The sequence below is a fragment of the Aquarana catesbeiana genome, linkage group LG07 (genome assembly GCF_042186555.1).
Source record: "Aquarana catesbeiana isolate 2022-GZ linkage group LG07, ASM4218655v1, whole genome shotgun sequence".
Lineage (NCBI taxonomy): Eukaryota > Metazoa > Chordata > Amphibia > Anura > Ranidae > Aquarana > Aquarana catesbeiana.
The window spans coordinates 268,308,624-268,380,712 of record NC_133330.1 but is presented as its reverse complement, the minus strand read 5'-3'; the positions used below and the strand labels follow the sequence as shown (position 1 = coordinate 268,380,712).

Sequence of the window (72,089 nt, the reverse complement as noted above, 5' to 3'; positions counted from 1 at the left end):
ACTTTCTGTTGGCTTAGTTTCATATTTGTTAGCATGTTATATTTAACAGGACTGAGTTATGTGTAGAATGGTGTTCCAAAGCTGTGGGTCTTGGGCATAGCTACATGATTCCTTCCACAAAAAAACTTAATTTTTATATTTTCTTGTTTCCTCAGTTGTATCCACAATAAATGATGATGGATTCTTAAGACTACCAACTTGCACTCTCTTTTATTCAGGATTTCTCAGTGGAGGCCACTGCCTGTTTTTGAGGGCACCCACTTGTGGCAAAGCTGCCTGCAAATGCCCGTGAATGTATGAAATGTGTTGAGGTGGAGTCTAGGATGTTCACATCACTTCAAGTTTTGTCAGTTCCTCCCTGTGGAGAGCACACTGGTTCCGGTGGTTCGGGACAGCGGCGGCAGGGTTAGATACTCACTGGATATATCAGGTGTCAGTTTAATGTGAGTCCTTGAAAGTTTAATTTAAAATAATTTATGTGAAGAGGTTTTGTAATAAACATATAGGTTGCACAATGTAGGTCATGTTGTACTTTATATTCTCTCCTAGTTTGAGGCTTTGAAACCTTCCTGCTGAGTGGGGTACTTTGGACACATCTTTGGAGGAATGGAGCAGCCTTTTAACATTTAAAGCTCATGAGGACCCATTTATGATATAAGGATCAGTGGCTCTGGTGAGTTTTATCTACGTGGAGCACTTTTTTTTAATCATCAAACTGAGCACACAGAGCATTAGTGGATTAAAGTGATACACAGATTGAAGCACTGGAGCATTGACTGTGTTTAAGTGTAATGTTGCGTACACACGATCGGACATTCCGACAACAAAATCCTGGATTTATTTCCGACAGATGTTGGCTCATCTTGTCTTGCATACACACGGTCGCACAAATGTTGTCAGAAATTCAGATCGTCAAGAACGCGGTGATGTGCAACACATACGACGAGCCGCGAAAAATGAAGTTCAATAGCCAGTGTGGCTCTAATGCTTGATTCCAAGCATGTGTGGAATTTTGTGCGTTTGAATTGTGTACACATGATCGGAATTTCCAACAACGGATTTTGTTGTCGGAAAATTTGAGAACCAGCTCTCAAATTTTTGTTGTCGGAAATTCCGATAACAAATGTCCAATGGAGCCTACACACGGTCAGAATTTCTGACAACAAGCTCACATCGAACAGTTGTTGTCAGAAATTCCGACCGTGTGTACGCGGTATAACACTTGGGTGTGGACTTGTGCACATCAGTATTATGCCCCGTACACACGGTCGGATTTTCCGATGGAAAATGTCCGATCGGAGCGTGTTGTCGGAAATTCCGACCGTGTGTGGGCTCCATCGGACATTTTCCATCGGATTTTCCGACACACAAAGTTGGAGAGCAGGAGATAAAATTTTCCGACAATAAAATCCGATCGCGTCAATTCCGACCGTGTGTGGAATGTTCTGACGCACAAAGTGCCACGCATGCTCAGAAGAAATTCCGACACGGAACAGCTCGGTCTGGTAAAATTAGCGTTCGCAATGGATACAGCACTTTCGTCACGCTGCAATGTTAAAAATGGTTTAATACAGCGCACTCTCTTCTTCTTTATAATGTGACAAGAATGAAGTAGTTTTGCTGCTCATATTCACACACACTTCTCACAAACTTATTTCGTTACTATTTATCGTGATTCACTCAATATATTTTGATTTCTCACATCTGACAACATTATTTTGGTGTAATTTTTTTTTTTTTGGCTTTAATGTAGATGATTTTTTTTGTGTTTGTATTTTTTTGAAGGGTGTTTTTTTTTTGGATTTTTATTTGTACTCCCAAAATATTTTTTTGTGTGTTTCTTGTGTCAAGTTACCACAACACCATTGATATGTTGTTCTATTTAATCTGTAGGAGATTGTTTGGTGTTGTTCATTGTTAATTTCACATTTTATGTTAGAAATGTACATGAATCGTCACCAACAAACTGTTCTTTTTGGATGAAAACACACACAGGAGAGTAGAATTTCCCCCAAAAAAACATTTATTAAGGGCTCACAACTAAACAAAGAGGGAGGCAACGCTGGAGAAACAGCAGAAATTGGCGAAGCCTTGGACCCCCAGGGCAGACATCAATAATTTTCAAGCAAAATTGGTCGCCTGAGGAGTCCTTGTCTAAGGGAGTGCAGTCTGGTCCAGAAGTCCCAGAGATCCGGAAAGCAGCAGATGACATCTGTGTCCCCAGGCTGTGGTCATACGAGAGACTGCAGCTTCTGTCAGACCAGACTGAACCCAGGGTCATCACTCTCAGGTCTTCTTTCCACGCTTCCTTCCACACTGTGGCTGTGGTAGTGGAGTTGTGGCAGCAGGAGGAGGAGGAGGAGGAGGATGGTCCAACTCAATCACGTCGGTCTTGGGTGTTAGTTCCCCACTCACCCCCTTAGCTAGGACTTTATAAATCAGTTGCTCACACAGGAGGTATTGACCCTCCTGCATGCCCTGCAGTTTGGTGGCAGCCATGCAGGCAAAGGCCTCTTCAGGAGTGGGTAAGGCTCGGAGGGACGCAGAAGCCTCCTGAATTAGCCTGAATGCAGAATCCTGCATGGGAGTCGTCTTCCTCGCTCTTTTATATGGAAGGCAGAGGGGAGGAACCTGCAATTCAGTCAGGCTGCGAATTGTCCCAGGCTTCTCTTGGCTGACACTTAGCCCCGCCTCCTCCTGGCTGCCACTAATCCCCGCCTCCTCCTGACTGCCACATTCCACAACCTCCTCCTGGCTGAGGTCTTCCTGTGTATGAAAAAGGGACATTGTTTTAGTATTTTCTTCATCAATCACACACAATTTTAACCTCCTGACTGTTGCAAATTGAATGTTAACAAATATAACAGACTATCATTCTGAGCCCAGCATTTTTGTTTCTTTTAACAATTTTGGGTGCCCACTACTGTCTATTAATATGTAAAACACTTTTTTTCAATCACCAATTAGTGATCAATAATAACATCTATAGTAAACATAATTTCTTTATTGACCAGAAAACTGTAGAAGAATGCTATACCTGACTCCAGCTGGGCTCCTCCACTTCTTCCTGGCTGGAAGGCCTAGGTTGGACATCGGAAGCCTCAGCTGGGGTGGAAAGAAGCTTGGAAGGAAGAGTAGAGAGGGATTCCCTGACTTCAGTGTGGTCTGACAGAAATCGCAGTTTCTCATAGTACCACAGCCTGTGGACATAAACGTCATCTGCTGCAGCTCCGGACCTCTGGGAATCCGTGACCTTCTTGCGCTCCCTAAGATAAGTGCTCCTCAGGCCACCAATTTTGGTTTTTAAATAAGGGATGGTTGCTATGGGGACCACCGGCTTCACCAACTCCAGCAGTTTCTCCAGCGCTGCCTGCCTCTTTTGTTTATTATTGTAATGGGGGTGTCTCACCTGCCACAGACAGGGCAGCTCCCTGTATTTGTCTATGAACAGGGGGAGGAAATTGTGGTCGTTGAACCCATCCATTTTCTCTGCAAGACACAACACAAGACAAACCCTAAGGTCAGGCCAAACTCCCCTAATCTTGTTAAAATATAGGCTTCCATTTCGAAGCAGTATAGGCGCAAGTTTAGATCTTACCTTCGTTATCACGATCAGCGCCTCCGATGCTCCTTCCTCTGCTCACAGATCGTACGTAAGACGCACTCGTGTTACGCCTTATACACGCTGTGCATGCGTGTAACTCTGCCCGCCCCTGACGTTCTTTCTAGTCTATTCCCCGCCCCTATTTGATCTGCGCAGTGGGGGAAGAGCACATGGCGCATACACAGCAGGATCGTGCTAATTGTAGCAACGAGGAGGAGGAGGAGGAAAGCCCGGATCCGGAAATGTCCCAATCCAGAAGGAGATTTAAGGCCTCAAATATGTCCTTTGGGGAGATGTTGGAGATGGTGGACATCCTGAAGAAGGCCGACTATGATGGAAAGTATGGACCTTACCCAAACCCCAATGTCAGAAAGGCCAAGATCATTGCGAAAGTGGTCAAGAGTCTGCACCGGAAATTCGGGGTACGACGATCGAAAGATCAGCTCAGGAAGCGGTGGTCGGACCTGAAATTACGAGAACAAGAGCAGTACAAAAAGATCCGGAGAGTGCTGCAAAAAAGTAAGTAATTGTGCTGTGTTCCTATTCTTTTGATGTTTATTATGTTCATGCTGCTCCATGTGCTTTTAGGAACTGTTGTACAGTTTAAAATGGCAACTTTCATGTTCATGGGCACATTATTCGTTCGTATCAAACATTTTTCTTTCGGCCTATAAAACACCATTGTTTAGGCCATATGCATTTGGCCACCATTTTTACGCCCTATACTTGTCTGAAACTAATTTGGTTGGGTAGATGGCTTTGTTACTAGAATGAAATGCAAACTAGATTCTGTGTAAGGAGAGGACACTCAGCAGCTGTTTTCACATCTGGACACTGGAGCACTATAGTGTGGGACACAAGAACACCATTTTTATTAGGGGGCCACACAAGTGCTCCAGTGTATACTATAGGGGGGCTACATCTGTGAAGCTTGTACCAAACAGGTAAAGTATTGAAGCTTGACAAAGGACACTGAAAATGCTACATTTTGGAACTATGCTAAAATTGACAATTTTACAACCCCACTTCCAAGCAATGTTTACTATTTCTAGTTCTGCCATCAAATATCTGTGTGCTAAGTATACCATTTTGTTTACATAGGGGATAAAAGACTCGGAGGACACCCCTCATCCGAGGAGACCAGAGCCCACCCCCCCTCTGGAAGAAGGGGAAATCCCCCCAACACAAGCTGAGCAGCAGGAAGAAGACGTGGTGGAACTAGTCACCACAACAGGTGAGTGTCTGCGACCACAGGCTCAGGTAAGAGATGGATGGCGGCATATTTTTGACACCTATTTTTTTGGGGGGTTCCTCTCTTTTTAGGTGATCGTGATGTTGTGGATCCAGATCCTTTCACATCCGAAAGTGCCCAGATCCTGATCGGGGAGATCATGGGGTGTAATTTACAATTGGAAAACCTCAAGAAAAACATCAATGATGTTATTCAAAAAAATATAAACATCATTGATGTTTTGGGGCGAGTTTAAAGCCCCTCCAAATCCCTTTGTTTGTGTCAGCGTGTCAACATGTGCTATCTGCCATCACGGGAGATCAATGGACGCGTTTTGGGGGTGCAACCCCTTCCTCAATAATAAAGTAGCTGAGAGGAAGGGGTTTCTCACCCCAGACACGTCCCTTGATCCCCCGTGATGGCAGGTTGCACATGTTGAAATTCGCAAATTGGTGTGCATCTTCCAAATTTGGCTTTTCCTGGGGTGACTTCACCCCATCTGAACGCAATATCAAACATAGTTCCTAAATACTTATGTCTGATATTGACTTCAAATTATAGCAAATGTGAACTTTGTAAGTTCAAGATTTGTGTCTTTCTTGTTGGTTTTACACATGCCTGTTTTATCTTAAATGGACATTTCTATTTTTGATAATGCTACCCCAAAAATTGTTAGACAACAAACATGTTGGTTTGTTTGAAAAACCTTTGGTAAATGCACATGTGATTGTGCAGGTATTAAAAAGTGTGTTAATCAAGAATGTGTGGATTATTGTGTCAACGCTAAAACACTTTGGTGGTGATGTAATTGGTGTTTTCGGGGAAAATGGGGGTTATTTCCTAAGGTCAAATCCTCTTGGTACTACAAGTGCAGTTTCAGTGCAGTTGCAAGTGCACTTGTAGTGAAAAGTGTCTTTGCATTTAGTCAATAACACCCAACAGTGCTTTGTATAAGGTTACACAATCACGCCATTTTCTGGACTCAATACATTTCTGTCAGGGTCAGCTAAAACAAACACAAGCAGTAAATGTCCACAAAGAATTTCTTTTTTTTGCTTTTTTATTTGAAAAAGGCTTCACATATTTGCTGGCATATTGATGGCCCCCCTACCCGCAAAGAACTCCAGGTATCGTAACCGGACATCACGGGCACTCAGGGAGGGGAAGCCAGGACGGCCGCTTTCAAGCGCCGTCAGTGTTGTTTCAGGTATCACTCCGGCCTCAGGCCCAACAGAGCCAGCATAGTTGGCAGAATGTTTCCTTAAAAAGTTATGGAGAATACAGCACGCCATGATGATATGATTAAGTTTATACTCCGCCATATGGATAGGTGTCAGAAATAGGCGGAACCGGCTGGCCAGGATTCCAAATGTGTTCTCCACCACTCTTCAGGCTCTGGCCAGCCGGTAATTAAAAACCTTCTGTTCCGGGGTGAGGGTCCTCATAGGGAATGGCCGCATAAGATGGTCCCCCAGCGCAAACGCTTCATCAGCAACGAACACAAATGGGAGTCCTTCCACATTGTCCTCTGGAGCTGGCAAGTCCAAGCTGCCATTCTGGAGATGCCTGTAGAACTCCGTCTGGGCGATGACTCCACCATCGGACATCCGGCCATTCTTCCCCACGTCAACATACAAGAAGTCGTAATTAGCCGACACCACCGCCAACATCACTATACTATTGAACCCCTTATAGTTGAAATAGTATGACCCCGAGTTGGGTGGTGGGATGATGTGGACATGTTTCCCATCAATTGCCCCTCCGCAGTTAGGAATGTCCCACCGCTGGGCAAAGTGGGAGGCCACTGTCTGCCATTCCTGTGGCGTGGAAGGAAACTGTTGATGAAAAAAAAATAAATTAGTATTTTTGCACATAAACATGGCAATCTGATTAGACACAAACATTCTTGGCCAACCTCCAGATAGCATTTAGTAAGAGGAATTTAACAACGCCAAAGTATAAGGTACACCTATCATATCCCCCCCCCCCCCTCTCATGGGCCATTTCTAACATTATGGGGGGTGTGGAAATCTTGGACAGGTAACCCTCTTCACTTCATTGAGAGATGAATGCCTAAATAATGTGTATTACTTTGAACAGCCCCTCCTTAGTTACACTATTGGCAGCCCACTGGACAGGTAAGAAGTGTCATAATACAAAGATATAAATACACACTGTACACATTTGAGGACATTTGGACATTCTGCTATTACCTGTCAAGATAATAATAGGATACAAAAACTTGAAACAATACCATTTGAAAGTATACAGGCAGGCCCTTGCACTACATGCTTTGGGGAATTCATCCATAAATCTGAGCACAAAAGAGATGGGTATAGTGTGTATGGGTTTGGCAAAGTCAGCAGATAGATGATTGAGGATAGATAGAGAATTGGGATCAGCTGACTTAATAGTTGGGGGAGGGAGGGTTACTAAAAATGATTTGGAGACACCACAAAAAATAAGCCTCTGCCACTCTGCCTGAATTTAAAGCTAAAATAACATTTAAAAACATTTTAGGGGGTGTTTGGGGTAAAGCACTACTATGGAGCTGATAAAATACATTGTTTTAAGTGACTACATGCGGTGAATATAGGGCCAGGAGAGAACATGCTGGGGAGGTTAGTGAAGGACAATCTGTATGAAGGACCTAAAAAATTAATTACATAAAAATCCAGCATGCATGAGGACAAAGGGGACATTCACAGCATATTCCAATCATGGTAATTAGGGAATGAGGAAAGAAATACAATATATTAGCACACATTAAATACAATGAAATGTGATATTAAAGGATAAAAATCTTACCTTCATATACTCCTTCTGCAGGACCTGTATGATGGCAGAACAGGTCTCTGGGATGATGATACCCAGAGCCTGGGGGGAGATGCCTGTCGAGAACGTCAAGTCCTGCAGACTTCTCCCTGTCGCCAAATACCGCAGGGTACCGACGAGCCTCTGCTCCGGAGTGATGGCTTGCCTCATGCAGGTATCCTGCCTGCTAATATAAGGGGTCAGCGAAGCCAACAAACGGTGAAACACAGGGTCCGTCATCCTGAGAAAGTTCCTGAAATCATCAGGATTATTCACACGGATCTCACGGAGCAAAGGCATATGAGAGAACTGGTCACGCTGAAGCAACCAATTCTTGGTCCATGAACCCCTCCCCACCCTGTTCATGGACTGGACTTGTGTCAAGGTCAGGACTCAACACCAAGCCCCCGCACAGCACAAACTCTACGAGGAGTACGCATACGCAACATGGCTAGAAAATGGTCGGCTGCTCAGAACGAAGTAACAGAACGCACTGAAGAACAGCAAGGCCTGTGAAGAGCAACCTGAAAAACAGTAACGAACGAACAAGAACACAATGACTAAGTCACGCGGAACTTGCTTGCACGCACTGAAGAGCAGATACAAACCCACAAGCACAAACTGAATGGCAGAAAACAATCTGAAAACCATGAGTCTGAAAAAGCATGAATCGTCTCTCACCAAACTTTTACTAACACGAGATTAGCAAAAGGAGCCCAAAGGGTGCCGCACTTGGTTCTGAACTGGCCTTTTCTAGTCTCGTTGTACGTGCTTGACGTCACCGCGTTCTTGGCGATCGGAAATTCCGACAACTTTGTGCGACCGTGTGTACGCAAAACAAGTTTGAGCCAACATCCTTCGGAAAAAATCCTAGGATTTTGTTGTCGGAATGTCCGATCAATGTCCGACCGTGTGTACGGGGCATTAGTCTTTTTGCATGGTTTATTATATATATGTAACACACTATTGGATGATGTTAATGATTTTTACTTTTATTTTGTTGAATTGAGTTTGAATTTTCTAGTGCCAATCTGACTTATTTACTATAATGCAAAAATCAAAAAATGCAACCAAGGATCTTACATTGGAAAAACAGGACAGACATTACAAAAAAAGAATGAATTTACACAGACACACCATTGAAAAACATAAGTTGATTTCTGCACACCTGTGGGACATCAATTTTCACAACCTGACCGTGCTATGGAAGACATGATTGTTTTAGTTTTTAGGGGGAACTTCAATAACACTCAGGAAAGGAAAACTTTTGAATAAGAATAATTCTATTTGATACAAAGGATATGAACTAAATGTGGACCTCAGTTTTATAAAAATCCAGCATTTTTATTACTTCTCTCACCTTTGTAACCCTTTCTCTCCTCCCAGTTTGTAGTCCTCTCCTTTCCTTATTTTAACAATTATTCAAATTTAATTACCATTGCTGCGTGTGTTTCTTTGTGTGTTTTTCCCATCAGAGAATGTCTTTCTTAAAACAGTGTTAAACCCAAAACACTTATTATATTGCAACTTGCTATCCAATGTGATGGCTGCATTAATTTTCTTTTTTAGGTTTTCTTTCCTATCTGGTGATCTATGTACAGTGGGGACAGAAAGTATTCAGACCCCCTTAAATTTTTCACTCTTTGTTATATTGCAGCCATTTGCTGAAATCATTTAAGTTAATTTTTTTCCACATTAATGTACACACAGCACCCCATATTGACAGAAAAACACAGAATTGTTGACATTTTTTCAGATTTATTAAAAAAGAGAAAAACTGAAATATCACATGGTCCTAAGTATTCAGACCCTTTGCTGTGACACTCATATATTTAACTCAGGTGCTGTCCATTTCTTCTGATCATCCTTGAGATGGTTCTACACCTTCATTTGAGTCCAGCTGTGTTTGATTATACTGATTGGACTTGATTAGGAAAGCCAAACACCTGCCTATATAAGACCTTACAGCTCACAGTGCATGTCAGAGCAAATGAGAATCATGAGGTCAGAGACAGAATTGTGGCAAGGCACAGATCTGGCCAAGGTTACAAAATTCTGCTGCACTTAAGGTTCCTAAGAGCACAGTGGCCTCCATAATCCTTAAATGGAAGACGTTTGGGATGACCAGAACCCTTCCTAGAGCTGGCCGTCAGGCCAAACTGAGCTATAGGGGGAGAAGAGCCTTGGTGAGAGAGGTAAAGAAGAACCCAAAGATCACTGTGGCAGAGCTCCAGAGATGCAGTCGGGAGATGGGAGAAAGTTGTAGAAAGTCAACCATCACTGCATCCCTCCACCAGTTGGGGCTTTATGGCAGAGTGGCTCGACGAAAGCCTCTCCTCTGTGCAAGACGCAAGACGTAAGCCCACATGGAGTTTGCTAAAAAAACACCTGAAGGACTCCAAGATGGTGAGAAATAAGATTCTTTGGTCTAATGAGACCAAGATATAACTTTTTGGCCTTAATTCTAAGTGGTATGTGTGGAGAAAACCAGGCACTGCTCATCACCTGTCCAATACAGTCCCAACAGTGAAGCATGGTGGTGGCAGCATCATGCTGTGGAGGTGTTTTTCAGCTGCAGGGACAGGACGACTGGTTGCAATCGAGGGAAAGATGAATGCGGCCAAGTACAGGGATATCCTGGACGAAAACCTTCTCCAGAGTGCTCAGGACCTCAGACTGGGCCGAAGGTTTACCTTCCAACAAGACAATGACCCTAAGCACACAGCTAAAATAACAAAGGAGTGGCTTCACAACAACTCCGTGACTGTACTTGAATGGCTCAGCCAGAGACCTGACTTAAACCCAATTGAGCATCTCTGGAGAGACCTAAAAATGGCTGTCCACCAACGTTTACCATCCAACCTGACAGAACTGGAGAGGATCTACAAGGAGGAATGGCAGAGGATCCCCAAATCCAGGTGTGAAAAACTTGTTGCATCTTTCCCAAAAAGACTCTGTATTAGATCAAAAGGCTGCTTCTACTAAATACTGAGCAAAGGGTCTAAATACTTAGGACCATGTGATATTTCAGTTTTTCTTTTTTAATAAATCTGCAATGTCAACAATTCTGTTTTTCTGTCAATATGGGGTGCTGTGTATACATTAATGAGGAAAAAAATGAACTTAAATGATTTTAGCAAATGGCTGCAATATAACAAAGAGTGAAACCTCAAAGACTTTAAACCTCAAATGTGTGCATATAGAAAATTTTAAAAAATGAAAACAAATATACAGAAATGAATATGCAAACAAATAAAGGGAAGGACGGTGCAGCATCAAACAAACCAGAATATCCAGCTTATAGAAATGTGTAAAGAAAGAAAAATGCGTAACCAAAAATATAAATCTTGAAAAGTGGTTTGACATTATTACCAGCAATATACCAATTGAAACTGTGATTAAACACTTAGTGATAATTGCCAAAACATAAAACAATCCTATGTATTAGTCCATAGACTGCTGTAGGGGTTATATCCAAAGGATGAACAAATACTTAGAATACCAACACTGTAGCAATTGAAAATATGTAAATAACTGTGGTTAAACACTGGCAATTGCTGAAAGAGAAAGGAATAATCCTATGTAATAGAGTCCATAGACTGCTGTAAGTGTTGTATTGAAGCATAAAATGTCATGGGGCATCAAAAAGCATTTAAACAATGTTGTTATGTTCCTCAATAATCAAAGCAAACAGCGCCACTTACCAGATCAGGTGGATCTCAATTTTTTTTTTTTTTTTTTTTAAGATTTTCTTGAGTTTTACAACATAACAAAGGTATTAATAATAAGGTTACAGAATCAAGAATTCAGGGTTTTTTCAACATAGCAAAAATACAGAGTAAATGTACAGTGTATACATTGAACTTCCACTTATTGTACTCAGTCGATGATAGTGGATGTATGTGTTTCAAGGGGGGAATCAGCTACTGTGTAGGGAGCTAAGTATTCGCGGGCAAGTGTCCCTTTAAATTGAAGCGTTCATGGTGCATCTGTGGTTTTGTAAACCAGTGGGGCATTGCGTGTGTTGGAGAAACAAACCTAAATGGAACAACCTAATACCCGTTCACCCCTGTCGGGAACTATCTGTGGGCGGGTGGGGGCCGTGGATCTCAAATTATAGAGCTCATATGAGCACATACAGGAGGGGTAGATTCAGCAACAGATGAAACGATCAGCGATGTCAGAGACCTTCCTCCTACTCCCACTTAGCACTGCTGCAATGTTATTTTCCTGGATCTTCCAAGGGAAATACACCATGCAAGGTTGTATGTTATGGGATAGAAGAGAGAGGCTTCATGGTGCAGTACTTGAAATGTATTTTATTTAAACAAAAATTTTCCAACAGCACTGACATCCAACACGAGCGGTATGCAAACAATTCAAAACAGCCGCGGCTCAAGCCAGCCAGCTGATGCATGATGACATCAAGATCTATAGATCCACCTGACGTTTTCCCTGTAGAAGGCATCGACTGGGAAAGGAACAGAACAAAATTGTTTAAACGTTTTTTGATGCCCCATGCAGTTTTATGCTTCAATACAACACCTACAGCAGTCTATGGACTCTTTTACATAGGATTATTCCTTTCTCTTTCAGCAATTGCCAGTGTTTAATCACAGTTATTTACATATTTTCAATTGCTACAGTGTTGGTATTCTAAGTATTTGTTCATCCTTTGGATATAACCCCTATGGCTCAGAGGGTTTAGAATACGCCCCACACTATATAAGGCCGTCTGCACGGTGGCCCTGTGTAGTGTGTACCGGCGTGCTGAGAGATAGAGAGAGAGACAGTGTTATTTCATTTGAGTTAGCTAGATTAGGCAGGACAGTCAGTCAGTTAGCTGCACTTACAGTGTATTGTGCATATATATGCATCCCAGGTGTTGTATGTATATATATATATATATATATATATATATATATACACACTGTATTCATTTTAGCTAGATCTGTTCCTGTTATCTTCCTACTGACAGGCAGGCTTGTCTTGTTACAGTATTTACAGTTACCTGAAGAAAATTGCTGGTGTTCTTTTGATCCTATTAGTACCACAGTCAGGCAGCTAGACTATTTACAGTTAGTGTAGTGCGTCCTCCTCACAGTGTTCAGCTAAAACTACAAGTTAGTGTAGTGCGACCTCTGCACAGTGTTTAGCTAAAGCTACAAGTTAGCGTAGTGCGTCCTCCTCACAGTGTTCAGCTAAAACTACAAGTTAGTGTAGTGCGACCTCTGCACAGTGTTTAGCTAAAGCTACAAGTTAGTGTAGTGCGTCCTCCTCACAGTGTTCAGCTAAAACTACAAGTTAGTGTAGTGCGACCTCTGCACAGTGTTCAGCTAAAGCTACAAGTTAGTGTAGTGCATCCTCCTCACAGTGTTCAGCTAAAACTACAAGTTAGTGTAGTGCGACCTCTGCACAGTGTTCAGCTAAAGCTACAAGTTAGTGTAGTGTGTCCTCCTCACAGTGTTCAGCTAAAACTACAAGTTAGTGTAGTGTGACCTCTGCACAGTGTTCAGCTAAAGCTACAAGTTAGTGTAGTGTGTCCTCCTCACAGTGTTCAGCTAAAACTACAAGTTAGTGTAGTGCGACCTCTGCACAGTGTTCAGCTAAAGCTACAAGTTAGTGTAGAGTGTCCTCCTCACAGTGTTCAGCTAAAACTACAAGTAAGTATAGTGCGACCTCTGCACAGTGTTCAGCTAAAGCTACAAGTTAGTGTAGTGCGTCCTCCTCACAGTGTTCAGCTAAAACTACAAGTTAGTGTAGTGCGACCTCTGCACTGTGTTCAGCTAAAGCTACAAGTTAGTGTAGTGCGTCCTCCTCACAGCGTTCAGCTAAAGCTACAAGTTAGTGTAGTGCGACCTCTGCACAGTGTTCAGCTAAAGCTACAAGTTAGTGTAGTGCGTCCTCCTCACAGTGTTCAGCTAAAACTACTAGTTAGTGTAGTGCGACCTCTGCACAGTGTTCAGCTAAAGCTACAAGTTAGTGTAGTGCGAGCTCTGCACAGTGTTCACCTAAAGCTACCTGTAGAAGGTTGGTGGTGTTTTCCTGATCCTATCACTACCACAGGCAGCTAAATAAGCTACAAGTTAGTTTTTTGCGAGCTCTGCACAGTGTTCACCTAAAGCTACCTGTAGAAGGTTGGTGGTGTTTTCCTGATCCTATCACTACCGCAGGCAGCTAAATAAGCTACAAGTTAGTTTTTTTGCGAGCTCTGCACAATGTTCACCTAAAGCTACCTGTAGAAGGTTGGTGGTGTTTTCCTGATCCTATCACTACCACAGGCAGCTAAATAAGCTACAAGTTAGTTTTTTGCGAGCTCTGCACAGTGTTCACCTAAAGCTATCTGTAGAAGGTTGGTGTTTTCCTGATCCTATCACTACCGCAGGCAGCTAAATAAGCTACAAGTTAGTGTAGTGCAACCTCTGCACAGTGTTCACCTAAAGCTACCTCGGCCTCTTCTCTCGGGTCAATGGCATCAGTGACTCCTTCCCTAGCCCCACCATGTCCTCCTGAGGAGTCCCTCGAACTGTTTGACCACAGTGTTGGGTACATGCTTCAGGAGGATGCCCAGCGTTTGGAAGGCTCTGATGATGATACTGAGCTAGATGAAGGCAGTAACGTGAGCACGGACAGAGGGGGTGCCCAAGAAGGACAGCAATCTGGCAGTCATGCTCCCCCTGCTGCAGCATACTGCCAGGTTTGCTCCAGTGATGAGGAGGGAGAGGATGATGAGGTCACTGACTCAACGTGGGTGCCTGATAGGAGAGAGGAGGAGGAGGAGGAGGAGGAGGCCCATCACCAACGAAGCAGGATGCCCTCCAGGGGCCAGCCTAAGGGCAGCACACTGACTGCATCACACCCCAAAGCTCCGCATGTGCAGGGCGCTGCAGTCTCTGCGCGTTATTCAAAAAGTTCTTTGGTGTGGGCCTTTTTGAGACGAGTGCATAAGATCGCACTGCTGCTATTTGCAACATATGTCTCAAGCGTATCTCGCGTGGCCAAAACATCTCCCGCTTGGGCACCACATGCTTGACCAGACATATGTTGACCTGCCATGCAGTTCGTTGGCAAGCGTATCTAAAAGACCCACACCACAGAACAAAGAGGACCTCTCCTTGCTCCTCATCAGCTGAGATCTCCAACCCCACTATACCTTCAGTCCTCTCTGAGACCTGCACTGAGAGGAATGAAGGTGTAGAATTAGGTGTGTCACAGCCAAGTACTTGTGGGCAATCTGCTTTCGGTACACCGACGTAAGATTGTACCAGGCAAATTTCCCTGCCCCAGCTGCTGCACCGCCGAAAGAAGTTTGCTCCCAGCCATCCACATGCCCAGCGGTTGAATGCTAGCTTGGCAAAATTGCTAGCACTTCAACTGCTGCCTTTTCAGTTGGTAGACTCTGCCCCCTTCCATGAGTTTGTGGAAAGTGCGGTTCCTCAGTGGCAGGTACCCAAACGCCACTTTTTCTCACGGAAGGCGATTACGGCTCTCTACTGGCATGTGGAAGGCAATGTCCATGCCTCACTGGACAGGGCGGTCAGCGGTAAGGTGCATATTACCGCTGACTCATGGTCCAACAGGCATGGACAGGGACGCTACCTAAGTTTCACCGCGCATTGGGTGACTCTGCTGCCAGCTGGGAAGGATGCAGGAAAAGGTGCAGTAGTGTTGGAGGTTGTTCTGCCACCACGCCTCCAAAATGCCACTACTAATGATTGTGACACACCTCTCTCCTCCACCCCCTCCTCTTCTTCTTCCTCCATGGCCTCTACCTATGCTTTGTCCTCGGAACCAGCGGTGCTCCGTAGGCGTTCAAGGGGCTACGCAAGTACGCAGGCCAAAAGATGCCATGCGGTGCTTGAGCTGGTGTGCTTGGGGGACAGGAGCCACACTGGGGCAGAGGTTCTGTCAGCTCTGCAGGGGCAGGTTCAGAGGTGGTTGACGCCACACAAACTTAAGGAAGGAATGGTGGTTTGCGACAATGGCACCAACCTCCTCTCTGCCCTCCGACAGGGACAAATGACCCATGTGCCCTGTTTGGCTAACATCCTTAACTTGGTGGTGCAGCGGTTCTTGAGCAGGTACCCGGGCTTACAGGATGTCCTGAGGCAGGCCGGGAAAGTCTGTGTGCAATTCCGCTGGTCATATAATGCCAGTGCTCGGCTGGCGGACCTCCAAAAGGAGTTTAACCTGCCCAAGAACCACCTAACCTGTGACATGCCCACCAGGTGGAACTCAATGCTGGCCATGCTGCAGCAACTGCACACGCAGCAGAGGGCCATCAATGAGTACCTGTGCGACTATGGCACCAGGACAGGGTCAGGGGAGCTTGTTTTTTTTCCCCACGCCAGTGGGCCATGATCAGGGATGCATGCACTGTCCTGTCACCATTTGAGGAGGCCACGAGGATGGTGAGCAGTGACAGTGCATGCATCAGTGACACTGTCCCCCTTGTCCGCCTGTTGGAGCACACGCTGCGAGGAATAATGGACAGGGCACTTGAGGGAGAACAGAGGCAGGAAGAGGAGGACTTCCTTAGCTCTCAAGGGCCCCTTTATCCAGACAGTGTTCCTGTGTGCCCGCCGATCACACAGGAAGAGGACGAGGAGGAGGAGGAGGAGGATTGTGTCAGTATGGAGGTGGAGCCTGGCACTCAGCATCAGCAGCAGTCTTTAAGGGATCAGTCCCAAGAAACACATGGACTTGTATGTGGCTGGGAGGAGGTGGCTGCGGACCATGTCGTCCTTAGTGACCCAGAGGACTCCGGACCGAATGCCTCAGCAAACCTACGCTGCATGGCCTCCCTGATCCTGCAAAGCCTGCGTAAGGATCCTCATATTCGTAGTATCAAGGAGAAGGAGCAATACTGGCTGGCAACCCTCCTTGATCCACGGTACAAGGGTAAGGTTGCGGACCTTATTTTGCCATTGCAGAGAGAGCAGAGGATGAAACATCTTCGGGAGGTCTGTGCAACGCGTTCCCAGAGACTGGGAGGTTACAAACTCCTGTTTTTGGACAACGTGTTGCTGAGGCTTCGGTCAGTTAAGGAAGGAGCGGTGGAGAAGATGGCCGTCTGACCGATGCGTTCAGACAATTTTTTAGTCCGCAGCCCCAAGGTATGATCGGTTCCAGCAACCATCACCAGCGTCTGTTTTACATGGTGCAGGAATACCTAGGGGCAAGATCTGACTTGGACACCTTTCCCACCGAAAATCCTCTGGGTTACTGGGTCTTGAGGATGAATCACTGGCCAGAGCTTGCACAGTATGCAATTGAGCTACTGGCCTGTCCTGCATCCAGCGTTCTTTCGGAATGCACATTCAGTGCTGCTGGAGGCTTTGTAACCGATCACAGGGTGCGTCTGTCCACCGACTCGGTCGATCGACTGACCTTCATAAAAATGAATCAGTCTTGGATCACCACCAGCTACCAAGCACCTGATGCTGATGTAACCGAATAATTTTTTTTGAAATCTCAGATCCCTTCAAAGACTGCCTATGCTGATGCTGAGTGACTATCCTGAGTAATTATCCTCTTCCTCCTCAATGATCACGCTGATAGCTTGTAAGAACATTTTTGGTTCTGGGCGCCGCCACCAGTGCCTAAGGCCCAATTTTTCAGCCCCTGTTTAACAGGGGCGTGTAATTACAATTTTTGATGCAATACTTTGCAGCAGGGCTCGTTCCTGCGTTCCAACTAGAGTATCTGTGCGGGGTTGCAGTGTTGTGGCACAAGCACCAGTGCCTAAGGCCCAATTTTTCAGCCCCTCTTTAACAGGGGCGTGTAATTACAATTTTTGATGCAATACTTTGCAGCAGGGCTCGTTCCTGCGTTCCAACTAGAGTATCTGTGAGGGGTTGCAGTGTTGTGGCACCAGCACCAGTGCCTAAGGCCTAATTTTTCAGCCCCTGTTCAACAGGGGCATGTAATTACAATTCTTGATCTAATATTTCACAGCAGGGCCCGTTTCTGCACCCACCAAGAGCGAGTGAGGACTTACAGTGTTGTGGCACCAGCACCACCACCACCACCAAAGGCCCAATTTTTCTGCCCCTGTTCAACAGGGGCATGTAATTACAATTCTTGATCTAATATTTCACAGCAGGGCCCTGTGAGGGCTTACAGTGTTGTGGCCACAACAACACCTAAGGCCCAAATTTCTGCTGAGTATATAGGGCAGGCCCCTACTTTCAAACATCCAACTTACAAACTAATCCTACTTGCAAACGGAAGGAGACAACAGGAAGTGAGATGAAATCTACCCCTAGGAAGAGAAATTCTCTCCTGTAAGAGTTAATATGGGAAAAACTTTTCTCCTTTCCACTGATGCTTTATAACCAATCCTTGTTTCACAAAAAAACCCAAATTTTCAAAAAACATTTGTCATTGGGAGAAAAAGTGATATGAAATCTTCTGAGGAGGAGCACAGACAGCAAAACAAATGTCACAGGGGTGATAACCCTTCCCTATGTTTTCCAAAAAGGTTAAAATAGATTTTTTGGCTGGAGCTAAACACGTTAAAAATGTACCAGTTCAAAATTACAAACAGATTCTACTTAAGAACAAAAATACAGTCCCTGTCTTGTTTGCATCACCTGTATACTGCTGTTCAGAGTACAGAGCCTGTATACTGCTGTTTCCTTTTTTAATTTGGGTGCGGGGTTCTCTTTAATATCCATACAAGACCCAAAGGGCCTGGTAATGGACTGGGGGGTACCCATGCCATTTGTCTCACTGATTTTCATCCATATTGCCAGGACCCGACATTACATTATAGCCGCAAGCAGTTTTAAATGACTTTTATTCCTTTAAAAATGACATTTTGTGCAGGGACTGTTCTAAGCATGGGAAACACACGCCACTTTACAGGCATACTATAGACACCCCCCAGGTACGATATTTAAAGGAATATTTCACTTTTTTTTTTTTTTACTTTAAGCATCATTTAAATCACTGCTCCCGAAAAAACGGCCATTTTTAAAAGTTTTATTTGCATTGATACATGTCCCCTGGGGCAGGACCCGGGTCCCCAAACCCTTTTTAGGACAATACCATGAAAATTAGCCTTTAAAATGAGCACTTTTGATTTCAAACTTTCGAGTCCCATAGACGTCAATGGGGTTCTAACGTTTGTGCGACTTTTCAGTCCGTTCACAGGTTCTGGTGCGAACCGAACCGGGGGGTGTTCGGCTCATCCCTATTGGCAATTATCACTAAGTGTTTAATCACAGTTTCAATTGGTATATTGCTGGTAATAATGTCAAACCACTTTTCAAAATTTATATTCATTTTTGGTTGTGCATTTTTCTTTCTTTACACAACAGTAGTTCTTGTAACAATTTCAAAAATATCCCATAACAATATTTCATGATCCAATAAAATATAATTTATATACACATAATACATCATATCTATATAGCCTATAACCTTGCTACTCTCTATCACTGTTGATAAAAAGATATGTATTGAACATGATGGCAAAAATTACCTATAAAATCATATGGACATGTATTGTGTAAACTAATGACATAAAAATTTATTGTCAACACAGGATTAATATGAACTACGGTAGTTGGCAGCTTGACGTTTTTCCTGACTTTGGGTCACTCTTCAGGAGCAAGCCCGTAATATCTATCTATAAAAAATAAATAAAAAATATTCATGTATATATATTCATATGTAGATGATCTGACAAGGTCAAAAAAATGAAGCGGAATAGAAATAAAGGACCCCGCTACTACATACTACTTACAAAACCATATGTGTACTGATGGTATAGAGCTGGAAACCGCAGGCATTCCAAGAACATCATCCCCGGGAGCTGTGGGAGCATGCACAGTGACAACAGCCAACAAAGACAGCATCCATGGTGGATGGGCATCCATAGCATGATCCTAATGTGTAATGGTGATGAAACCATGTGGGACCTCTGTGAAAGAATGTGCAGGTTGGGAATTAACATAAGTGGGGTGACCCATAATCATGAGTGTGATGTGTAAAAAAAACAGATGCACACCTAGTTATGTGATATTTTTGAAATCGTTACAAGGATTACTGTTATTATGATAAATTACCACAAAATTTGCGACGCACGGGGACGGAGTTTGGCGCCAAATTCAAAAAGTAAAACACACAGTATAGATACAGTATACTGTAATCTTACAGATTACAGTACTGTATCAAATAATTACACATCCCCTTTGTCCCTAGTGGTTTGTCCAGTGCCCTGCATGCAGTTTTATTTTAAAAAAATTGTTCTTTCTGCCTGGAAACTGGAGATTGTCCATAGCAACCAAAACCGTCCCTTTACATCCAAAGTGGTTTTAAACCAGCTAGAAAACAGCGATAATAAAGCAGAATTGAGTGATAGTGATTTGTGGGGAGATCCGTCATCAAACACTGAAAAGTAATGACAGCGACAATTCTGCAACTGAGCAAATTTCAGTGTTTTTGATTTGATTACATTATTGAATCATTTTATTATTATTATATTATTATTTGGTATAATTATTTATAGTTATTTATTATATTATAATTTTATGATTTCGTTTTTTAAACTTTATCATACCCGGGATGTCTACAAGGTTTGGACAGATTTAAGTGAATTATTCCTAAGAATTACAGGCCTACAATATAAAATGACAAATTTCCATTAAAAATTATTGTACCACTTTCAGCACCTAAAATCTGAAATAATCATACCGCCAGGGAGGTTAATAATGTGGAACACCCTCCTTTAGGCCCCTTTCACACGGGACGGATCCGTGTTGATCCGCCCCGTGTTTATCCGCCGCTCAGCGGGGATCGCTCCGCTTTCCCCAGCTGAGCAGGCAAATGACAGGGCGGGACCCGCACACTGTGCAGGGACCGCCCTGTCAGATCTCCGCTCTCCCCTATGGGGGATCGGAGGAACACGGACCGTCTGTCCGTGTTCCTCCGATCCGCTCTGCAGACGGATAGAAAAATAGGATTTTCTTCCGTCCGCAGAATCGGACGAGAGCGGAGGCGGACAACATCGGGTGTCAGCGGATGTACATCCGCTGACACCCGCTACCCCATAGGGATGCATGTATGTCCGTATTTCATCCAAAAACGGATGGATGAAATACGGACATACTGTCCGCATGTGTGAAAGGGGCCTTAGTAGTTTTTCCTTTAATTGGGCTCACCTGGCAATCTAATTATCACAGGTGTCCGAGATTGTTTTCAGTGATCAAAAGAGCCCTGAGACACAATGCCATCCATGAGTTAAACTGAAAAACAACATATTTAATCTTTGTGACACTGAAATAGAATTTGCATAATAATTTGGAACAGGGTGTAATGCCGCGTACACACGATCGGACATTCCAACAACGAAATCCTGGGATTTATTTTCGACGGATGTTGGCTCAAACTTGTCTTGCATACATACGGTCACACAAATGTTGTCGGAAATTTTGAACGTCAAGAACGCAGTGACGTACAACACGTATGACGAGCCGAGAAAAATGAAGTTTAATAGCCAGTGCGGCCTTCTGTGTACACGCGATCGGAATTTCCGACAACAGATTTTGTTGTCGGAAAATTTGAGAACCAGCTCTCAAATTTTTGTTGTCGGAAATTCCGACAAAAAATGTCCGATGGAGCCTACACACGGTCAGAATTTACGACAACAAGCTCCCATCGATCATTTGTTGTCGGAATGTCCGATCGTGTGTACGCGGCATAAGTCTAAATTGAATCTGACACTGGAAAGGAAGCTTACAGCAATCTTTTTTTATTTATTCATGTAAAATATTTATCCTACATATAGTGTGAGCTGGGGTTTGGCTTCAATTTGTTAGTGTATTTAAATCTGCTAGTAAATGTAATACTATTCACCCCACAGACTGACAATTCTGTTGTTTGCTTTTCCCCCCATGCTCATTGATCCATAATGGGAGCATGCTAATACAGGAGGTGTGTTACTGGTCAGATCACCAGGTGAAAACAGAGGGGAAAAAGCCTAAAAAGAGAAAACGAATGCAGCCACCACATCTAATGACTGCTAAGCTGCAATATATTACATTTGTGCTTTTTGGTTTAATACCACTTTAACATTATGAAACTAAACCTTTGTGTATTAGTACTTCTTCTGATCTTGATGAAGGAAAAATACACCAAAAGCTTGTCCTGGAAATGTGGATGTTAGTGCAAATAAAAAGTATCATGGTCATTACTCAAGTGATTTTGCTGCAAGTGCACTAATAGTCTACAATCCCCTCAGACCTTTTAGCGAAATATAGCAAAGTGTTTGTTTAGAATCTCATTTATTGATACTTTTAGCTGGAGTTTCCTTTTCAAAAGATACACATTGGGGGTTATTTACTAAAGGAAAATCCGCTTTGCACTGCAAGTGCACTTGAAAGTGCACTTGGAAGTGCAGTCACTGTAGATCCGAGGGGGACATGCAAGGAAAATAAAAAACAGCATTTTAGCTTGCACATGATTGGATGATAAAATCAGCAGAGCTTCCCCTCACTTCAGATCTACCCCTTAGATTTAGAGTGACTGCACTTCCAAGTGCACTTGCAGTGCAAAGTGGATTTGCCTTTCGTAAATAACCCCCTTTGACTCCTCATGTAATTCTTACTTTTTGTTAAGCAGTTCATGAAAGTACTCCAGAATTGGTGTTTTTATGCTGCTTAATGATCCAATATTACATTCAACTAAAAAATGTGATATTATTACTGTTACAGAATCAGTCTTTTCTCTGCATATGAAACACTTTTTTAAAACTGACTTCTGTTTTTTTATGGTAAGATATTAAATTGCTGTACAGAAGTGTTTACATTTTCTTCATAAGGTCAAAATCCTATTAACAGGGTAAGTATGGGTGGTTACTTATCCATGCTTAAAGCGGAGTTCCATCCAAAAGTGGAACTTCCGTTTTAAGCACTCTTCACCCCCTTACATGGCAAATTTTTTTTGGGGGGGGGGGGTAGGTGCCTAGTTTTGAGTGGGACTTCCTGTCCCACTTCCTGCTTCCAACTTCAGGCTGCCTAGGCGACTCCTCCTCACCCCCTAGATGGTCCCTTCCTCTCTGCAATTTTCTGGGACACGTCCCAGAAGATTGCCTGTCCACTCAGAGAGCACAGCGCAGCTCGCACATTCACAGTGCATGCCTGGCCATGAAGCCACAAGCTGTTACGGCCGGGTGCCCACAGTTTCTATGGCGGTGCCGCGGAGAGGAGGGGGAGAGGAGCGAGGCTCTGTGCGACCGTATCGCTGGACCGTGGGACAGGTGAGTGTCTGTTTATTAAAAGTCAGCAGCTATACTTTTTGTAGCTGCTGACTTTTAATAAACTGAAAAAAAAAACCTGAAACTCTGCTTTAAGTAGAGCTAATTCAACAATTTAAACCATGTGCAATGCTTTCCCTTTTCTGTCAAACGTTGATGGCACTCTTTTATCAACACACCAATATTTAAATCTGAAAAGAAAAAGATGTTTGACATATTTGGGCCTTAGCTCTACATAATATTACCTCCTACTGTTATGCCCTGTACACACGGTTGGATTTTCCGACGGAAAAAGTGCGATCGGATTGTGTTGTCGGAAATTCCAATCGTGTGTGGGCTCCAGCGGACTTTTTCCGTCGGAATTTCCAACACACAAAGTTTGGGAGCAGGCTATAAAATTTTCTGACAACAAAATCCGTTCAGTTAAATTCCGATTGTGTATACACAAATCCAACGCACAAAGTGCCACGCATGCTCAGAATAAATTAAGAGAAGAAAGCTATTGTCTACTGCCCCGTTTATAGTCCCGATGTACGTGTTTTACGTCACCGCGTTCAGACCGATCTGATTTTCCGACAACTTTGATTCTTGAGCATTCATATATTTTCTGGGCACATGATTAAGTGTTCGGGGAAACCTGCACAGCAAATCTTGTTTTCCTCCTGTTGAAACTCAAGCTCTCTGGCAAGGTTTAATGGGTATGTTCTAATGAATTTGACAAATGGAACCCGGAAATAATATCAACAGCTTCCTTAATCTTCCATCACACATCCTTCTCCATAATTCTTAATAACTTAATATGTACTGTGCACACTACAAAATAAACCCCACAGGCACTTGTCCTCATGTACTTCAAGGAAAATGACATATTGTTCTTGTGCCAGCTTCATCCACTGTGTACTTCGGCACGCACACTGCTTAGTTACAATAATACAGCCAAATGTTCTGCTCTGTCTAGTGTATGTTATGTTTACCCCATTGCCCTTTGTATGTACTTACAGGCATTATAGTGGTAAACTTTCAGTCATATGTAAAACTCTAATTGCCCCATCAACATGAATTAACACTGCCTCTCACCATCAGTCACACATACAAATTCCTACCCTCTCCCCATTGCTCTACATTAGTTATTATCCCTGTCTCCAGTGGGCATTGTTGGTAATGTAGAGATTAATGCAGAACTTAATCTTTTAGGAAAAAAAAGTGATCTGTTTGAATGATACCCCGGTGACCTAAAGCTATGGGCATAGTGATTATCATTGATTACAAAGCTCTCCTTCCCAAGCCTACTTGTTAGACAAGTGACCACAGCCAGGGCAAGACTTAGGGTGGTGGGGGCTCCTGGGCTTGAGTCACTTTCGGGCCCTACCTTCTACACATTACTTTAAACCTTTCGTTTTCTTTTAAGCGTGCCACTCTGATACCGTTTGTTCGCCATTACATCACTGTCTAAGACTGGATTCACACCTATGCAGTTTTAGTGCTTTTTGCATTTTGCAGATTTGCACTACAGAACGTGTTCCATAGGAAACCATGTTAAATGGACTGTAGTGCAAATCTGCAAAATGCAAAAAGCACTAAAACTGCATCGGTGTGAATCCAGCCTATTGCAGAAAGGTTTTCTCAAGGGCAGTAAACGAGGCACTACGTAACTGCCAATAACCAATCAGCAAACCTCAAGATAAGAGTTTAAGGACTTTTAGCCTGGTTTCACATATGTGCGGTGCGAATTGAAGCTCAGGTTTCACTGGGGAGATAACAATCTCCTGTTCAACGGATTCATTGCGTTTTTGCTCAGGATTAGAGAGCAGGGAGAGGGGGAGGGAGGGGGGGGGGGGAGAGGGGGAGGTGTAGTGAGGAGAAAGAGAAAATCCCTGTTCAGAACGCAATGCATCTGCGAATCAGATGCGTTCCCATAGGAGATAATAGGCTTGTAGTTCGCACCGCAATGCCCAAAAAACGCACACGTTTTTTGTGCAATGCGCAGTGCGAATGCAACGCACATATGTGAACCAGATGCATTCATATGAATGTATTTTAAAATGTCCTGCGAATTAGATGCGGTGTAAGCCGCATCTAATTCGCATAGGTGTGAACCCGGGCTTAAGGAAAAAAACTATTTAATGCTAGTTCACACCAGACGCAGTTCCGTTCAGTTCCGTGTGCTTTTTTTCTGCACTCAAAATGTATGCACAGTGTTTTCCATGTATTCCAATGGCTCTAGTTCACACCATGCAGTCAGTTTCTGGTCAGTTTCGGGTGCAGAAACTGACTGGAAACTGACTGCATGGTGTGAACTAGAGCCATTGGAATACATGGAAAACACTGTGTATGCATTTTGTGCAGAAAAAAAGCGCACGGAACTGAACGGAACTGCGTCTGGTGTGAACTAGCACTTAAGGAAAAAACTTACATTTTAGGCTAGGTTCACACTGCTGTAGTGCGAATTTAGCGCGATTTTGATCCGATTGCGTTGCAAATTTGCATTGCGAATTCTTTGTGTGTTCTTGCGATTCTACTGCAAATTTTGCAATCTATGGAGCTGAATTCGCATTGCACACGGATCAAACTTGGACAGGACCCTTTTTTTACGCAGGTTAAATTCGCAACGCATTGATGTGAACAGCACTCATAGAAAACAATGTTATTAAAATGACTTGCGAATTTGAGCGATCGCAGCGGCTCAAATTCGCAATAAAATTCGCAGCAGTGTGAACCTAGCCTAAATGCTCATCAATGCAGCCTTGCACAGCATCCATTTGCAGCCTTGCCCAGTGACATTGCAGCCTTATTAGTGTCATTTGCAGCCTTGTCAGTGTCATTTGCAGCCTTTCAGCCTCCATCTGCAGCCTTATCAGTGTCCATCTGCAGCCTTGTCCGTGTCATTTGCAGCCTTGCCCAGGCTGCAGAATAAACTGCAGTGACTTTTCAGTGTCACTGCAGTTTAAATATGGCGCTGCCGAGATACACAGAGCCGGTCCTGTGCATCTCGGCTCCTGTCGGCTTTTCTCGGCTCCTCTCGCAGTCCTGGCCAGTCCTGCCCTATGATGGACATAACACAGGTCCAATGGCGGGACTGGGCATGACTGTGAGCAGAGTCGAAAGCTGCCGCAGGAGCTAGCCGAGTGTACTGGGCTAGCTCCGCTCACAGTCACGCCCAGTCCCTGTGTTATGTCCATCATAGGGCGGGACTAGGCGTGACTGAGAGCAGAACTAGCCGAGTATAGCCGAAGTACACAGCTCAATGCCAAGAAAAGGGAACTGGTGTCTCCTGCACTGTGAGCCATATTACAGGATGTGATTTTGTCACCTTAAGTCCCAATATGCAGATTTTGACAGATCCCAGTACATGACAGGGCAGATTGCTCACCCATCTGGTAAACTGGTCTGCATAAGGGAGCTTTGTAATTAATGAGTACCTGTATTTCTGGTTTAAATTAAACAGTATACCATCAATGATGGCAATGTCACAAGTTCAGAACCCACAGCATATGCTTTTTAATGCTGATTTGACTAACTTCTAGCATTATTTACTGATTGACTTTAAAACCTAACTCCAGTTTTCATAAATTTTTAATTGTTTGGAGCAAGCTGGCAAGCTGGTACAAACTATTTCCTTTACTAACACATGCAGAAATTGTGTGTTCTGTATAAATTGTATGAAGCAACACCTACATAATGTATACAGAGCTGTGTTCCTGTATGGTAAGGGGACTTGAAGTTCTACTTCTGGAACAAAATCAAATCCGGCTGAACACTGCATTTACAGATAATTTTGTATTGTATGAGCGAATACAAGTCTTTCTCGTAATGGCTGAGATGCAGAAGTGGGTGCATGGGCATCCGCGGGGGGCATTCAGTAGCAGCGCCAGAAATTCACATGTGTGTCCCTGGTACCGGGCACCTTCATTCCGGGACAATACAATGTCCCAGAATGAAATAGAGGACACAAGACACCCTACTAACTGATTGACGGAAGTTTGGCATTGGTTGCTAGGGCCGCTCCGCCTGGCGTCTAGCAACTAGTGATGTCAGAATCAGAGTCTAAGTGCTGCACTCTGCACTGCGACCTAAAACTGTCTCACTCTCTCCACCCACCTCCTCCTTCTCCGGCCATGGAGCCCAGTGACTTGTAGGCAACAGGGCAGGGAGGGACTGATCTTCTTCAGTCTCCACCCACCTCCTTCTCCAGCACCTGCAGTCCCCGCCCACCGTCTGGTGGCATCAATTAGACTTGCTCAGAGATCCATCTGATTTCATGGCTGCCCATGCCCGCAGCGGCAGTGCCCGACTTCTCTTGCCTGCGGCCCGCCCAACTGTTGTTATGGGACCCTGGACCACCACCACTCACCACCACTCCAGGATATCATTATTAGAAAGTGAGGAAATGGAATAAGGTGGTTAACTGGAATAGAACAGGACACAAGTCGGGGCCGGGCACTGTGACTGGGGGACAGGACAGTATTAATTGAAGCTGACAAGTGAAGTGGGGGCGGGGGACTTTCTGACCATCTCCTGTACTATGTCCACAGTCTCTGACAGTCTCCTGTACCATGTCTGCAGTCTCTGACCATCTCCTGTACCATGTCCACAGTCTCTAACCATCTCTGGTACCATGTCTGCAGTCTCTGACCATCTCCTGTACCATGCCCGCAGTCTTTGACCATCTCCTGTACTACATCTTCAATCTCTGACCATCACCTGTATCATATCTGCAATCTCTGACCATCTCCTGTAGTATGTCTGCAGTCTCTGCCCATCTCCTGTACTATGTCTGCAGTCTCTGACCATCTCTTGTACCACGTCCATAGTCTCTGACTGTCTCTTGTACCATGTCCGCAGTCTCTGACCGTCTCCTGTACTATGTCTGCAGTCTATGACCATCTCCTGTACTATGTCTGCAGTCTCTGACTGTGATATTGTGATAATGATATTGTCGAAAAGGGGCAGAGCATGGGTGACCTTAAAATGATGCCCCCCCTGAAAAAAGTTCTGCGGACACCCATGGGTGTGTGGATGATGCTACAATCTCCATCTCAGCCAATGAAGTCTAATGTAGTATGACACATACAAGATGAATAGTTCAGAATGATTTTGGGTGACAAGACTATCTTAAATACTCAATAGAAGTACAAATGGATTAAACATCAGAGGCAGGCCCAACACCACTGATAATTTAGTTGTCACCTGACGCCAGTAGTCGAGGACATGGGAGCAACCCCAAAGGGCTGAGTTAATACGATTCAATCTCTGGGGAGTGTAATATATTCTACGGAGGACATTCAGCTTGACAAACTGGTTTCTGGCAGAGATCACCAGTTTAGTGTATTGTGCTATCCCACCTTTCCAGTCATCCTCAGACTAGGGATATAGCCTTTCCACTTGTGAAATGAAGCAGTAGTCATGGAGCTATGTGTCATGAGTTGGGCATAAACAGAAGAGAGAGGTTTTTGAAGACCTTGTGTGCTAAAGTGGGTTTCAACGGGGTGTTGTTGGAGGAAAGGTGGGATTGGTTATTAAGATATCTTATCTTGCTTCTAATTATGGAAATATGTACTTTAAGCATTAGATACATTTAGAGTACCCATCATTTATTGATATTTGTGGGGTAGGACCATGGGTTATTGCCCAGTTAAATAGTAGTGTATTGAAAACACCATATATCTGTAATAGCTTTCTTAACCACTTCCATACCGGACCATAGTCATATGACGTCCTCTGCTTCTCGCCACCAGGGACCCGTAGCGTGGCGATCGGAGATGAGGCATATCGCTCAGACACAGCCCATCCCAGATCAGTGTAAAAAGCCAATAAAATTTGTCCCTTTACCACATGACCGGCTGTGTCCAATCACAGCCAGTCACATGCACTGTCCTTGTGCGTGGTGCTCGTGCGCGCCCCTAGGGGCACGCAGAGTGGCGATCAGGGATGAGGTTTGTCACCCGACACAGCACATTTACCAAGTGACTGGCTGTGTCCAATCACAGCCGGTCACAGAATGTAAACAAAATGCGGTAACAAGTTGTTACCGAGTTCTCCTCCTCACAAAATGATGGTTTGTGAAAAGGAGATGCAGTAACAGCTCGTTACTGCTTACAGTGCACACCATTCACACTGATTGCCCCTAATAAAGAGGACCTGTCACCAGCCCATCAAAGTACCTGTCACCAGCCCATCTGAGTACCCAAGTATTTGTCACCAGCCCATCTGAGTACCCGTCACCAGCCCATCAGAGTACCCAAGTACCTGTCACCAGCCCATCAGAGTACCCGAGTACCTGTCGCCAGCCCATCAGAGTACCTGAATACCGTCACCAGCCCATCAGGGTAACCAAGTACCTGTCTCCAGCCCATCAGAGTACCCGAGTACCTATCTGCAGCCCATAGCTCATTGAATATACCTTGGGGTGTTTGCTTAACAAAACAGGGTCATTTTGTGGGCAATTCCACTGTCCTGGTGCTCCAGGACCTTCAAAAGTGTGATAGGAAGGAATTAAATTATATGTGTAATTTATGCTCTGAGCACGCCTGAAGGTACTACTTCAATGATAAACCTCTCTATGTGGCCAGGTTGCGTAAAAGTCTCACACATGTGGTATCGCCATACTCGGGACGAGTAGCAGAATGTATTTTGGGGTGTCATTTTTGCTATGTACATGCTATGTGTTAAAAATATCTTTATAAATTGACCACTTTGTGTAAAAAAAAAAAGCGTTTTAATTTTCTTTCCACCTCTTCTGAAGACTTGTGGAGAAAAATGAACTTTACAAAAGACTCATAATGCCTCATAGAATATACGTTGGGATGTTTGCTTTCCAAAATGGGGTCATTTTGTGGGTAATTCCATTGTGCTGGTGCACCGGGGCCTTCAAAAGTGTGATAGGTCATTAGGAAATTTTATGTGTAATTTATGCTCCTAGAACGCCTGACGGTGCTCCCTGTATGTTGGGCCTCTCTATGTGGCCAGGCTGTGAAAAAGTCTCACATGTGGTATCCCCATACTCGGGAGGAGTAGCAGAATGTATTTTGGGGTGTAATTGGAAGTATACATATGCTGTGTGTGAGAAATAACTTGTTATTATGACAATTTTGTGTAAAAAAAAATATATATATATAAAAAAATAAGTTGTTCATTTTCCCAAGAATTGTGGGAAAAAATTACAACTTCAAAAAACTCATTATGCCTCTTACTAAATACCTTGGACTGTCTACTTTTCAAAAAGGGGTCATTTGGGTGGTATTTGTACTTTCCTGACATTTCAGGGCCTCAAGAATTTAGGTAGGCCATCAGTGTTTCTATCAGGTGTGATCAATTTTCAATGATTTGCACCATAGCTTATAGACTCTATACCTTTCACACAGACAAAATAATATACACTTATTTGGGTTATTTTTACCAAAGATATGTATAAATTTTGGCCCAAATTTATGAACATAAATTACTTATTTGCATTTTTTTTTTTTTTTTTTATTTCCGCTCTATTTTCACTTATGTTGCAAAAAATAAAAAACCCAGTGGTGATTAAATACCACCAAAGAAAAGCTCTATTTTTGTGATTTTGTTTGGATACAGTGTTGCATGACTGAGTAATTGGCATTCAAGGTGCAAGAGCACTGAAAGCTGAAAATTGGTCTGGGCAGGAAGGGTGTACAAGTGCCCTGTATCGAAGTGGTCAAAGAAAAGGTAGAGCTTGTGACTCTTGCTGGAAATTGGAATTATTTAAAGGTAGAAATCAGAAGGCACAACACAGACACAAACCCCACCTTTATGCAGGGCAGTGCATGAATTTTTGCCTTACGGAGTCTTGTGAATTGGGTATACTTTAGCCAAGCTCTGCCCATTCAGTTACATGAACTAAAAAAAATAGATGACCAAAATCTGTTGTGCGAAGAAGAATGGATTTAATAGGATTTTTATAACAGTTTAGCTGTAAAATCCTTTTCTTGGAGTACATCACGGGACACATAGCCACAGTAATTACTGTATGGGTTATATAGGCACCTTTAGGTGATGGACACTGGCACACCCCAGACAGGAAGTTTAGCTCCCTATATAACCCCTCCCCTTACTGGGAGTACCTCAGTTTTGTAGCAAAGCAATACTTGTTTAATCAGAAAGAGGGGAGGGACCTCTGTGTCCCGTGATGTACTCCAAGTAAAGGATTTTTCAGGTAAGCTGTTATAAAAATCCTATTTTCTTTATCGTACATCATGGGACACAGAGCCACAGTAATTACTGTATGGGATGTCCCAGAGCAATGCTCTCTGAGGGGAGGGAGACAAAAACAAAAGTAGGGTGCAATAAGACCTGAGGACCTATACTGCTGCCTGCAGCACACTGCGCCCAAAGGCGATATCCTCATGTCGTCTCACATCCACCTAATAGAATCTGGTGAATGTATGGACTGAAGACCAAGTTGCGGCCTTGCAGATTTTAGCCATGGAGGCTTGGTGATGCACTGCCCACAAAGCACTAACAGCCCTGGTGGAGTGCGCTTTGATTTGAAAAGGTGGAACTTTCCACTTCAAACCATAAGCTTGAATAATTACTTGCGGAATCCACTTAGCAATAGTAGATTTCGACGCTGCCTGTCCTTTCCTAGGATCTTTAGGCAACACAAAAAAAACATCCTTTTTCCGAATCTGAGCAGTTGCCTCCAAATAGATTTTGACTGCTTTCACTACATCCAGAGAATGTAGTGACTTTTCTTCTGTAGAACAGGGTTCTGGAAAAAATTAAGGTAGAACAATATCCTGGTTTAGATGAAAACCTGAAACCACGTTCGGCAAAAAAAATTGGATGAGGACGCAATACTACTCTATCTGTGTGAATGATTAAATATGGCTCTTTACAAGAAAGAGCAGCCGATTCTGATACCCTTCTTGCAGAAGATATGGCCACCAGAAAAATTTGCTTCCTTGTCAAAAGGACCAAAGGAATATGTTGTATTGGCTCAAATGGCTGCTTCTGCAATGCCGACAGAACTAAATTCAATTCCCAAGGGTTCAGGGGTGACCTAACCGGTGAATTAAGCCACGTTACCCCCTGTATAAAGCTACGGACCAAAGAATGTGAAGCAAGTGGTCATTGAAACAATACTGATAAGGCCGAGACCTGGCCTTTGATAGTACTCAAGGCCAGCTTCACCCGACATTACATTAAAGCCGCAAGCAGTTTTAAATGACTTTTATTCCTTTAAAAATGACATTTTGTGCAGGGACTGTTCTAAGCATGGGAAACACGCGCCACTTTACAGGCATACTATAGACACCTCCCAGGTACGATATTTAAAGGAATATTTCACTTTTTTTTTTTTTACTTTAAGCATCATTTAAATCACTGCTCACGGAAAAACGGCCATTTTTAAAAGTTTTTTTTGCATTGATACATGTCCCCTGGGGCAGGACCCGGGTCCCCAAACCCTTTTTAGGACAATACCATGAAAATTAGCCTTTAACCAGTTGCCGACCGCCGCATGACGATGTACGTCGACAGAGCGGCACGGGCAGGCAAAAGGGCTTACCTGTACGTCCTTGCCTGCCCGCGGGTGGGGGGTCCGATCGGACCCCCCCCGGTGCCAGCGGCGGTCGGATCGAGGTCAGGGTCGATCAAAGGTGAGGGGGAGGCCACTCATTCTTGGCTCCCCCCTCGCGATCGCTCCTGGCCAATGACAAGCTTCCTCGGCTTCTGTGAATGTAAACAGAAGCGGAGGAAGTGATGTCATCTCTCCTCGAGCCGGTCTTTTCGTCCCGTCGCAGAGGAGAGAAGACATCCAAGTAAGTGCACCAACACTACACTAACAGTAGAACACGCAGGCACACTTGTCACCCCCCTGTCACCCCCCAGTCACCCCCTGATCACCCCCCTGTACCCCCTGTCACTCTGACACCAATAGCAGGTTTTTTTTTTTTCTGATTTATTGCATTGGTGTCAGTTTGTGTCAGTTACAAGTGTTAGGGCAGTTAGGTTAGCCCCCTTTAGGTCTAGGGTATCCCCCTTTAGGTCCAGGGTACCCCCCTAATAAAGTTTTAACCCCGTGATCACCCCCCGTCGCCAGTGTCACTAAGCGATCGTTTTTCTGATCGCTGTATTAGTGACACAGGTGACGCTAGTTAGGGAGGTAAGTATATAGGTTTGCTGTCAGTGTTTTATAGCGACAGGGACCCCCATATACTACCTACTAAAGGTTTTAACCCCTTGATTGCCCCCTAGTTAACCCTTTCACCAGTGATCACCATATAATTGTTACGGGTGACGCTGGTTAGTTGGTTTGTTTTTTGTAGTTTATTACAGTTTTAGGGCACCCGCCGTTTATTACCTTATAAAGGTTTAACCCCCTAATTGCCAGGCGGTGATAGATGTTAAGTTATTAGGATCAGATAAGGTCTGCGTCGCCCCAGGCAGCGTCAGGTTAGCGGCAGTACCGCTAACACCCACGCATGCAGCATACACCTCCCTTAGTGCTATAGTATCTGAACGGATCGATATCTGATCCGATCAGATCTATACTCCCCAGCAGTTTGGGGTCCCCAAAAAAAACGCAGTGTTAGCGGGATCAGCCCAGATACCTGCTAGCACCTGCGTTTTGCTCCTCGGCCCAGCCCAGCCCAGCCCACCCAAGTGCAGTATCGATCGATAACTGTCACAAAACACTAAGCACACATAACTGCAGCGTTCGCAGAGTCAGGCCTGATCCCTGCGATCGCTAACAGTTTTTTGGTAGCGCTTTGAATCAGTCGCTGACAGTCAGGAGCTTTTTTGCCTGTGAGTCTCACTAGTGTACCCCTAAATTTAGAGCCCAAAATGGCAAATCGAAGGTACACTAGTGAAGAGGCCTACACGTTTCTGAGCATGACAGATAGTGAAGAGGAAGTCGCTCATCTGTCAAGTTCAAGCTCAGAATACGAACCTGTAGAGGACAGCGGCTCCATGACAGATAGCTCTTACGACGGAGTTATGGTCCCTGCTAGGGTCAGGCGTACCAGACCCCGAAATTCTTCTTCTGTCCTTGAAGTGCAAGAACCGCAGGGCTCTCATATGGAGCAGAGAAGTACTAGTGCCGCTACTCCTTCTGGTGAACTGGCAAGCACCAGCAGCCTAGTACACCCTGGTCGTACATCCAGCACTGCAGTAACACTTGGTGACGTGGCGAGTCCCATAAGTGCAGTTCAAGCTGGTGAGGTGGCAAGCACAACTAGTGTCCCGCTGCCACCAAGAAGACAAAGACAGGCCCGTCGTGCCCATTGTGCCCTTCCTGCTGCATTCGCCAATCCGAATTGGGTTCCCACCACTTCTGCAGCACCCGTACTTCCCCCTTTCACTGGCCAACCCGGAATTCAGGTGGAAACAGTTGACTTTATGCCACTGGATTTTTATTCACTGTTTTTCACCGAAGATCTCTATAGATCTATTGTGGACCAAAGCAATTTGTACGCTGGTCAACACATCGCCGCTAATCCCCAGTCCTCCCTTGCCAGAGATTGGAGACCAATTACGGTCTCCGAATTTAAGATCTTTCTGGGCCTTTCCCTCAACATGGGCATAACCAAAAAGAGTGAGTTGCGGTCATATTGGTCCACTGACCCAATTCACCATATGCCCGTGTTCTCTGCCTCCATGACCAGGGCACGATACGAGCAGATTTTGCGGTTCATGCACTTCAACGACAATGAACTCTGTCGTCCTCGTGGAGACCCTGCATACGATCGGCTCTACAAAATTCGGCCCCTCGTAAACCACTTCAACCAACGTTTTGCAGACTTGTTTACTCCCCATCAAGTTGTCTGCGTTGATGAGTCCCTGATTAAGTTTTCTGGCCGCTTGTCCTTCAAACAGTACCTTCCCAGCAAGCGTGCCAGATACGGGGTCAAGATGTATAAGCTCTGTGACAGGGCCACAGGCTATACATGTAGTTTTATGGTTTACGAGGGCAAAGATAGTCACGTAGAGCCGACAAACTGCCCTGACTACATAGGAAGCGCTGGCAAGATAGTGTGGGACTTGGTGTCACCCTTATTCGGAAAGGGGTACCACTTGTACGTGGACAATTATTATACGAGCGTGCCACTTTTTAGTCACTTGTTTGATCAGCAGATTGGAGCATGTGGCACCGTGCGACCTAATCGCCGGGGCTTTCCCCAGCGGCTTGTAGAGTCCCATCTTAGGCTGGGGGAGAGAGCCTGCTTGAAGTATAATAATTTGCTCGCTATGAAGTGGAGGGATAAGAAGAATGTTTTCGTTCTCACCTCCCTTCATGCAGACACGACGACCCAAATTACTACGGCGACTGGTGTTGTGGAGAAACCCCTCTGTGTCCACGAATACAACCTTAATATGGGAGGGGTGGACCTCAACGACCAGTTGTTGGCGCTGTACCTAATTGCCCGTAAGGCCAGACGCTGGTACAAAAAAGTGTCTGTTTATTTATTTCAATTGGCTTTGCTGAACGCTCATGTGCTATACAGAGCTTCAGGACGGACTGGATCCTTCCTTAAATTCCAGGAAGAGATCGTCAGAGCCCTTCTGTTTCCAGACGGTGCTCCACCTCACCTTCCCAATCCAAATGCAGTAGGCCGGCTGCATGAGAGGCATTTTCCTTATGTCCTCCAGAGTACCCCGACCCAACGAGCCCCCCAAAGAAAATGTCGTGTCTGCAGAAAGCGCGGATTTAGGCGTGACACCCGGTATTATTGTCCCTCCTGTCCTGGCAATCCTGGTCTTTGCATTGGTGAATGTTTTGAACGCTACCATACACTAGTTGAGTATTAGCGTAGGGTACAGCACTGCACAGACTAGGACACACTTCCACAGGGTCTCCCAAGATGCCATCGCATTTTGAGAGACCCAAACCTGGAACCGTTACAGTTTTAAAAGTTACAGTTATAAAAAAAAAAAAGTAAAAAAAAAAAAAAAAGTAAAAAAAAAAATACACAAAAAAATATAAAATAAAAAAAACAAAAATAGTTGTCGTTTTATTGTTCTCTCTCTCTCTATTTTCTCTCTATTGTTCTGCTCTTTTTTACTGTATTCTATTCTGCAATGTTTTATTGTTATGTTTTATCATGTTTGCTTTTCAGGACTGTAATTTTTTTATAGTTTACTGTGTTTTAAACATTTTTTTGTTTTCAGGTACGCCATTCAGCTGCAGCGCGGATTTATTTATCTTGACAGCAACAGCGTTTGCTCCCACGATACATAAAGCCGTGACTCCAGCGCTGTCGGAGGTGATTTCACCACCACAGTTACATGCTTCAGCATATATGCCGAAGCGTGGGGGCAGAAGTGGGTGGAGGAGCGATTTACTCCTGCCTTTTGCGGTAGGATGCCCCCATGCTTCGGCATATATATATTTTAGGTAGGCACAGGTTGCGTTAAATGTTTTATTTTTTACTATGTTTTTTTTTTGTATTTGCTTTGCAGGTATGGTAAGTATTACTGTTATACTGTAATGTTACTTTGTTTTTTGTTAACCATCATTTGCTTAGCAGGTACGCCATTCAGTTGCAGCGCGGATTTATTTATCTTGACAGCAACAGCATTTGCTCCCACGATACATAAAGCCGTGACTCCAGCGCTGTCAGAGGTGATTTCACCACCACAGTTACATACTTCAGCATATATGCCGAAGCGTGGGGGCAGAAGTGGGTGGAGGAGCGATTTGCTCCTGCCTTTTGCGGGAGGATGCCCCCATGCTTCGGCATATATATATTTTAGGTAGGCACAGGTTGCGTTAAATGTTTTATTTTTTACTATGTTTTTTTTTTGTATTTGCTTTGCAGGTATGGTAAGTATTACTGTTATACTGTAATGTTACTTTGTTTTTTGTTAACCATCATTTGCTTAGCAGGTACGCCATTCAGTTGCAGCGCGGATTTATTCATCTTGACAGCAACAGCGTTTGCTCCCACGATACATAAAGCCGTGACTCCAGCGCTGTCGGAGGTGATTTCACCACCACAGTTACATACTTCAGCATATATGCCGAAGCGTGGGGGCAGCAGTGGGTGGAGGAGCAATTTGCTCCTGCCTTTTGCGGGAGGATGCCCCCATGCTTCGGCATATATAAATGGTGCATGTATGCCCATCATTAGAAGTGGGTGGATGAAGGGAGGTATTCTAATGGTGGGCATACCCACCGATCAATATCTTTTTTTCGTTCAGCCCACAGGCTGCATGAAAAAAAAGTTTACAATATATGCCCAACAAGGACCAGCAACGTACTGGTATGTTGCTGGACTTTGAGTGGTTATACCAGAATGATGCCTGCAGGTTTAGGTATCATCTTGGTATCATTCTTTTCAGCCAGCGGTCGGCTTTCATGTAAAAGCAATCCTAGCGGCTAATTAGCCTCCAGACTGCTTTTACAAGCAGTGGGAGGAAATGCCCCCCCCCCACCGTCTTCCATGTTTTTCTCTGGCTCTCCTGTCCCAACAGGGAACCTGAGAATGCAGCCGGTGATTCGGCCAGCTGACCATAGAGCTGATCAGAGACCAGAATGGCTCCAAACATCTCTATGGCCTAAGAATCCGGAAGCTACGAGCATTTCATGACTTAGATTTCGCCGGATGTAAACAGCGCCATTGGGAAATTGGGAAAGCATTTTATCACACCGATCTTGGTGTGGTCAGATGCTTTGAGGGCAGAGGAGAGATCTAGGGTCTAATAGACCCCAATTTTTTCAAAAAAGAGTACCTGTCACTACCTATTGCTATCATAGGGGATATTTACATTCCCTGAGATAACAATAAAAATGATTTAAAAAAAATAAAAATGAAAGGAACAGTTTAAAAATAAGATAAAAAATCAAAAAATTAATAAAAAAAAAAAAAAAAAGCACCCCTGTCCCCCCCTGCTCTCGCGCAAAGGCGAACGCAAGCGTCGGTCTGGCGTCAAATGTAAACAGCAATTGCACCATGCATGTGAGGTATCACCGCGAAGGTCAGATCGAGGGCAGTAATTTTAGCAGTAGACCTCCTCTGTAAATCTAAAGTGGTAACCTGTAAAGGCTTTTAAAGGCTTTTAAAAATGTATTTAGTTTGTCGCCACTGCACGTTTGTGCGCAATTTTAAAGCATGTCATGTTTGGTATCCATGTACTCGGCCTAAGATCATCTTTTTTATTTCATCAATCATTTGGGCAATATAGTGTGTTTTAGTGCATTAAAATTTTAAAAAGTGTGTTTTTTCCCCAAAAAATGTGTTTGAAAAATCGCTGCGCAAATACTGTGTGAAAAAAAAAAATGAAACACCCACCATTTTAATCTGTAGGGCATTTGCTTTAAAAAAATATATAATGTTTGGGGGTTCAAAGTAATTTTCTTGCAAAAAAAAATTATTTTTTCATGTAAACAAAAAGTGTCAGAAAGGGCTTTGTCTTCAAGTGGTTAGAAGAGTGGGTGATGTGTGACATAAGCTTCTAAATGTTGTGCATAAAATGCCAGGACAGTTCAAAACCCCCCCAAATGACCCCATTTTGGAAAGTAGACACCCCAAGCTATTTGCTGAGCGGCATGTCGAGTCCATGGAATATTTTATATTGTGACACAAGTTGCGGGAAAAAGACAAATTTTTTTTTTTTTTGCACAAAGTTGTCACTAAATGATATATTGCTCAAACATGCCATGGGAATATGTGAAATTACACCCCAAAATACATTCTGTTGCCTCTCCTGAGTACGGGGATACCACATGTGTGAGACTTTTTGGGAGCCTAGCCGCGTACGGGACCCCGAAAACCAAGCACCGCCTTCAGGCTTTCTAAGGGCGTAAATTTTTGATTTCACTCTTCACTGCCTATCACAGTTTCGGAGGCCATGGAATGCCCAGATGGCACAAACCCCCCCCAAATGACCCCATTTTGGAAAATAGACACCCAAAGCTATTTGCTGAGAGGTATAGTGAGTATTTTGCAGACCTCACTTTTTGTCACAAACTTTTGAAAATTGAAAAAAGAAAAAAAAAATACGTTTTTCTTGTCTTTCTTCATTTTCAAAAACAAATGAGAGCTGCAAAATACTCACCATGCTTCTCAGCAAATAGCTTGGGGTGTCTACTTTCCAAAATGGGGTCATTTTGGGGCGGTTTTGTGCTATCTTGGCATTTTATGGCCTTCAAAACTGTGATGGGTAGTAAGGAGTGAAATAAAAAATTAACGCTCTTAGAAATCCTGAAGGCGGTGCTGGGATTTCGGGGCCCCGTACGCGGCTAGGCTCCCAAAAAGTCCCACACATGTGGTATCCCCATACTCAGGAGAATCAGCAGAATGTATTTTGGGGTGCAATTCCACATAAGCCCATGGCCTGTGTGAGCAATATATCATTTAGTGACAACTTTGTGCAAAAAAAAAAAAAAATTGTCACTTTCCCGCAACTTGTGTCAAAAAATAAAATATTCCATGGACTCAACATGCCTCTCAGCAAATAGCTTGAGGTGTCTACTTTCCAAAATGGGGTCATTTGGGGGGGTTTGTGCCATCTTGGCATTTTATGGCCTTCAAAACTGTGATAGGTAGTGAGGAGTAAAATCAAAAATTTATGCCCTTTGAAATCCTGAAGGCGGTGCTTGGTTTTCGGGGCCCCGTACGCGGCTAGGCTCCCAAAAAGTCCCACACATGTGGTATCCCCGTACTCAGGAGAAGCAGCAGAATGTATTTTGGGGTGTAATTCCACATATGCCCATGGCATGTTTGAGCAATATATCATTTAGTGACAACTTTGTGCAAAAAAAAAAAAAAAAATTGTCACATTCCCGCAACTTGTGTCCAAATATAAAATATTCCATGGACTCAACATGCCTCTCAGCAAATAGCTTGGGGTGTCTACTTTCCAAAATGGGGTCATTTGGGGGGGGTTGTGCCATCTTGGCATTTTATGGCCTTCAAAACTGTGATAGGTAGTGAGGAGTAAAATCAAAAATGTATGCCCTTTGAAATCCTGAAGGCGGTGCTTGGTTTTCGGGGCCCCGTACGCGGCTAGGCTCCCAAAAAGTCCCACACATTTGGTATCCCCGTACTCAGGAGAAGCAGCTGAATGTATTTTGGGGTGCAATTCCACATATGCCCATGGCCTGTGTGAGCAATATATCATTTAGTGACAACTTTTTGTAATTTTTTTTTTTGTCATTATTCAATCACTTGGGACAAAAAAAATAAATATTCAATGGGTTCAACATGCCTCTCAGCAATTTCCTTGGGGTGTCTACTTTCCAAAATGGGGTAATTTGGGGGGGTTTTGTACTGCCCTGCCATTTTAGCACCTCATGAAATGACATAGGCAGTCATAAACTAAAAGCTATGTAAATTCCAGAAAATGTACCCTAGTTTGTAGGCGCTATAACTTTTGCGCAAACCAATAAATATACGCTTATTGACATTTTTTTTACCAAAGACATGTGGCCGAATACATTTTGGCCTAAATGTATGACTAAAATTGATTTTAATGGATTTTTTTTATAATAAAAAGTAGAAAATATCATTTTTTTTCAAAATGTTTGGTCTTTTTCCGTTAATAGCGCAAAAAATAAAAGCGGCAGAGGTGATCAAATACCATCAAAATAAAGCTCTATTTGTGGGAAGAAAAGGACGCAAATTTAGTTTGGGTACAGCATTGCATGACCGCGCAATTAGCAGTTAAAGCGATGCAGTGCCAAATTGTAAAAAGTGCTCTGGTCAGGAAGGGGGTAAATCCTTCCGGGGCTGAAGTGGTTAAAATGAGCACTTTTGATTTTGAACGTTCGAGTCCCATAGACGTCAATGGGTTTCTAACGTTTGTGTAAATTTTCGGTCCGTTCGCAGGTTCTGGTGCGAACCGAACCGGGGGGTGTTCGGCTCATCCCTATTGGCAATTATCACTAAGTGTTTAATCACAGTTTCAATTGGTATATTGCTGGTAATAATGTCAAACCACTTTTCAAGATTTATATTCATTTTTGGTTGTGCATTTTTCTTTCTTTACACAACAGTAGTTCTTGTAATAATTTCAAAAATATCCCATAACAATATTTCATGATCCAATAAAATGTAATTTATATACACATAATACATCATATCTATATAGCCTATAACCTTGCTACTCTCTATCACTGTTGATAAAAAGATATGTATTGAACATGATGGCAAAAATTACATATAAAATCATATGGACATGTATTGTGTAAATTAATGACATAAAAATTTATTGTCAGCACAGGATTGATATGAACTATGGCAGTTGGCAGCTTGACGTGTTTCCTGACTTTGGGTCACTCTATAAAATAAATAAAAAATATTCATGTGTATATATTCATATGTAGATGATCTGACAAGGTAAAAAAAATGAAGCGGGATAGAAATAAAGGACCCCACTACTACATACTACTTACAAAACCATATGTGTACTGATGGTATAGAGCTGGAAACCGCAGGCCATCCAAGAACATCATCCCCGGGAGCTGTGGGAGCATGCACAGTGACAACAGCCAACAAAGACAGCATCCATGGTGGATGGGCATCCATAGCATGATCCTAATGTGTAATGGAAATGATGAAACCATGTGGGACCTCTGTGAAAGAATGTGCAGGTTGGGAATTAACATAAGTGGGGTGACCCATAATCATGAGTGTGATATGTATAAAAACAGATGCACACCTAGTAGTGAAGATAGGGCAGCTGGGAAAAAAGGAGGAAAAAAAGGAGAGAAAGAGAGTACGAAAGGAGAAAAGAAAAGAAAGAAGAGAGTGAAGGATAGTGAAAGAGTGCCATCAAGAGAAATGTGGGGAACTGAGTTAAGGATTGGGAAAAACCAAACTGTGAAGTGACATGTATGAGGCATTAACATACCTATTGTGCGGAGGTGCATGCCATAGACCGAGGCTAGGCATGGTGTCCGTGATGTGGAGAAGGGAACCCTGGGTGCCTAACCCACCTAGGGATGATGCCCAATAAGGGAGTGCCGCCGTATAACGGCCCCCAATGTCACACTAGCATGCAAAAGAAGAGGAGAGGGAGGCGCCATCACCTGGGCGGCTACGCTGTCCGGCGATTGGTGCCAAAACCTGTGTTGCAGACCAATGTTGTTAACTCTGCCGATGTTGCGGTGCCACGAGGACGCCACACATCTGGCATGGGGCGTGATGTCGATGCTCAGTGACAATGTGCCCGCCCAACCCGCGTCATGAGGGTGGAGGAAGAAAGGGAGCCAGAAGTGCGCATCGCAGCTCCCGGACTAGATAAAAAAAACAGATGGCTCAGCAGTGCCCAAACACAACCACTAAACACACATTAAATACAAAAGGAATACCTGAGGGACATATAGGGTAGACACCATATGTCCCATTGGGAGTGATGTTCTAATGGTATAATAATATAATATTGGAGTATTATTTGAATAGAACCATAGGGCTATTTGCCCCATCAATGTTAATTGCCAACCTGCACATTCTTTCAAACAGCTCCCACATGGTTTCATCATTTCCATTACACATTAGGATCACGCTATGGATGCCCATCCACCATGGATGCTGTCTTTCTTGGCTGTTGAAGCTGTGCATGCTCCCACAGCTCCCGGGGATGAGGTCCTTGGATGGCCTGCAGTTTCCAGCACTATACCATCAACACATATAGTAGTTTTGTAAGTAGTATGTAGTGGGGGTCCTTTATTTCTATCCTGCTTCATTTTTTTGACCTTGTCAGATCATCTAGATATGTGTATATATACATAATATTTTTTATAGATAGATATTACGGGCTTGCTCCTGAAGAGTGACCCAAGTCACAAAACGCGTTGAGATACCAGCTGCCGTATTTCATATCAATCCTGTAATGACAATAGATTTTTATGCCATTCATTTACACAATACATGTCCATATGATTATATATGTAATTTTTGCCATCATGTTCAATACATATCTTTTTATCAACAGTGATAGAGAGTAGCAAGGTTAAAAGCTATACAGATATTATGTATTATGTGTATATAAATGAAATTTTATTGGATCATGAAATATTGTTATGTGATATTTTTGAAATAGTTACAAGGATTACTGCTATTATGATAAATTACCACAAAATTTGATACTAACATACATTATATATATATATATATATATATATATATATATATATATATATATATATATATATATATATATATATATTATATATTATATATATATATATATATATATATATATATATATATATATATAAACTAATAAATATTTTTTTATATCCATTCATTGCTTACCACCGCGTGCTTCATATAAAGTCCCAACCCCTCGCCTTTCCTCCTATATTGATTAGGGATGGCGGCATAAAACCATAATAGGACTTGCTTCATATAAAGTCCCAAAAAGAACCCCGTTTTCATAAATATCTGTGAGTTTGTTCAAACCTTAATACCATAAATAATAACATGATATTAGATTTCTTTACTCCAGGAGTGTATAATGAGTTTGGAAATTCTAGAGAAATGCTTAAATTAAGCATTACAATTTAACTAAACACATTCGATTTTAGTTGACTAAATTGATTTTTTACAGAAATCAAAAGCTATTTCAATCAAACTTTGAATAACATTTTAACTTTTTAAACAGTTTAACAGGTCACGTTACATTTTAACATAGTACCCCTTATTTGATAGCAGCTTCAAGAGTCTTGCATCCATTGAACTTGTGAGTTTTTGGACAGTTTCTGCTTGAATTTGTTTGCAAGATGTCAGAATAGCCTCCCAGAGCTGCTGTTTGGATGTAAACTGCCTCCCACCCTCATAGATCTTTTGCTTGAGGATGCTCCAAAGGTTCTCAATAGGATTGAGGTCAGGGGAGGATGGAGGCCACACCATGACTTTCTTTCCTTTTATCCCCATAGCAGCCATTGATGCAGAGGTATTCTTTGCAGCATGAGATGGTGCATTATCATGCATGAAGATGATTTTACGGAAAGCATAGTTCTTCCTTCTGTACCAGGGAAGGAAGTGGTCAGTCAGGAACTCCACATACTTTGCATAGGTCATCTTTACACCTTCTGGGACCCTAAAGGGGCCGACCAGCTTTCTTTCCATGATTCCGGGCCAAAACATGACTCCACCACCGCCTCACTGACGCCACAGCTTTGTTGGAACAGGGTGGCCGTCCACCAACCATCCACTACTCCATCCATCTGGACCATCCATTGTTGCACTTCACTCATCAGTGATAAATAAATAAATGCAGCGCTAAGTGTCATTAAACAGGCGTTTTTCAGTGAATATAAAGAAATATCACTTTTCTTGAATAATATGTGTACTTCTCAATAAGAGTGTAGCGATAATTCAAAAAACATAGGTGAAGTTAGACAACAAAATATAATCTGTAGCATAAACCTACGTAAACATGTGTTCGGTGCATACAAAAATAAGTCACCTTTTATGGGTAATATATATCACCCTTCATCAAACAAGTGTATGGTGGTATATAAACTTAGAATAAAATAAAGTCCATAAGTTGAAAGAAAACTGTAGCTACAACACTGTGTAGACTGTGGCACAGAGGAGATCCCGTATCAATTGTTACATCTGGAGGGCAATCTTCCTACATACAGATTTCATATAGAAGTAGTAAGGTGGATGCGCTTACCAGAAGGGATGGACACTCTCACCGTACGGCGGGGTGTCATAAGAGCTTACGGATCCAAGTGATCCTAAGGGTGTTCACTGGAGACTTGCTGAGACATGCCAATGGAAAATACCGGAAAATGCATCCAAAACGACTTCAGGAGCGAGATGGACCGTGAGTCATTGGATGGATGGATGAATAGATTCACCTCTCCCAGTAAACTGGTGGCCGAAGAGATGTAGTTCTCACCACGTCAAATGGCATCCACATAGGGAAAAAAAGGAGAATCTCCACATGGTGCATGAACCAATAAAAGCAGGTTTATTTGAAATCATCAGCGATACAGCAGACGTTTCACAGGCATCAGATAAAACATTGAACAAGTGATCACAAGTTGGTGTCCGCCCTGCCTATTAGCACTCCATTGGTACTTCCGTTGACACAGGAAGTAACCAGGAGACGAGCGCTTGACCGGGTTGTGCAATGACATTGATTGCAGACAGTGAGGTGAAATCAGCCCTCCTCCTGTTCTATCTCCTCTCCCTCTGTTGGGTTAACTGAGAGGGAGGTTTGGAGCGCAACCGCGGCCGCGCGATGACGATATCATCGAGTGCACCAGGTGACCTAACCCCTGTAGCCTCCATTAACCAGAATCCTCTTTGGGAAGGTTATATGATCTGGCCTTGGAAGCGGTTATTGGCCGGAGGTGTCACGTGTCCCACGGCTGTCATGTGTCCCGCCGGATGACAGGTGCTTGGTGCCGGTCTCAGATTGGCCGGTTGGAAGCTGGGGGAGTGTTATACACAGCTGGCCTGTGTTATGATAGACACGGTTGCTTGTCTCTGATTGGCCGGTTAACGGCCATGGGACAAGAGTCACACAGCTGATTACTATTAGATGTATTATTATGGCTATATGTACAGCGTGGTCTCGGGTATCTAGCTATATGCCCCTGTAGATGGACATTCGTCCGAAACATGTCGGGTTGCTGATTGCTGTTACCGTTACCACGCTAACTACTACTTTTTTATTCAACTTGTGATCACTTTTTTATCTGATGCCTGTGAATCGTCTGCTGTATCGCCGATGATTTCAAATAAACCTGCTTTTATTGGTTCATGCACCATGTGGAGATTCCCCTTTTTTTCCCTATGTGGATGCCATTTGACGTGGTGAGAACTACATCTCTTCGGCCACCGGTGTACTGGGAGAGGCGAATCTATTCATCCATCCATCTGATGACTCACGGTCCATCTCGCTCCTGAAGTCGTTTTGGATGCATTTTCCGGTATTTTCCATTGGCATGTCTCAGCGAGTCTCCAGTGAACACCCTTAGGATCACTTGGATCCGTAAGCTCTTATGACACCCCGCCGTACGGTGAGAGTGTCCATCCCTTCTGATAAGCGCATCCACCTTACTACTTCTATATGAAATCTGTATGTAGGAAGATTGCCCTCCAGATGTAACAATTGATACGGGATCTCCTCTGTGCCACAGTCTACACAGTGTTGTTGCTACAGTTTTCTTTCAACTTATGGACTTTATTTTATTCTAAGTTTATATACCACCATACACTTGTTTGATGAAGGGTGATATATATTACCCATAAAAGGTGACTTATTTTGTATGCACCGAACACATGTTTACGTAGGTTTATGCTACAGATTATATTTTGTTGTCTAACTTCACTTATGTTTTTTGAATTATCACTACACTCTTATTGAGAAGTACACATATTATTCAAGAAAAGTGATATTTCTTTATATTCACTGAAAAACGCCTGTTTAATGACACTTAGCGCTGCATTTATTTATTTATCACATTTTGTATACGGTTATCATACTGGTGATGCTGGCTGCTGACTTACACTTTTAACAGTAATTTTTCTTAGTAGCGCAACAATACCTCTCTTTTTTTCATCAGTGAACAGGACTGTTTGAAAATTAGTCTTCATGTATTTTTCTGCCCAATGCAGCTGTTTCTGCTTGTGAGCATTGGTTAATGGTGGCCGAATGGAAGGTTTATGCACAGTTACAAGACTTTGGAGGACTCTACACCTTGATGTCCGTGGGACTCCAGAGGCACCAGCAGCTTCAAATATCTGTTTGCTGCTATGTAATGATGTTTTAGCAGCTGCTCTCTTGATCCGATGCATGGATCTGGCAGAAATCTTCCTCAATGTGCCATTATCTGCACGAAACCCATCTGTGCTCTGAATCAGCCACAAATCTCTTAATTAATCTTAGTGCGATGATCAAGCTTACGTTTTCGTGAAATATCTAATTTTTTCATACCTCGTCCAAGGCATTGAACTGTTTCACTCTTTTTGGCAGCAGAGAGATCCTTTTTCTTCCCCATATTGCTTGAAAATGGTGCTCTGCTTAACCCCCCTAGCGGTATTCCCGAGTCTGGCTCATGGTGGATTTTCAGTACCAAAATGGGTAACCCCGAGCCAGACTTGGGATCGCATTGCAGGATCCTTGTAGAGGTTACTTACCTTGTCCCCTGGATCCTGCGATGTCTCCCCGCTGTGATCTGTGAGCCGATTCACAGTGCCGAGCTCCGTTCCCTGCGAGCGTTGCGACGCACGGGGACGGAGTTTGGCGCCAAATTCAAAAAGTAAAACACACAGTATAGATACAGTATACTGTAATCTTACAGATTACAGTACTGTATCAAATAATTAAACATCCCCTTTGTCCCTAGTGGTTTGTCCAGTGCCCTGCATTCAGTTTTATATTATAAAAACTGTTCTTTCTGCCTGGAAACTGGAGATTGTCCATAGCAACCAAAACTGTCCCTTTACATCCAAAGTTTTTTTAGACCAGCTAGAAAACAGCGATAATAAATTAGAATCACTTGCAGAATTGAGTGATAGTGATTTGTGGGGAGATCCGTCAACAAACACTGAAAAGTAATGACAGCGACAATTTTGCAACTGAGCAAATTTAAGTGTTTTTGATTTGATTACATTATTGAATTATTATTATTATTATTATTATATTATTATTTGGTCTAATTATTTATAGTTATTTATTATATTATAATTTGTGATTTCGTTTTTCAAACTTTATCATACCCGGGATGTCTACAAGACTCTGGTTTGGACAGATTTAAGTGAATTATTCCTAAGAATTACAGGCCTACAATATAAAACGCCAAAGTTCCATGCAAAGTAATTGTACCACTTTCAGCACCTAAAATCTGAAATAATCATACCGCCAGGGAGGTTAATAATGTGGAACACCCTCCTTTAGTAGTTTTTCCTTTAATTGGGCTCACCTGGCAATCTAATTATCACAGGTGTCCGAGATTGTTTTCAGTGATCAAAAGAGCCCTGAGACACAATGCCATCCATGAGTTAAACTGAGAAACAACATATTTAATCTTTGTGACACTGAAATAGAATTTGCATAATAATTTGGAACAGGGTGTAATGCAGCGTACACACGATCGGACATTCCAACAACGAAATCCTGGGATTTATTTTCGAAGGATGTTGGCTCAAACTTGTCTTGCATACATACGGTCACACAAATGTTGTCGGAAATTTTGAACGTCAAGAACGCAGTGACGTACAACACGTATGACGAGCCGAGAAAAATGAAGTTCAATAGCCAGTGCGGGTCTTCTGCTTGATTCAGAGCATGCTGTTGTTTGCTTTGCCCCCCATGCTCATTGATCCATAATGGGAGCATGCTAATACAGGAGGTGTGTTACTGGTCAGATCACCAGGTGAAAACAAAGGGGAAAAGCCCTAAAAAGAGAAAAGGAATGCAGCCACCACATCTAATGACTGCTAAGCTGCAATATATTACATTTGTGCTTTTAGGTTTGAGGCCCCATTCACACTAGCGCGTTTTTTGATGCATTTTGCATTTTGCAGAAATGCATGGAAATTTTTTAACATGGGTTCCTATGGAACATGTTCACATCAATGCTTTTTTGTATCTCTGCGTTTTTGGAAAGGGTCAGGGACTTTTTTAAACGCAAAATGCAGCGTTTTGCATGTAATAGAATTCAATGGGCATGCAAGAAAAACGCAAGTCCATAATTTGAGATGCGTTTTTGATGCGTTTTTGATGCGTTTTGCATTTTGCTTTTTTGGAATCACCATGTGATCAAACACCTGCCCTTTAAAAATAAACTACCCAGGATGCCTTGAGAACCAGCAAATCCCAGTTTGGACTCTAGCAAAAATGGTGAGAACTGAACATCTTATCAGCTTGGTGAGGCCAAGAACATATCTTTATACTCCTTCTGATCCCCAACACAAGGATCGTAGAAAACGGGACCAGGGGTGGCTTGAAATTGCCAAGGAGCTGTATCCACAATGGGATATTTTCTCCAAGAAACAAGCAGACCTCAAATGTAAGTAATAGATAAAAAGTTTACACACACTTGTTAAACTTTGAGTTTTCAGTGATGTTGAAAAATTTGACAAAGAGAAATCATTGCTAGAAATGTTTAAACCTTAATGTGACCTATAAACTGTACAAACTCAACAGAAAACTTACTAAAATCTTTTATTGGGTAGTCAATATAAGAAACTCAAATAATGTTGTTTTATAAGTGTGCACATCCTCTTCTAACTGGGGATGCAGCTGTGTTCAGAATTAAGCTATCACATTCAAAAACATGGTAAGGAGTCAGTCCACACCTGCCATCATGTGCCTCTGACTAACCCCAAACAAACTTCTGAATTAATTAAAGATGGAACAAGTTCATCAATTATATATGTTTGTTTCATTTTTAAACATCACATAAACCTGACATTTTACCAGGGGTCTGTAGATTATTAGATCCACTGTAATTATGTATGTGTTCATGTGCATGATCCAAACATTTTTGACAGTTTATGTTTTTTAACTTATTTACTGACCTAAATACATGTATTTAAATTAGCTATTTTTTTGAGGATCGAGTTAGTGGAGTTCTGCTTTAGATTTTGGCCAATATCCCTTAAATTGCGCGAATTTCCCTCAAATTGGGTTAAATTTCCCTCAAATTGGGTCAAATTTCCCTCAAATTGGTCAAATTTCCATAAAATTGGGTCAATTTTCCCTCAAATTGGTCAAATTTCCATAAAATTGGGTCAATTTTCCCTCAAATTGGTCAAATTTCCATAAAATTGGGTCAATTTTCCCTCAAATTGGTCAAATTTCCATAAAATTGGGTCAATTTTCCCTCAAATTGGTCAAATTTCCATAAAATTGGGTCAAATTTCCCACAAATTGGGTTAAATTTCCATACAATTGGGTAAAATTTCCCTCAAATTGGTCAAATTTCCATAAAATTGGGTCAAATTTCCCGCAAATTGGGTTAAATTTCCATAAAATTGGGTAAAATTTCCCTCAAATTGGTCAAATTTCCATAAAATTGGGTCAATTTTCCCTCAAATTGGTCAAATTTCCATAAAATTGGGTCAAATTTCCCGCAAATTGGGTTAAATTTCCATACAATTGGGTAAAATTTCCCTCAAATTGGTCAAATTTCCATAAAATTGGGTCAAATTTCCCGCAAATTGGGTTAAATTTCCATAAAATTGGGTCAATTTTCCCTCAAATTGGTCAAATTTCCATAAAATTGGGTTACATTTCCATAAAATTGGTCAAATTTCCATAAAATTGGGTCAAATTTTGAGCGTTTTGAGCGTTTGAAACGTTTTGTGCGTTTGGGAGCGTTTTGATCGTTTGGAGCGTTTGAACCGTTTTGCGCGTTTGTGAGCGTTTTGAGCGTTTTGAGCGTTTTAAGCGTTTGGACCGTTTAAGATCGTTTGTGAGCGTTTTGGGCGTTTTGAGCGTTTTGAGTGTTTTAAGCGTTTGGACCGTTTAGGATCGTTTGTGAGCGTTTGGAGCGTTTGGTGAACGTTTTGAGCGTTTCAGCCGTTTTTGTATGTAAAAACGCCTATGCCATTTGCATCTCAAAAATGCCTAGGTGGGCATAAAGCCATAGACTAACATAGACAGGCGTTTCAAAGCTGGCCAAAAGGCAAGAAAAAAATTGTGTACATGGACACATAGGATAACAGTGAATTAGTTCAGGTGCAGTTGGAAAAACTGTCCAACTGCCTCTGAATGCACGTTTAACAGCGCCTCATGGGCATGAGGCCTAATGTTCATTGAATAAAATTATTACACCAAAAAATGGACAAATTAGGATATTTGTTTTTAATAGTATCTTAATGTCAGATACACATTTTTCAATGCATAAAAAAAGTACAGCATACGTTGCAAAATTTGACAAACATAAGCTTCAAAAAAACACACATTTACAATGTTTAGAAGATCTGTTACATTGGGTCTATCTAGGCTATTGCATCTAGCTGCCATGGCAGCTGACCTTCTGGAGACATGAAATATGAACATAAAGTTTCACGTAAAGCAGCACCACTCCTGCTGCCCCGAGTGGATGCCATTTCAGCTCTTGTCATGGCCTGATTGGCAAGGGTGTCCTCAAATTGGAAACCGTCATGCTCTCTAATAAAATTATGGAGAGCACAAATAGCTTTCACTGCCTGTATAGCGTGTTGCATCTTTAGATATATTGGTGTGTGCAACAAACGCCATTTGTTGGCCAGTATGCCAAAAGCACATTCAACAACTCTCCTGGCCCGAGTGAGTCTGTAATTGAACACTCTTTTTTCTTGGCTCAAAGAGTGGCTAAATAGGGTCTGAGAAGGTGTTCCCCTAGCGCAAAAGCTTCATCAGCCACAAACACATACGGCATTGCAGGCCCAATCGTTCCAGGGAGTGGTGTATTGGCTGGTAGTGCCAGCCTATTTTCTTGCAGAAGATGCCCTAAGGTTGAGTGGGTAAATATACTAGAGTCTGAGCTTCTGCCATAGGACCCTATATCAACATATATAAAACGGTAATTGGCATCTGCCATTGCAAAAAGCACAAAAGAAAAATATTTTTTATAGTTATAAAAGCTGCTGCCACTGCCTACTGGCTTCTGGATGCGTATATGTTTTCCGTCAATAGCACCCACGCAATTTGGAAAATTGCACTGCTGCCAGAAGATATCTGCTATCTTTGCCCATTCATCAGTTGTAGGTTTCGGGAAGACAACCTCTTTAAGAACGTCCCAAATGATGGAACACGTGTCCCGGATTAGGTAGCTAGCAGTTGATTTCCCAATCAAGAACTGATAATGTAAACTAGAAATGGAGTGTCCAGTTGCCAGGTATCTGAAATTAAAACAAAAATATTTTTTCATTGTTTTGCAGTAAAAGCTTTGCAAACCAGATGGCGGAGCGCAAAGGATAGTTTTAATAGTCATTTGAAAAAGGAAAAGAGTATGAGAAGTGGTTCAGGTGCAATGTCTTTCAAACCATACTCCTATGCGAAAGACCTTGAGTTTTTGAGACCTATTCTGGAGATGCGAAGGTAATTATTTTAAAAAGGATATTCTGATTCTGTGTTTCTGTGCAATTATTACCCACACACCCTAAAAAAAATGGTCTGTTTTGTTGTGATTTGCAGCACAGACACCTGCTGGGAGGATGAACCTGCAGAAGAAGAATCATCAGTGCAAACACAGGAGCCTACAAACCCACAATCTCCAAATCAGGAAATTGCAGAGATACCTGGAGAAGAGGAACAGGAGGAGGGGGCTGCTGCACCATTGCGCACTACTAAAAGGGGGGGTGCCACCAAACGGCAAATTCAGAAAGAGTCTGATAAAATGTACAGTTTATTAAAAGATCTGTCAGATCGTTTCACAGGGCAATTGACACTCTCACAACAATTTGCCAATACCCTGGTGCCCTATTTTGATCAGGTGCCCGATGCTATGAAAATGGATATGCAAATTTCTGTCATGCAGACCATAAAATCATATATCCCCAGTCCCCAAAATATTTATCACACAGACAGAAGTCTTCCAATGCAACCAACACAGACAACCAATTATGCTTCTTGGCAAAATCCCCCTTTATCTTACCAGATGCCTAGGCACCAAACTTACAGAGCTGAAAATCCTTACGAATCTAGACAAACACTTCGACGGCTTGACCACCACCAACCTCCTCTACCTCCACCATCTGCACTTGGGCCACCAGGATCAGGTTTTGGAGCACCAGATGTGGGCAATAGGGGTCCACCTTACCATTTCCAAAATGTCCCAAGTGTTGCTCAGGAGCAGCAGTATGTAGAAAGTGCTCCTTGTTTGTCATCCCAGCAACCTGAATCATGCCAAGACCCATTTAATTATCATACTTTATAATTTAAAATGCTAGTTATGTTTTTGTTATATTTGTAAAAAACATATGGTGGAAACCTAACTGAACTCATTTGTCTATTGAAATTGCGATGAGCCTAATACTTCGTTACTTATTTTGTTATCGGAACATTGTTATTTTGAAAGAATGAAGCAATTCTACACATTATATGTTTGTGTTCAAAATTACAATTAAAATCATATTTAAATTATTTTATGGAAATATAAACTTTGTGTGCCTGTTCATTTGATTAACACTTTGTGTGTTAAAGTCTAAAAGCAAAAAGTTTACATTTACCTTAATGTAATTATTAGCCTTTCAACTGGTGGAATACAGTCCCTGAAAGATGTGTTCTGACGTTGCAGCTTGCTGCTGAGTAAACCAAGCAAAACATCAAAACTGTGTGGGCAAAAAAGGACATTGAGAAAACCACAAGCACAATGTCACCTAGACAAGCACCTACATTGAGCCTATTTAGTCATTCGATTTCACTTTAAAAATTTGTTTAGGGGTTAAGACTAACCCTAACCCGACTTTAAATTCTAACCCTACTTTAAATCCTAACCCTAACCCGACTTTAAATCCTAACCCTAACCCGACTTTAAATCCTAACCCTAACCCGACTTTAAATTCTAACCCTACTTTAAATCCTAACCCTAACCCGACTTTAAATTCTAACCCTAACCCTACTTTAAATCCTAACCCTAACCCTACTTTAAATCCTAACCCTAACCCGACTTTAAATCCTAACCCTAACCCGACTTTAAATTCTAACCCTACTTTAAATCCTAACCCTAACCCGACTTTAAATCCTAACCCTAACCCGACTTTAAATCCTAACCCTAACCCGACTTTAAATTCTAACCCTACTTTAAATCCTAACCCTAACCCGACTTTAAATTCTAACCCTAACCCTACTTTAAATCCTAACCCTAACCCTACTTTAAATCCTAACCCTAACCCGACTTTAAATTCTAACCCTAACCCTACTTTAAATCCTAACCCTAACCCTACTTTAAATCCTAACCCTAACCCGACTTTAAATCCTAACCCGACTTTAAATTCTAACCCTACTTTAAATCCTAACCCTAACCCGACTTTAAATCCTAACCCTAACCCGACTTTAAATCCTAACCCTAACCCGACTTTAAATTCTAACCCTACTTTAAATCCTAACCCTAACCCGACTTTAAATTCTAACCCTAACCCTACTTTAAATCCTAACCCTAACCCTACTTTAAATCCTAACCCTAACCCGACTTTAAATCCTAACCCTAACCCGACTTTAAATTCTAACCCTACTTTAAATCCTAACCCTAACCCGACTTTAAATCCTAACCCTAACCCGACTTTAAATCCTAACCCTAACCCGACTTTAAATCCTAACCCTAACCCGACTTTAAATTCCAACCCTACTTTAAATCCTAACCCTAACCCGACTTTGAAACCTAAACGAACTCTAAACAAGATTATGGCTAGGTAATGGTACTAAATCAAGAACTCACCTTTTAATAGACATACGTGTGTAATCCATAAACTTGTCTTCATGGGCTCGGAGGTCGTTGTAAATTATCCAGAATTGACCTCTCTGCTCCCTATTGGCAATCACTGGATGCACCCAAAATCTTCGTTTTCTCCTTTGTTCTTCTTCTTCAGCTTCCTCTTCAAGCAAAACTGCAGCAGCAGCTGTGGCTACTGCTAGAAAAAAGGACATTGAAGCCAGGATAATCTAAGCACCAAAAGACAGCAAGACTAGGGAGGAAGCAGGAAGTACTAATGTCAGCTGACATTCTGTGATATAAGCAGTGATGTTTTCCAATTGGTTCTTTATAAAACGCATAATGAAAACCGCAAAACGCAAAACGCGGCAAAAACGCGTCAAAAACGCCGCAAAACGCGTCAAAAACGCATGTTAAAAAACGCGGCAAGCATGAAAAAAAAACCTCCAAAAACGCTCAAAAGCAACATGCATAGGTGTGAATCGAGCCTTATACCACTTTAACATTATGAAACTAAACCTTTGTGTATTAGTACTTCTTCTGATCTTGATGAAGGAAAAATACACCAAAAGCTTGTCCTGGAAATGTGGATGTTAGTGCAAATAAAAAGTATCATGGACATTACTCAAGTGATTTTGCTGCAAGTGCACTAAGGCTCCATTCACACTAGTGAGTTTTTTGATGCATTTTGCATTTTGCAGACATGCATGGGAATTTTTTAACATGGGTTCCTATGGAACATGTTCACATCAATGCCTTTTTGTATCTCTGCATTTTTGGAAAGGGTCAGGGACTTTTTTTCATGCAAAATGCAGCGTTTTGCATGTAATGGAATTCAATGGACAAGCATCAAAAACGCAAGTGCACATTTTTGCAGCGTTTTTGATGCGTTTTTGCCGTTTTTTTTTTTTTTTTTAATTATTTTTTTTTGACTGTAAAAAAAAACAAAAAAAACCCAAAAAAACGTAAAACGCAAAACGCGGCAAAAACGCAGCAAAAACGCTGTAAAAACGCTACAAAAACGCTGCTCAAAAACGTGGCAAGCATGAAAAAAAAAACTCCAAAAACGCTCAAAAGCAACATGCATAGATGTGAATCGAGCCTAATAGTCTACAATCCCCTCAGACCTTTTAGTGAAATATAGCAAAGTGTTTGTTTAGAATCTCATTTATTGATACTTTTAGCTGGAGTTTCCTTTTCAAAAGATACACATTGGGGGTTATTTACTAAAGGAAATTTTAGCTTGCACATGATTGGATGATAAAATCAGCAGAGCTTCCACTCACTTCAGATCTACCCCTTAGATTTAGAGTGACTGCACTTCCAAGTGCACTTGCAGTGCAAAGTGGATTTGCCTTTCGTAAATAACCCCCTTTGCCTTCTCATGTAATTCTTACTTTGTTAAGCAGTTCATGAAAGGACTCCAGAATTGATGTTTTTCTGCTGCCTAATGATCCCATAATACATTCAACTAAAAAATGTGATATCATTACTGTTACAGAATCAGTCTTTTCTCTGCATATGAAACACTTTTTTAAAACTGACTTCTGTTTTTTTATGGTAAGATGTTAAATTGCTGTACAGAAGTGTTTACATTTTCTTCATAAGGTCAAAATCCTCTTAACAGGGTAAGTATGGGTGGTTACTTATCCATGCTTAAAGCGGAGTTCCATCCAAAAGTGGAACTTCCGTTTTAAGCACTCCTCGCCCCCTTACATGGCAAATTTTTTTTTTTTTGGGGGGGGGGAGTAGGTGCCTAGTTTTGAGTGGGACTTCCTGTCCCACTTCCTGCTTCCAACTTCAGGCTGCCTAGGCGACTCCTCCTCACCCCCTAGATGGTCCCTTCCTCTCTGCAATTTTCTGGGACACGTCACAGGTCCCAGAAGATTGCCTGTCCACTCAGAGAGCACAGCGCAGCTCGCACATTCGCAGTGCATGCCTGGCCATGAAGCCACAAGCTGTCACGGCCGGGTGCCCACAGTTTCTATGGCGGCGCCGTGAAGAGGAGGGGGAGAGGAGCGAGGCTCTGTGCGACCGTATCGCTGGACCGTGGGACAGGTGAGTGTCTGTTTATTAAAAGTCAGCAGCTATACTTTTTGTAGCTGCTGACTTTTAATAAACTGAAAAAATAACCTGAAACTCTGCTTTAAGTAGAGCTAATTCAACAATTTAAACCATGTGCAATGCTTTCCCTTCTTTTCTGTCAAACGTTGATGGCACTCTTTTATCAACACACCAATATTTAATTCTGTAAAGAATAAGATGTTTGACATATTTGGGCCTTAGCTCTACATAATATTACCTCCTACTCTTATGCCCTGTACGCACGGTCGGATTTTCCGACGGAAAAAGTGCGATCGGATTGTGTTGTCGGAAATTCCGATCGTGTGTGGGCTCCATCTGACTTTCTCCATCGGAATTTCCGACACACAAAGTTTGAGAGCTTGCTATAAAATTTTCCGACAACAAAATCTGATCGGTTAAATTCCGATTGTGTATACACAAATCCAACGCACAAAGTGCCACGCATGCTCAGAATAAATTAAGAGAAGAAGCTATTGGTTACTGCCCCGTTTATAGTCCCGACGTACGTGTTTTACGTCACTGCGTTCAGACCGATCGGATTTTCTGACAACTTTGTGCGACCGTGTGTATGCAAGACAAGTTTGAGCCAACATCCATCAGAAAAAATCCATGGATTTTGTTGTTGGAATGTCCGATCAATGTCCGATCGTGTGTACAGGGCATTAGAATTGCTGCAGCAACTACATATATTGGAAATGCATCAAGCCTGCGTACAGTGTTTGGGTAGACTGCAAGATTTACACTGAGTTCCCATCCTGTTCTTTGCATTTATTGCATATATCTCACATTTTTAATGATTTCATGAAAACAGTACAGATTCTTGAGAATTCATATATTTTCTGGGCACATGATTAAGTGTTCGGGGAAACCTGCACAGCAAATCTTGTTTTTCCTTCTGTTGAAACTCAAGCTCTCTGGCAAGGTTTAAGGGGTATGTATGTTCTACTGAATTTGACAAATGGAACCAGGAAATAATATCAACAGCTTCCTTAATCTTCCATCACACATCCTTCTCCATAATTCTTAATAACTTAATATGTACTGTGCACACTACAAAATAAACCCCACAGGCACTTGTCATCATGTACTTCAAGGAAAATGACATATTGTTCTTGTGCCAGCTTCATCCACTGTGTACTTGGACACGCGCACTGCTTAGTTACAATAATACAGCCAAATGTTCTGCTCTGTCTAGTGTATGTTATGTTTACCCCATTGCCCTTTGTATGTACTTACAGGCATTATAGTGGTAAACTTTCAGTCATATGTAAAACTCTAATTGCCCCATCAACATGAATTAACACTGCCTCTCACCATCAGTCACACATACAAATTCCTACCCTCTCCTCATTGCTCTACATTAGTTATTATCCCTGTCTCCAGTGGGCATTGTTGGTAATGTAGAGATTAATGCAGAACTTAATCTTTTAGGAAAAAAAAGTGATCTGTTTGAATGATACCCCGGTGACCTAAAGCTATGGGCATAGTGATTATCATTGATTACAAAGCTCTCCTTCCCAAGCCTACTTGTTAGACAAGTGACCACAGCCAGGGCAGGACTTAGGCTCCATTCACACTAGCGCGTTTTTTGATGCATTTTGCAGAAATGCATGGGAATTTTTTAACATGGGTTTCTATGGAACATGTTCACATCAATGCCTTTTTGTACCTCTGCATTTTTGGAAAGGGTCAGGGACTTTTTTTCATGCAAAATGTAGCGTTTTGCATGTAATAGAATTCAATGGACAAGCATCAAAAACGCAAGTGCAGCGTTTTTGCAGCGTTTTTACAGCGTTTTTGATGCTTTTTTGGTGTTTTTTTTGTTTTTTTTTTTTAGACTGTATACAGTCTAAAAAAAACTGTAAAAAAAACTGTACAAAAAAAAAAACGCAAAACGCGGCAAAAACGCCGCAAAAACGCTGTAAAAACGCTACAAAAACGATGCTCAAAAACGTGGCAAGCATCACAAAAAAACTCCAAAAACGCTCAAAAGCAACATGCATAGATGTGAATCGAGCCTTAGGGTGGTGGGGGCTCCTGGGCTTGAGTCACTTTCGGGCCCTACCTTCTATACATTACTTTAAACCTTTCGTTTTCTTTTAAGCGTGCCACTCTGATACCGTTTGTTCGCCATTACATCACTGTCTAAGGCTGGATTCACACCTATGCAGTTTTAGTGCTTTTTGCATTTTGCGGATTTGCACTACAGAACGTGTTCCATAGGAAACCATGTTAAATGGACTGTAGTGCAAATCTGCAAAATGCAAAAAGCACTAAAACTACATCGGTGTGAATCCAGCCTAATGCAGAAAGGTTTTCTCAAGGGCAGTAAACGAGGCACTACGTAAGGCTCGATTCACACCTATGCATGTTGCTTTTGAGCGTTTTTGGAGGTTTTTTTTTCATGCTTGCCACGTTTTTGAGCAGCGTTTTTGCGGCGTTTTTGTCGCGTTTTTGCCGCGATTTGCGTTTTGCGTTTTTTTTTTTTTTTTTCAGTTTTTTTTGCAGTCTAAAAAAAAATTTAAAAAACATAAAAAAAAAAAAAAACCGGCAAAAACGCATCAAAAACGCATCAAAAACGCTGCAAAAACGGTGCACTTGCGTTTTTGATGCTTGTCCATTGAATTCTATTACATGCAAAACGCTGCATTTTGCATGAAAAAAAGTCCCCGACCCTTTCCAAAAATGCAGAGAAACAAAAAGGCATTGATGTGAACATGTTCCATAGGAACCCATGTTAAAAAATTCCCGTGCATTTCTGCAAAATGCAAAATGCATCAAAAAACGCGCTAGTGTGAATGGAGCCTAACTGCCAATAACCAATCAGCAAACCTCAAGATTAGAGTTTAAGGACTTTTAAGGAAAAAAACTATTTAGTGCTAGTTCACACCAGACGCAGTTCCGTTCAGTTCCGTGTGCTTATTTTCTGCACTCAAAATGTATGCACAGTATTTTCCATGTATTCCAATGGCTCTAGTTCACACCATGCAGTCAGTTTCTGGTCAGTTTCGGGTGCAGAAACTTACTGGAAACTGACTGCATGGTGTGAACTAGAGCCATTGGAATACATGGAAAACACTGTACATGCATTTTGAGTGCAGAAAAAAAGCGCACGGAACTGAACGGAACTGCGTCTGGTGTGAACTAGCACTTAAGGAAAAAACTTACATTTAAATGCTCATCAATGCAGACTTGCACAGCATCCATCTGCATGCTTGTCCAGTGTCATTTGCAGCCTTGTCAGTGTTATTTGCAGCCTTGCAGCCTCCATCTGCAGCCTTATCAGTGTCCATCTGCAGCCTTGTCCGTGTCATTTGCAGCCTTGCCCAGGCTGCAGAATAAACTGCAGTGACATGTCAGTGTCACTGCAGTTTAAATATGACGCTGCCAAGATACACAGAGCCGCTCCTGTGTATCTCGGCTCCTGTCAGCTTTTCTCAGCTCCTCTCGCAGTCCTGCCCAGTCCCGCCCTATGATGGACATAACACAGGTCCAATGGCGGGACTGGGCATGACTGTGAGCGGAGCCGAATGCCGCCACCGGAGCTTGACTAGTGTAGTCCAGATGTACCCCATTTTTACCCATACTGTTAGCCACCCATACTCCACCCTCTTACCAACTTAAATAACGAGATCACACCTTTCATCTGGAGTATAAATGGCCATAACAGCCTTTTATTAAACAACTGTATAAAATTACCTCCAATATTAACTTCAATATGAATAACATATAAACTCAGATAAAACAACATGTTTTAAACAATCTGTTGGTCAATGACGGAGCTACCCCAGTTTACCACATATCCACAAGAGGGCACTGCAGGAACATGTTTCAAAACTGATAAGGCCTCCAGCTGTACCGCTCGGAGACAACCCCCTCCCGCAGTGCAACATACCGGTATTCCTTTCAGGAATACACAGGAGGGGCCATACTATTGCTGACCCCCCACCCCTTTTAACCTTTTATTTACCGCTACCGTCACCGACCAACAACAACAAACCAGCCAACCATCCAGCTGTCATGACGACCAAATGCTTCCAAACCTGAAAAATAAACACACACATTAACAACACCAACAACACATTACACAGGGAGGGAGGGTGAGAAATTCTGCCTCCTCGTGTCTCCTTCCCAGCACACTGTTCCGTTTTTGCTCCTCCCCTCTTTTATAAGGCCACTCCTCCTTACTTTCCTGTTATCTCCTCCCACACTTTTCCTTGAAACATTAACCCTATGTGTGTCACTAGACACACTGTCATGCCCGGCCCTGCACTATTCCTCTTCTTTCCATCATTCCGGGCCACACTTGACTAGTGTAGTCCAGATGTACCCCATTTTTACCCATACTGTTAGCCACCCATACTCCACCCTCTTACCAACTTAAATAACGAGACCACACCTTTCATCTGGAGTATAAATGGCCATAACAGCCTTTTATTAAACAACTGTATAAAATTACCTCCAATATTAACTTCAATATGAATAACATATAAACGCAGATAAAACAACATGTTTTAAACAATCTGTTGGTCAATGACGGAGCTACCCCAGTTTACCACATATCCACAAGAGGGCACTGCAGGAACATGTTTCAAAACTGATAAGGCCTCCAGCTGTACCGCTCGGAGACAACCCCCTCCCGCAGTGCAACATACCGGTATTCCTTTCAGGAATACACAGGAGGGGCCATACTATTGCTGACCCCCCACCCCTTTTAACCTTTTATTTACCGCTACCGTCACCGACCAACAACAACAAACCAGCCACAGCCCGAAAGGATGAAACCTTATCCTTAAGGGCCCCTCCACACCTTCAAGGCCCGTTGTATTCCTTCCTGCAAACCCATGGTCCAAAGATCCGTCTCCACATCTGTGAGGTGGACCCCATCCCTCCTCAAATAGAGGCCTACATTTATCTCGAGCTCTCTGTGCCGAATCACCATGCCCCCTTGTTGAACCAAAAACCTCCCCACCACCTTGTTGACACGTATACGAGCCTTGTTAATCCTTACCACAGACCTAGCATTGCGCCACGAAGTTCGTGCCACAATATCAGACCATAGTAGCAAAGTGTTCGGATAAGTAGTGTGCAAGTGCAACAAATCTGCTTTTACATCCTCTATCAGGTCCCTGACCGTCCTCACCCCCAAATCGTTACCTCCAACGTGTATGACCAACACATCCGGAGGTCTATCTAGCCAGGCAAATCGTTCCACCTCTGAAACCACTCTGCCCCACATCATTCCTGGTCTCCCCAGCCACTTGATAAAAGCCTCCCTTCTCGATATGCCTAACTGGCGCCCATCTGGTCTCGCATCACCTCTCCTTGCCCCCCAACAAACGTAGGAGTGTCCCAGTATCCAGACGAGGCGTGGAGACACTCCATCTGAAACGAAAAGACAACAAGGCAGGGTGATATCACCAACGCAACAGACCAAAAAACACCCACTACCTATATGTGAAAACCAAACTTATACAACATACGGGTTTCATTTATTTTTCATTTATTTATTTATATATATATATATATATATATATATATATATATATATATTATTATTTTTTTTTTAATTATTATTCCACTACTAATTGAGGGCGAATGTATGAACGGAATCTCTTTGATTCCCATCTACCGATCCTCCGCACCGCTGCTTCATCCAACCCGCATCTGGCAGCTTCTGTGGCCGCCCCAATGCGGAAGGAGTGTGAGGCGTATGCCTTCTCATCCAAACCTATCATCGATAAGCATTTTCGAAACACCGCCACAAATTGAAACTTTGAAAGGTAAGCACCATTCTCATGACATAAAAATGGACCCTCACCTACCGGTCTAATCTTCCCAAATTCACCAACCGTCCTCACCGGACATACTGGCGATCCCGGTAATGCATGCAGCCACACATCTATGCCCTTTCCCAATTGGTCTGTTTTCGACCTCCTCAGCCGTAAACACACACTCCCCGTGCATGCCCGCACGTCTTGCACCAAAATACCCCCCGCTTCCTTTTTGGATGGGCTGACCAACTCCCCTACCCGAAACGCCCCAAAAAACGCCAGCGAAAAAGCCGCTGTAAACAGTAAACATTCATAACTTGAGCTGCACACCAACCCTAGCTGATCACAAATTGCCAACAGGTTGGCAAAAGTGACCGGTCTACGGTTATCTTTTTTCTTGTGCCCCTTCTGGTACCCTTTTAATGCCTGCCGTACCCAAAATTCCTTCGTCCAATCCTCCATCCCCTGTAACTTAAACAGAAACGACAGCGCCGCCAATTTCTTACCAATAGACGATACCCCCACCCCATTTTCCATATTCCTGGACACAAAATAAAGGACCAATAATCTCAACACTCCCCCGTCATCCTCTGCTCCGGATTCCCGTACAAGTCTCAACCATTCACCCCATACCTGCACATAGGCCGACCATGTGGACTCACAGACTGTTGTATCCATCCTGCGATGACTCCAATGCCAGCTCCCAGATCCAACCCGGGCAAGGAATCCCTTCCTTCTCTGCAGCCGGAGCTAATTCCCTGAACTTGTCCCACTGAAAGCGAGACAGTGAATCAGCCAGTGTGTTTTCAATCCCAGGTATATGCTTAGCATATATGAAAATATTCAATTGCAAGCACCGTAATACCAACTGTCGTAATAGTCTTATGGCAGGTTGAGAAGACGCTGACAAGCGATTGACTACCTGCACCACTCCCATATTATCACAGTTCAGCCGCAACTTTAAATTCTGACAAGTCTTGCCCCATAATTCCATAGCCAGAACTACTGGAAACAATTCCAATAGTACCAAGTTACGAAGGAAACCTGCTTCAACCCAGGATTTTGGCCATGGTTCTGCACTCCATTGACCCTTAAAGAACGCCCCATATCCAGTAGATCCCGCCACGTCAGTAACCAATTCTACATCGAAGTTGCTTACCGGACCAGACATCCACACTGACCTCCCATTGTATTCCGACAAAAATTGATACCATACCTTTAGGTCCTCACGATGATCCTTAGTAAGCCTAATGAAATGGGCCGGTGCTTTTACCCCAGCCGTAGCTGCAGACAGCCGTCGGCAAAAGACCCTACCCATGGGTATGATTCTACAAGCAAAGTTCAACTTACCAAGCAAAGATTGGAGATCCCTCAGCTGTATTTTCTTCATCCCATGGACCCGCCTTATTTCCGTCTGCAGATCCAGTAACTTTCCTTGCGGTAACCTACATTCCATTGCCATTGAATCAATAACAATGCCCAAAAAGCTAATCTCCATGGTGGGGCCCTCAGTTTTGTCAGCAGCCAGGGGAACACCAAACCGTTCTGCAGTGTGTTGCAACGTTGACAATAAAATCGCACACACACTGGAAGACGGTGGGCCTATGCATAGGAAATCATCTAAATAGTGTATCATAGATTCAAGGCCGGACACCTCTCTTACCACCCACTCCAAAAAGGAACTGAAAACTTCAAACATGGCGCAGGAAATGGAGCAACCCATAGGCAAGCATTTGTCCACATAAAATTGTTCCTGCCACTGGCAACCCAGCAGCCAAAAACTGTCCGGGTGTACTGGCAGCAGGCTAAACGCTGCCTCAATATCAGCTTTTGCCATCAGTGCCCCTTTTCCATAGCGCCTGACCCATCGAACCGCCGCATCAAACGAAGTGTATGACACGGTGCAGATGTCCGGGTCAATGAAATCGTTAACCGAACCCCCTTTTGGAAATGATAAGTGGTGAATGAGCCGAAACTTATTCGGCTCTTTCTTGGGCACCACCCCCAGAGGGGACACCACCAAGTCATTCAATGGTTTTGCCTCAAATGGCCCCCCCATCCGTCCTAAAGCCACTTCCTTTTCCAATTTCTCCCCCACCACCCCCGGGTGTTGCAACGCAGATTTTAAATTCCGTGCTACTGGAGGAACCACCGCCAATGAACATGGAATTTTGAACCCCTCTCTAAAACCCTCAGTGATCAGTAACGCCGCTTTCCTATCCGGATACTTACTTAGGAAAAGTTGCATCCTTTCCACCTTCACCGGCGTCATCCCTCTTGTGAGCAAACTCCCCGGTACGTTTACCTTTTTTGAAACACCGAGACAGGGTGTGGGCTCCCCCACAGCCTGAACACTCGTGCTTGAATTTGCAGGACCCCCCAAATTTACAGGATCCTTCATTATACTGCCAGCATACCCCCCATTTTCTGCCAGCCGGTAGTCCTGAGGAGTTAGTACCCCCGGCCCCCCCTTGAAATAACTGAGGCGGGGTCCTAGCCGACGACATCAGCTTCATCCATAGGCTAATATCCTTATGGTCCCAACGCAGAGCCGGACGCACCGCTCTGCGTTGACGAAACTGCTCATCGTAACGTAACCACGCAGTTCCCCCGTACACTCTATGTGCCTCACCTATAGCATCCATATAACAAAACAACCCCGAACAATGTTCAGGGTTCTTTTCGCCAATGACACTAGCCATGATAGCAAACGCTTGCAACCAATTCACAAACGTCCGCGGTATCAATCTATATGTCCTCTTCTCCTCATCCTCCTTCTTGGAATCATCGGGTTTAACCCTATCCAGGTTAAACTTTTCCAATGGCAACAAGGAGAAAATTTTCACGTACTCACCTTTATGAATTTTTTCTCTCACTTCAGGTTTCAAGTGTGCCCCTAACGGGCCTTCAAAACAAACATATATCTCACATTTTGCAGCATCTGCCAGCCTAACCACATCAGTCCTGCCTTTTGTTTCTGCAGCCCCCTTCTCACCTGCTGTTTCCTTGTCTGCCACCTTCTCTGGCGTTGTGGTAGCTGGCACCTCTGTAACCGCAGCCCCCCCTGTCGCCCTTTGTGCATCCCCTTGCGGAGCCTGCCCTGGTCCCTCTCCAAAGCGACCAACCAGGGCCCTTAAACCCTCCAATAGCTCCTGGAGCTGTCCCCCTGACCCCGAACTGGCAGGTGCAGTACTCGCCAGTTGTTGGTCAGTAACCTGACCCACCCCGCTCTGCGAAGGTGTCACCATCCCTCCTGCAGTTGTTGCTATCCCCCCCAGCAAGCCCTGCAAAGCATTGGTAAAGGAAAAGTTATCACTAGACTTACCGGGCTGACCAGGATTCCTCCCAACAGCCGCTGTGCTGCTCTCTCTTGTTGGTTCCGGCTGCTGTAGCCCATCTTCCTCATCGGACACCTCGTCTTCGGACTGTTCCCCTTGCACTGGGACTGGCGTCAGAGGTAGCCCCCCAGGAGAAGCCCTCCTGGAGGCCGGAAGCCAACGCTGGTGTGAGGCCTACACTGTGCGACGAGTCACTGCTGATCCCTGCTGCCCTGAACTTCCAGCTACCGGGCCAGCCTGGGCGCTGTTTCCATCGCCATCTTGGGACACGTCCCCCCCGCCCGGTAAGCTCCGCCCACCCGCGGTGCCGCTCGATCCACGCGACCCGGACGCTGCTGCACTCGGCGCCGTTCTCCCCCTTCTGTCCACCCGCTCACACTCGTGCAGAGGTACTGAGGGGCTGTTCGAAATCCTCCGTGCAGTGCCAGCGTGCGGGGAAGTGGCGCCATGTTGGCCCGTGGCCCCGCCCACCGCTCCATGACCGCGGCGTGTAACCCGCCCGGGCCCCACCGAATCACCCGCGTGGCTCCTCTTGGCCGGCGGTGCCGATTGCTCCCCCCTTGGGCTCCGTGTCAGACGACCCTGTCCATGTCCTGGCCCAGGTGAATAGCGCGCCGGAGGCCGCGATCTCCGCGCACGCGCAGACGGCTCACCTTCACCCCCTGCATGGCTTGCTTCTCCCCTGAGCATCGCTGTGACCTGGCTGCGAAGCCAGTCGGATCCATTCGCCGCCGCCGCCTGCCGCAACCGCGCCAAAATCGCCTCAACGTCCGCCATTGTGTCTGAGGAGCAGAGAAATTCTGCCTCCTCGTGTCTCCTTCCCAGCACACTGTTCCGTTTTTGCTCCTCCCCTCTTTTATAAGGCCACTCCTCCTTACTTTCCTGTTATCTCCTCCCACACTTTTCCTTGAAACATTAACCCTATGTGTGTCACTAGACACACTGTCATGCCCGGCCCTGCACTATTCCTCTTCTTTCCATCATTCCGGGCCTCACTAACCGAGTGTACTGGGCTAGCTCCGCTCACAGTCACGCCCAGTTCCTGTGTTATGTCCATCATAGGGCAGGACTAGGCGTGACTGAGAACAGAACTAGCCGAGTATAGCCGAAGTACACTCGGCTAGGGCCCGCGGGGCCCCCTATTGGGCAGGGCCCATGGGCTTGAGCCCACTCAAGCCCTATGGCAAGTCCGGCCCTGACCACAGCTCAATGCCAAGAAAAGGGAACTGGTGTCTCCTGCACTGTGAGCCATATTACAGGATGTGATTTTGTCACCTTAGGTCCCAATATGCAGATTTTGACAGATCCCAGTACATGACAGGGCAGATTGCTCACCCATCTGGTAAACTGGTCTGCATAGGGGAGCTTTGTAATTAATGAGTACCTGTATTTCTGGTTGAAATTAAACAGTATACCATCAATGATGGCAATGTCACAAGTTCAGAACCCACAGCATATGCTTTTTAATGCCGATTTGACTCACTTCTAGCATTATTTACTGATCACTTGACTTTAAAACCTAACTCTAGTTTTCATAAATTTTTAATTGTTTGGAGCAAGCTGGTACAAACTATTTCCTTTACTAACACATGCAGAAATTGTGTGTTCTGTATAAATTGTATGAAGCAACACCTACATATTGTATACAGAGCTGTGTTCTACTTCTGGAACAAAATCAAATCCGGCTGAACACTGCATTTACAGATAATTTTGTATTGTATGAGCGAATACAAGTCTTTATCGTAATGGCTGAGATGCAGAGGTGGGTGCATGGGCATCCGCGGGGGGGAGTGGGGGAGTGCTCCCCCCCCCGGAATCAGGGATCAGATTGGCATTTACTGTTACATTCAGCAGCAGCGCCAGAAATTCACATGTGTGTCCCTGGTACCGGGCACCTTCATTCCGGGACAATACAATGTCCCAGAATGAAATAGAGGACACAAGACACCCTACTAACTGATTGACGGAAGTTTGGCATTGGTTGCTAGGGCCGCTCCGCCTGTCATCTAGCAACTAGTGATGTCAGAATCAGAGTCTAAGTGCTGCACTCTGCACTGCGTCCTGTGACTGTCTCACTCTCTCCACCCACCTCCTCCTTCTCCGGCCATGGACCCCAGTGACTTGCAGGCAACGGGGGAGGGAGGGACTGGTCTTCCTCAGTCTCCACCCACCTCCTTCTCCAGCACCCGCAGTCCCCGCCCACCGTCTGGTGGCGTCAATTAGACTTGCTCAGAGATCCATCTGATTTCATGGCTGCCCGTGCCCGCAGCGGCAGTACCCGACTCCTCTCGTTTGCGGCCTACCCAACTGTTGTTATGGGACCCTGGACCACCACCACTCACCACCACTCCAGCATACCATTATTAGAAAGTGAGGAAATGGAATAAGGTGCTTAACTGGAATAGAACAGGACACAAGTCGGGGCCGGGCACTGTGACTGGGGGACAGGACAGTATTAATTGAAGCTGACAAGTGAAGTGGGGCCGGGGGACATTCTGACCATCTCCTGTACTATGTCCACAGTCTCTGACAGTCTCCTGTACCATGTCTGCAGTCTCTGACCATCTCCTGTACCATGTCCTCAGTCTCTAACCATCTCTGGTACCATGTATGCAGTCTCTGACCATCTCCTGTACCATGTCCGCAGTCTTTGACCATCTCCTGTACTACGTCTTCAATCTCTGACCATCACCTGTATCATATCTGCAATCTCTGACCATCTCCTGTAGTATGTCTGCAGTCTCTGCCCATCTCCTGTACTATGTCCGCAGTCTCTGACCATCTCTTGTACCATGTCCACAGTTTCTGACTGTCTCTTGTACCATGTCCACAGTCTCTGACCGTCTCCTGTACTATGTCTGCAGTCTCTGACCATCTCCTGTACTACGTCTGCAGTCTCTGACTGTGATATTGTGATAATGATATTGTCGAAAAGGGGCAAGGCATGGGTGACCTTAAAATGATGCTCCCCCTGAAAAAAGTTCTGAGGACACCCATAGGTGTGTGGGTGATGCTACAATCTCCATCTCAGCCAATGAAGTCTAATGTAGTATGACGCATACAAGATGAATAGTTCAGAATGATTTTGGGTGACAAGACTATCTTAAATACTCAATAGAAGTACAAATGGATTAAACATCAGAGGCAGGCCCAACACCACTAATAATTTAGTTGTCACCTGACGCCAGTAGTCGAGGACATGGGAGCAACCCCAAAGGGCTGAGTTAATACGATTCAATCTCTGGGGAGTGTAATATATTCTACGGAGGACATTCAGCTTGACAAACTGGTTTCTGGCAGAGATCACCAGTTTAGTGTATTGTGCTATCCCACCTTCCCAGTCATCCTCAGACTAGGGATATCGCCTTTCCACTTGTGAAATGAAGCAGTAGTCATGGAGCTATGTGTCATGAGTAGGGCATAAACAGAAGAGAGAGGTTTTTGAAGACCTTGTGTGCTAAAGTGGGTTTCAACGGGGTGTTGTTGGAGGAAAGGTGGGATTGGTTATTAAGATATCTTATCTTGCTTCTAATTATGGAAATATGCACTTTAAGCATTAGATACATTTAGAGTACCCATCATTTATTGATATTTGTGGGGTAGGACCATGGGTTATTGCCCAGTTAAATAGTAGTGTATTGAAAACACCATATATCTGTAATAGCTTTCTTAACCACTTCCATACCGGACCATAGTCATATGACGTCCTCTGTTTCTCGCCACCAGGGACCCGTAGCGTGGCGATCGGAGATGAGGCATGTCCCTCAGACACAGCCCATCCCAGATCAGTCTAAAAAGCCAATAAAATTTGTCTCTTTACCACGTGACCGGCTGTGTCCAATCACAGCCAGTCACATGCACTGTCCTTGTGCGTGGTGCTCGTGCGCACCCCTAGGGGCACGCAGAGTGGCGATCAGGGATGAGGTTTGTCACCCGACACAGCACATCCCCGATTGCGGTATAGAGCCAATGAAATTGGCTCTTTACCACGTGACTGGCTGTGTCCAATCACAGCTGGTCACAGAATGTAAACAAAATGCGGTAACAAGTTGTTACCGAGTTCTCCTCCTCACAAAATGATCGTGTGTGAAAAAGAGATGCAGTAACAGCTCGTTACTGCTTACAGTGCACACCATTCACACTGATTGCCCCGCCTAATAAAAAGGGCCTGTCACCAGCCCATCAAAGTACCTGTCACCAGCCCATCTGAGTACCCAAGTATTTGTCACCAGCCCACCTGAGTACCCGTCACCAGCCCATCAGAGTACCTGAGTACCTGTCACCAGCCCATCAGAGTACCCGAGTACCTGTCGCCAGCCCATCAGAGTACCTGAATACCCGTCACCAGCCCATCAGAGTAACCAAGTACCTGTCTCCAGCCCATCAGAGTACCCGAGTACCTATCTGCAGCTCATGCCTCATAGAATATACCTTGGGGTGTTTGCTTAACAAAACGGGGTCATTTTGTGGGTAATTCCACTGTCCTGGTGCTTCAGGACCTTCAAAAGTGTGATAGAAAGGAATTAAATTATATGTGTAATTTATGCTCCTAGCACACCTGAAGGTACTACTTCAATGTTCAACCTCTCTATGTGGCCAGGTTGCGTAAAAGTCTCACACATGTGGTATCGCCATACTCGGGGACGAGTAGCAGAATGTATTTTGGGGTGTCATTTTTGCTATGTACATGCTATGTGTTAAAAATATCTTTATAAAGTGACCACTTAGTGTAAAAAAAAAAATGCGTTTTAATTTTCTTTCCACCTCTTCTGAAGACTTGTGGAAAAAAATGAACTGTACAAAAGACTCATAATGCCTCATAGAATATACGTTGGGGTGTTTGCTTTCCAAAATGGGGTCATTTTGTGGGTAATTCCATTGTGCCGGGGCCTTCAAAAGTGTGATAGGTCATTAGGAAATTTTATGTGTAATTTATGCTCCTAGAACGCCTGACGGTGCTCCCTGTATGTTGGGCCTCTCTCTGTGGCCAGGCTGTGAAAAAGTCTCCCATGTGGTATCCCCATACTCGGGAGGAGCAGCAGAATGTATTGTGGGGTATATATTTATATATATATAAAAAAATAAGTTGTTCATTTTCCCAAGAATTGTGGGAAAAAATTACAACTTCAAAAAACTCATTATGCCTCTTACTAAATACCTTGGACTGTCTACTTTTCAAAAAGGGGTCATTTGGGTGGTATTTGTACTTTCCTGACATTTCAGGGCCTCAAGAAATTAGGTAGGCCATCAGTGTATCTATCAGGTGTGATCAATTTTCAATGATTTGCTTATAGACTCTATGGCCTCTTTCTCACAGGGCGGATCAGTGACGATCCGCCCCGTGAACATCCGCTGGCTCAGCGGGGATCGCTCCGCCGATCCCCGCTGAGCAGGAAGATGACAGGTGCATCGCTGCACACTGTGCAGCGACGGACCTGTCAGAGCGCCGCTCTCCCCTATGGGGGGATCGGATGACGACGGACCGTAGTGTCCGTCGTCACCCGATCCGATCCGAAAACGGATGGAAAAGTAGGTTTTTCCTCCGTTACACTTTTCGGATCGGAGCGGGGTCGGATGTCAGCGGACATGTCACCGCTGACATCCGACGCTCCATAGGGATGAATGTATGTCCGTTTTTCATCCGAAAACGGAAGGATGAAAAACGGACATACGGATCGTCCATGTGAAAGAGGCCTATACCTTTCACACAGACCAAATAATATACACTTATTTGGGTTATTATTACCAAAGATATGTATAAATTTTGGCCCAAATTTATGAACATAAATTACTTATTTGCAAAATTATATTATAGAAACAAAAAAAATCTTTTTTTTTTTTTTTTTTTTAAATTTTCGCTCTATTTTCACTTATGTTGCAAAAAATAAAAAACCCAGTGGTGATTAAATACCACCAAAAGAAAGCTCTATTTTTGTGATTTTGTTTGGATACAGTGTTGCATGACTGAGTAATTGGCATTCAAGGTGCAAGAGCACTGAAAGCTGAAAATTGGTCTGGGCAGGAAGGGTGTATAAGTGCCTTGTATTGAAGTGGTCAAAGAAAACTTAGAGCTTGTGACTCTTGCTGGAAATTGGAATTATTTAAAAGGTAGAAATCAGAAAGCACAACACAGACCCCAGGGCGGTGCATGAATTTTTGCCTTACGGAGTCTTGTGAATTGGGTATACTTTAGCCAAGCTCTGCCCATTCAGTTACATGAACTAAAAAAAATAGATGACCAAAATCTGTTGTGCGAAGAAGAATGGATTTAATAGGATTTTTATAACAGTTTAGCTGTAAAATCCTTTTCTTGGAGTACATCACGGGACACATAGCCACAGTAATTACTGTATGGGTTATATAGGCACCTTTAGGTGATGGACACTGGCACATCCCAGACAGGAAGTTTAGCTCCCTATATAACCCCTCCCCTAAGAGCCCTTTGACAGTGGGGCGGGGGGCGGCGTCGGCGGTAAAGCGCCGCTATTATTAGCGGCGTTTTACCGTTGGTATGCGGCCGCTAGCGGGGCGGTTTTACCCCACGCTAGCGGTTGAGAAAGGATTAAATACCACCACAAAGCGTCTCTGCAGAGGCGCTTTGCCGGCGGTATAGCCGCGCCATCCCATTGATTTCAATGGGCAGGAGCGGTATACACACCGCTCCTTCACCGCTCCGAAGATACTGCTGGC

General features: G+C 43.5%; 1 protein-coding gene across 1 annotated transcript; it reads left to right on the top strand.

Annotated features, from left to right (window-relative positions):
- Positions 1 to 48,342: 48,342 nt before the first annotated feature.
- LOC141102548 (uncharacterized) lies at positions 48,343 to 52,914 on the top strand. Its single transcript, XM_073591473.1, has 3 exons — positions 48,343 to 48,850; positions 51,711 to 51,870; positions 51,967 to 52,914. The coding sequence occupies exons 1-3, from the start codon at positions 48,679 to 48,681 to the stop codon at positions 52,706 to 52,708; spliced, it is 1,074 nt and encodes a 357-aa protein (XP_073447574.1). The 5' UTR covers positions 48,343 to 48,678; the 3' UTR covers positions 52,709 to 52,914.
- Positions 52,915 to 72,089: the final 19,175 nt, after the last annotated feature.

What these genes read in the sequence shown, in the direction of transcription:
- LOC141102548 (XM_073591473.1), top strand. Translation starts at nt 48,679, where the DNA reads ATGGTGAGAACTGAACATCTTATCAGCTTGGTGAGGCCAAGAACATAT. An exon ending in GAAACAAGCAGACCTCAAAT is followed by an intron (nt 48,851 to 51,710) that starts GTAAGTAATAGA and finishes ATTGTTTTGCAG; the next exon opens with TAAAAGCTTTGCAAACCAGA. An exon ending in CCTATTCTGGAGATGCGAAG is followed by an intron (nt 51,871 to 51,966) that starts GTAATTATTTTA and finishes TGTGATTTGCAG; the next exon opens with CACAGACACCTGCTGGGAGG.